General features: G+C 33.2%; 7 protein-coding genes and 1 long non-coding RNA gene across 15 annotated transcripts in view; 3 read left to right on the top strand and 5 right to left on the bottom strand.

Moving 5' to 3' along the window:
* The first annotated feature begins 1,637 nt into the window (after positions 1–1,637).
* LOC131607919 (non-specific lipid transfer protein GPI-anchored 14-like) lies at positions 1,638–3,531 on the top strand. Its single transcript, XM_058879869.1, has 3 exons — positions 1,638–2,104; positions 2,199–2,294; positions 3,216–3,531. The coding sequence occupies exons 1-3, from the start codon at positions 1,759–1,761 to the stop codon at positions 3,338–3,340; spliced, it is 567 nt and encodes a 188-aa protein (XP_058735852.1). The 5' UTR covers positions 1,638–1,758; the 3' UTR covers positions 3,341–3,531.
* A 17,858-nt stretch (positions 3,532–21,389) lies between these two features.
* Positions 21,390–24,772, bottom strand: LOC131607918 (mediator of RNA polymerase II transcription subunit 10b-like). The gene is made up of 6 exons (XM_058879868.1): positions 24,617–24,772; positions 23,530–23,745; positions 23,347–23,427; positions 23,155–23,257; positions 22,946–23,035; positions 21,390–21,642 (listed from the first exon to the last, which is right to left on the bottom strand). Exons 2-6 carry the CDS (start codon positions 23,733–23,735, stop codon positions 21,571–21,573), a joined length of 552 nt encoding a protein of 183 aa, XP_058735851.1. The 5' UTR covers positions 23,736–23,745; positions 24,617–24,772; the 3' UTR covers positions 21,390–21,570.
* Positions 24,773–31,194: 6,422 nt separating this feature from the next.
* Positions 31,195–42,816, bottom strand: LOC131603415 (uncharacterized). Its single transcript, XM_058875714.1, has 14 exons — positions 42,663–42,816; positions 41,932–42,140; positions 41,764–41,844; positions 41,566–41,668; positions 41,342–41,467; positions 40,014–40,265; positions 39,387–39,575; positions 35,632–35,840; positions 35,464–35,544; positions 35,266–35,368; positions 35,042–35,167; positions 33,726–33,962; positions 33,173–33,349; positions 31,195–31,485 (listed from the first exon to the last, which is right to left on the bottom strand). Exons 2-14 carry the CDS (start codon positions 42,129–42,131, stop codon positions 31,210–31,212), a joined length of 2,160 nt encoding a protein of 719 aa, XP_058731697.1. The 5' UTR covers positions 42,132–42,140; positions 42,663–42,816; the 3' UTR covers positions 31,195–31,209.
* On the top strand, positions 31,740–33,014 carry LOC131603417 (auxin-responsive protein IAA9-like). The gene has a single exon (XM_058875715.1). It carries the CDS (start codon positions 32,115–32,117, stop codon positions 32,583–32,585), a length of 471 nt encoding a protein of 156 aa, XP_058731698.1. The 5' UTR covers positions 31,740–32,114; the 3' UTR covers positions 32,586–33,014.
* Positions 42,817–45,182: 2,366 nt separating the features above from the next.
* Positions 45,183–46,379, bottom strand: LOC131605833 (mediator of RNA polymerase II transcription subunit 10b-like). The gene is made up of 5 exons (XM_058878141.1): positions 46,246–46,379; positions 46,077–46,157; positions 45,651–45,753; positions 45,380–45,469; positions 45,183–45,233 (listed from the first exon to the last, which is right to left on the bottom strand). The coding sequence occupies exons 1-5, from the start codon at positions 46,371–46,373 to the stop codon at positions 45,183–45,185; spliced, it is 453 nt and encodes a 150-aa protein (XP_058734124.1). The 5' UTR covers positions 46,374–46,379.
* A 10,818-nt stretch (positions 46,380–57,197) lies between these two features.
* On the bottom strand, positions 57,198–60,949 carry LOC131603414 (mediator of RNA polymerase II transcription subunit 10b-like). Of its 2 annotated transcripts, none has more exons than XM_058875712.1 (6): positions 60,787–60,949; positions 59,624–59,839; positions 59,441–59,521; positions 59,249–59,351; positions 58,890–58,979; positions 57,198–57,491 (listed from the first exon to the last, which is right to left on the bottom strand). In XM_058875712.1, the coding sequence occupies exons 2-6, from the start codon at positions 59,827–59,829 to the stop codon at positions 57,420–57,422; spliced, it is 552 nt and encodes a 183-aa protein (XP_058731695.1). In that variant the 5' UTR covers positions 59,830–59,839; positions 60,787–60,949; the 3' UTR covers positions 57,198–57,419. The 2 variants fall into 2 exon arrangements, with proteins under 2 accessions (XP_058731695.1, XP_058731696.1); XM_058875713.1 differs by lacking the exon at positions 60,787–60,949 and adding an exon at positions 60,606–60,773.
* A 4,207-nt stretch (positions 60,950–65,156) lies between these two features.
* On the bottom strand, positions 65,157–68,529 carry LOC131603413 (mediator of RNA polymerase II transcription subunit 10b-like). Of its 3 annotated transcripts, none has more exons than XM_058875709.1 (6): positions 68,371–68,529; positions 67,711–67,942; positions 67,534–67,614; positions 67,330–67,432; positions 67,119–67,208; positions 65,157–65,495 (listed from the first exon to the last, which is right to left on the bottom strand). In XM_058875709.1, the coding sequence occupies exons 2-6, from the start codon at positions 67,923–67,925 to the stop codon at positions 65,424–65,426; spliced, it is 561 nt and encodes a 186-aa protein (XP_058731692.1). In that variant the 5' UTR covers positions 67,926–67,942; positions 68,371–68,529; the 3' UTR covers positions 65,157–65,423. The 3 variants fall into 3 exon arrangements, with proteins under 3 accessions (XP_058731692.1, XP_058731693.1, XP_058731694.1); XM_058875710.1 differs by having other exon boundaries at positions 67,711–67,935; positions 68,371–68,525; XM_058875711.1 differs by lacking the exon at positions 68,371–68,529 and adding an exon at positions 68,202–68,358.
* Positions 68,530–68,895: 366 nt separating this feature from the next.
* The window catches only part of LOC131603411 (uncharacterized), a 3,226-nt gene continuing 886 nt past the window's right edge, over positions 68,896–71,235 (top strand). The window contains exons 1-4 of one of the 5 annotated variants that reach the window (XR_009284381.1): positions 68,896–69,229; positions 69,822–69,956; positions 70,060–70,114; positions 70,267–71,235. The exon at positions 70,267–71,235 is cut by the window's right edge and continues 11 nt beyond it. This is a non-coding gene — a long non-coding RNA (uncharacterized LOC131603411). Of the gene's footprint in view, positions 69,230–69,821; positions 69,961–70,059 lie in introns of all 5 variants that reach the window. The other 4 variants (XR_009284379.1, XR_009284382.1, XR_009284380.1 and 1 more) reach the window with 4 other exon arrangements.

The following is a 71,235-nucleotide window of genomic DNA, read 5'->3' as shown; positions in this document are numbered from 1 at the left end:
CTCAATATGAAGACTTAATCCAAAGCTTTAGCAACTTAAGTTGGCGAACATGTGTACTCTCACCAGGAAGCCACACGTTGAAGTTGAGCACAATGCCCATCTCAATCGTTGAAATACTTCCAACAATCCCTCACATTGGGTGCCATGTTTATTGAGAGCGGTTCTAAGTGTCATTCATATATAAGTGTGACTCCCGCCACACCCACAAACATACAATTCGATACATATTTACAAGTTTGTTCTCTCTAATCTCACTGATTTTAGCGCTAGAGTGCTAATATTGCAAGTACACTTACCTCTTCGTCTATTACAGATCTCAACCACCGTACCAGAGATTTTTCACGGTGAACTTCACCAACTAAGTAACAACTTCTTTCGCATCAGAATAAGTTTTATTTATATGTGTATAGAACAAATATATTTGTTCCAAAAAATATTCTCAGTCAAGTAATCAATGATATTAGATTAAGCAAATCAAATTAATTTTAGCGGCAATAGATTGGCACAAAAAGTTTTCTCTATCTTATACTCAATGTCCTGTAAAAGGATGAATTTAACTTTGCAAAAGACTGGTGCAGCGGAAATTGAACCACTTTGTTTTCAGTGGCAATTAAACCAGCATTTATTAGAATTGCCGCTAAATCTTTTAGTAATACTGGATACGTAATATTTAAAAGAGAAAAAAATTATAATAAATTTCAACTATAAATTACTTTTTTTTTTATAAAAAAACTATTTTAAGTATATTATCTTTTTGTACTATATTTTTTAATGATAATTTTTTTATAAAAATAACTTATAGTTATTTTAAATATTTTTATAAAAATAACTTTTAAGATTTTATTTATGAAAATATGTGGTTTTTATTAAGTTCAAATCTCAAAAAGTGAATATTTAAATTATTTTTTAGTTTATAAAAAATTAATTCAAAATAATTTAACTATTTTTATCGAATTCAAAAAGTATTTTAAAATATGAAATAAATTTTATTTTTAAAAATCTATAATTAACAAGTTTATAATCTCTCTTATTACTAAATTAAATAGATATATCATATCATATACTCCTAATCACTATAATATTCAATAACTCTTGAATACATCAACCACAAAGTAATTGGCAGTAAAAGTTTTAGCAGCCATTTATAGTAATTGCTTCTAAAAGTAGTTTTTGTTACAATTAATTTTTCTCTTCTTTCTAGATTTAAAAGTGAACAATTATTGTTCATTTATTGCACAAGTTTAAAATATCAATAAAGAGTAATAAAAGTAAAGAACTTTTCCGGACAAATTTTAATCATCCCCGTCTATTTGTTGAGAATAATGCAAGTGTGAGTATGGATAATAATCTCACATTGAAAATGCATATGGTGACTTCAACATATATAAGTGGCAGAACACACTCACCTATCACCTTAAGATTTTAGGTAGAGAAGTTGTGTGTCTCTCACAAAGGTGTGTTGCTCAAATGAGATGTTCTAGAAATTAACAATGCTCCCGACTCGACCCTCACCGATTGTTGTGCTAACACTATTATCTCGAAAATTTAGAAAATATAAATAAATAAAAGTAGGTAACATAACATTCAATTCAAGTCACAACTCACAATCAAACAAACAAATCCTTATACCATAAATAAAAACATATATCAAAAAACAAGAGGTGTAGGTGTTTCCATTCTATATCACACATATCTTGTTTGTTTGTTTTGTCTCTCTCACACTTTTTGAGTCACTCTTTCATCATCATCATCATCAAAATGGTTTACAAAAGTGCAACAAATCTATCATCACTTTTCTCTTCCTTGATTTTCCTAGTCCTTATGTTTGGTCTTGTAACCTCAGATGTGAACCAAGATAAAGCAGAATGCACAGACAAACTCATAGGTTTGGCAAATTGTCTTCCTTTTGTAAGTGGTCAATCAAAAACACCAACTATAGATTGTTGCACTGGTGTTAAGGATGTTGTTACTAAGAGTAAGAGATGTTTGTGTATTCTTATTAAGGATCATGATGACCCTAACCTTGGGTTTAGTATTAATGTCACACTTGCTCTTAAGTTACCTGGTGATTGTAAGTCACCTACTAATGTTACTCAGTGTATTGGTAGGTTAATGTCTTATCTTTAACTTATGGTTGTTAATTTGTTACTATCATATGATGATGAGTTTTATGTCAAGTTTGTATTTTTTTTTTTCAGATCTTTTGCATTTGTCACCTAAATCACATGAGGCTAAGATATTTGAGGACTTTGAGAAAACTTTGGAGAAAAATAGTACTACCCCAGTACCTCCAGGTAAACATTATTTATCAGTTTATAGAGTAAATATCTAAAGGATTCTTTGAGAAAAAAACATAAATTATTTGGAATATTTCACAATAATAAAATAATAGCTTAAGTTAGTAATGAAAAAATATATTTGTTTGGTCTCGATAAGTTAGCTCAATTGATATAACTTATTTATTTATTTATTTATTTTTAAGAGATAAAACTCTAATCATTAAATAAATAAAAAATATATTTGTTTGATAACGATCTTTTTCCACAAATTATTAGTTTTTTTTAAAAGCTATTTCAAATAGTGCTTGAATTTATAATTTATAATATATTTTATTTTTCTCATTTTATATTTATTATTTAAAATTGAAAAATAATTCAAATTAAAAATATAATCTTATGTTATTTTATATTATTAGTCACTTCAACAATTATTTTACTCTATTTTAAAAAAAAATTATTCGTTATCAATCATAAATTCATTTACTAAACAAACTACTAGTATTTTTATCAACCAAAAAAATAATTCTTTAATAAATGAAAGTACTAATTTAATGAATGTAAAATCCCAAATATCAATCAAAATGGTCACTTATTTATCAGAGCCTAGATTGTTCTTCATGATTTGTCTTAAGGACCACTTTAGAATTTTTCAATTTTTTCTCAAGGACCACCTTTTAAATTTTAAAATTAATTTTAAAATTAAGTTATAATTTTTAACTTTAAATTAAAATCAATTTTGAAAGACAAAATTGATTTTCCATAAAAAAAAAACTCTATTACGTCAAAATTAATTCTACATCTATAAATAAATTTTAACTCTATAAAAATAAAATAAAATATAAGCAGTTATATTTTTGTGCACTATGTAATTTTGTAAAAATAAATTATGAAGTTAGAAGTAACTAAAATTTAAAAAAAAAAAATCATTAATTGCAGCTAGTAATGCATCTGGAAAAGGAACAAATACAGTAGCTCAAGACAAGAATGGTACTAGCAAAGAAGGAAAGGTGCTTTATGGAATTTCACTATTTGTTTTAGCCTTCTACTTCTTCATAATTTGAAATATGATTATTCATATCAAGATGTCAACATTATAATAAGAGAATATATTGATATATATGGGTCAATTTATTATTTAAGAACTTTAGATTGAAGATAATGTACTGTCTGTTTTCTTTAAATTAGGGCCCATTTGTATGTGTGATGAATTTCTCCAACTAATTGAATAAGAAAAAGGACCCATTATTAAACATCAAGGTTGTATGCTTTAAATATTTTGGTGATGATAAATAGAGCATCTATATCTAGTTAGTTACCTGCCTGATTGGTAATTAATTTGGTTCGTTGGATGTTGACATTAAATTTTGGAAGTATTCCATTTTGACAAACTTGCATTATTATTATTCACACTATAGAGTATAGACTTTTGAATGAAGATAAACATAAAATTTTGGAAGCATTCCATTCCATCTTGATAAATTTGGAGTTTTCGATGAAATAATTCTCTTTATATCTATCTATATATCTCATGTTATAGGAATGAAAGGAAGTTTAAAGAGCATAGGATGAAAATAGAAATGAATTTATCATATTGAATTATATTAAAACATGAGATGCTCTTTATAAATGGAGTAGGTAAGACATTAACAAACTAACCAATTTATAATAAACTCTAACTAGCTAACAAACTAACTTCTATATTTTATTAGCTTCCCACAAACACATAGTAAGAGCAAATTTAATGAGTTTGTACAAAACTAAACTAATCACACATTAAAACAAACTCTAAATTATAATTAAAATTCCAATAAGGCTAAAAGAAATAATTTTAATAAAATATTAATTTTTTATGGATAATAGCTCAAATGTCAATATATATATATATATATATATATATATATATATATATATATATATATATATATATATATATATAGTATTTCCAACTCTTTTTTAAGTCACGTGTGAAAGAAAAATGCTATTCTTACACCATATTCATACACCTACACCGTATTTCACTATTCATCAATACGGTGAACAGTGAAAATAAAAATATATTTTTTAAATAAAAAAAAATTAATTTTTTTTATTTAGTGGTACAGAAACAAAATTATGTAATTAACCAATTTCATAAGTTTATTAACCATATTTTAATTTCATTAATTAATTTCATAACTACTAAAAGTCTGGACAGTCTATTAACCAACTTTATAACTTCATTAACCAACCTTTTATATTTCATTAACCAACTTTGTTTTACTACTAAAAATTATTTTTAATATATGAGTGTTTATTAACCAATTTCATCACTTCATTAACCAACTTTATTTTACAATCAAATATACTATTCACTGCCACTGTTCATATATTGTTCATGAATATTGTTCACCGACACTATTCACGCACTATTCATAAAATATAAATTTTTATATTTTTTTAAAGTACTGTTCACCGTAAAAATACGATAAACAGTATTTAATATAAGTATTTGATGTATGAATAGCACACCTGAATGTGAAATAGGCTATAAGAAATAAGCAAAAAGAATGAATTTCGCTTGCTTATCCATTTCTTTTTTGGAATAGTGGCGATAATGTTGATTAGGAAATAATGAGAAAAGGAAAAATATCACTAAATTTTAGTGTTTTTGATAACTTTTAAATAACTTTTCATTTAAAATAGAGCAAAGCTCTATGTATACATGGTTTTACAAAAATTGTTTATACTCCGCAAGATTCAAATTTGAGATCGTGAGAAGGAATGCTCCCACCGATTAAGCGACTTCTTGGGGTTTTATAAACTTGAAATAATTGAGGTTCATTCAATAAAAAAAACAAATTGGTAACTTGTAAATTGTCTCTTCTAGAATATAAGAAAATTTCTTTAGCCACCTCCCTATGGGGGTCACCCCCAGCGAAAATCCCAAAATACCCCTGCTTTGGAAATGAACTTCCGAAGCGCTTTTTTTTTAAAAAAATTTCCATAATTCGGAAGTGCATCTCCGAAAACACCTCATGGGGGGTGTCTTCGGAGATGAACTTCCGAAAAGCATATTCAAACAGAAAAACCAGTAAGCAGCGGCAATAGAGTTAGCCAGAAGAGAAGGCAGAGTTGAGGAACATCTCATCTTCATGCTCAATATGTAGATTCTTGGATTCCATTAGAAAATCAATTTCTTCGCTTTTAAAATCAATATGTAGATTCTTGGATTTCATCGCCGCGAACACTATCCATCTTCTGGATTATAAACATAGAACTTTGACTTTCCCAGCGCACCCCTTTGTTTGATTTTTTTTGTAATGACGTCCCCTGATGATAATGATAAACTATAGCTTACATTGATTGGCTCTTTTGTCTCGCGGAAACTCAAGTTGACAAGACTTTGAACAGCTTCATGTCTCTTACTTTGTTCCATTTTCAGGCTACAACACGCAAGAAAACCAAGAATAAGCTTAACCAACCCCCTTAAGTTGAGAATATTATTTGGATCAACATGGTCGAGTTCAACATCATCATTCACAACAGATGATTCTTCTTTGGATAGTGACTCAGAGATATTTCTAGCACCAACTTTTCTGTAAATATCAGATAGTTTACTCTTGAACAATGGTGTCATGTTATGCTTAGGATACCATACAAAAACTTTCTCGCTCTCAAAAAGCTTCTTCATATGAAGGTTATCTGGAATAAAACATCTTCCTTATCGGCCAGAAGTATATCATTATTTCCTAATGTTGTAGGTAGTTTCTTCAAACTGTCAGCTCGAGTACCGCTCGCCATCGCTTAACGACGAGGGAGGGTTGATGATCACACCTTTTGAGATCAAGAACGACGAAGATTTAGCGGTTATGTGGACAACGTTCGACCGATTTTCTTCGAAAGGCCCGATCGAGTTGGACGCCAAACTTCAAAGATCGGCGGACGACGTTATCAAAATGTTGACTCATCCCCACCTACCCGTGTTCAACAATATGTAACTTTAATTTTCAGTAATATTATCGTTGTAATCTTCACCCGATTAAATAAAGCGAATCGTTGTTGTTTTTCATTTTTCTTCTGTCCAGACATAAATTCGGAGGTTCATTTCCGAATTCCATCATGGGGGGTGAGTTCGGAGATGAACTTCCGAAACACCACATTTTCTGAAAATGTAACTTTATTTCGGAGATGCATCTCCGAAATCAATATTTTATATTAAAAAAAACACGTTTTCGGAAGTTCATTTCCGAAAACACCTATTTTTCAAAAAAAAGTACCGTTTCGGAAATGAACTTCCGAAACAAGGGGTAATGTTGTAAATTCACCAGGGGTGGGCAAGAAGGTTAGGAGGTGGGTGAAGAAATTCTCGAATATAAATCACATTGTAATCAACCATAACATATAAATATAAAATGAATTCATTATATTAAATTTTATTGAAAATATGATTGAAAAGATCTAATAGTTACATGAAATGTACATATAAATCATCTAAGACATTAACAAATTAACCAACTTATTATGATAAATTCTACCTAACAAACCAACATCTATAATCTTAAAATAGTTGATATTCGATTAAAATAAATAAATACTTCTTCTCGTCTTTATTACTAGAACTGTCAAAATCGATAACCAAATCCTAAAAAGACTAGCCCTATCAGACTTTGAGTTTTTTTAGGATCGAGATAAAAATAGCATGTTATAATATAGGCTCAAAATATTTTATTCGAGTCTGGTCCTTGACGGGTTGTCTGTCCTAAACATGAAATTTATTTATTATTTTTAAAAAAAATAAAATAAAAAATATCTTAATAGTTAATATACAAAGAATATATTACTTTAAATATAATACACTTTAATGCATTAAATTAATTTTAAAAAATGATCTAAACATGTTTTTAAGTACAATACAAGTATAAAATTGTTTAAAATAATCTAACATGTTTTTGAACCGGCCCATATAGATAATCCATTTTGACGGCTCTATCTATTTCTTCCAATCCCTTAAAAAATTATTTTTCAAATTTATTCAATATCTTGAGTATATATAGAATATAATATTAGTTTATATTTCGATTTTAATATTAATTTAAGTACTATATTTCCTTATAATTTATATTTGAATTAGAATAATTTATTTTGATATAAATTTGAAACTGAAAGTAAATTTATTTATTGGATTATGTAAAGAATAATGAAGTTGTCAACTAAAAAATTCAAATAAAAAATAAATTTAAAATACAAAGAAACTAATCCGAAACTACTTGAAATCAAATTTACATATTCAATTTATTTAGTTAGTGTTTCATTTTTATTTTTAAAAGAGTTAAAAACGATTTTAAGAGTGTAAAATTGATTTATATATATGTGTATATATATATATATATATATATATATATATATATATATATATATATATATATATATATATATATATATAAAAGTAAAATAGATTATGTTTTCATAATAGATTCAATCTAAATTAAAAATTAAAGTTAAGATTAATAGTTATTGAGTTAAAACATGTTAAGATTAAAGCTCAAAATAATAGTTATGGAGTTAAAATGTGATTTTTGTTATAAAATGTATTGTTCAAATTTTTTGTGTATGAATATATGAATTAATTTGAGGTGATGGGTTCGATTTAGCATAGGACACACAATTATATTAAGAAAAACAAGTGTGAATTAAAAGTGTTTGAGAAATAAATGTAGAAAATTCATACACCTATAATATCTTAGATGATTAAAAGTTGAGATTAAATACTTTATAAGTGAGAGAACTCATACACCTATCATATCTTAAGGTTTTTGATGAATATGTGATAAATCTCTCACAAAGTATGTTACTCAAAAAAAATCTTCAACGTAAAAATGTTTTCTCGTGTTAACCTTTCAAATTGATGTCCTAACAGTAATCGTTGAAAAAATGTCAACGACAGCACAATTGTATGTGGATGAAATTGAAAAACTATACTTGAAAGAGAGACTTGAGAAAAATAAACGTGAGTTGAAAGTATTGAGAAACAAACGTGGAGTGGAATGAATGGTGTGTCTCTCACAAAATAAAATAAAAAATATTCAATGTTAATTTCTACATTTGCTCACATAAGATTATGGAAACGACCTCAACTACCTAATTATAAAATTTATTGGCTTATGACACTTCCTTGCACACTACTATATGTGGATCTCCATAAATATTAGAGAGATTACTCTTTATATTGATCAAGCGCAATTTCACTAGTTTAATCCTACCTTGACTATCAATTAAGAAATATTTGACTAATCTTAAAATCATATTTTGAATACATTAATCATCACATATGCAAGAGCTATGTAGACCTTGCTTTTTTATTTTAAAGTTAATGTTATTAATAAATAAAACTCTTTACTATATCCTTATTCTAAATATGTTATATTCAACTAATCAAAATAAAAGTAAAAAAATTACTTACAATTCAAAAAACAAGAAAAATAATTGTAAAAATTTAAAACAAAGTTGTAGCAATTAAAATTGTTGGAAAAGTTGTGAGAAATTTATTCACAATTAATATATGTATGCTCAAACATTGATTGTGACCTGGGATAGGAAACTTGATGGGTTTTCTTGCCTCATCTAACCCACCATAAACAGTGTGGGGTTTATTGACCCACAACAAGGGTAAGGGTTGCCCCCACAACACATTGAGTTGTCAATCTCTTCCACTAAAGGACTCGTCTATGATGTTGTCACATTAAAAAAATGCTATAAACTTCAACATCCTTTCAACATTTAGCAATGATTTTAACTCATCACAAAAATAAAGATTTAGTGTGTTGACCAAAGGAAAAAGGATTTAGTGGAATCACAATTTCATAATTTCAAAATTAAAAAATAACTAGAATACACACTAGGTAAGTTTAAGACTTCCATTTTAACATAATAATAAAAATAAATATAAAGTTCATTTTTATTCATGAATGTTTTTGCACTACTGGTGCTGTTAAATAGAATCCATTGTTTATAAAAAAAAATAACAAAGAAATTGAGAATTTTTTTTATTTTAGCTTCTCTACACTAGTGTGTAACAGAGTGTGACTAGAAAAGGAAGAAAGATATTAAATTAAGTAATGTTTTGCTTCAAAATGAAACCATTTAATATGTTTTTATAAAAATCAAAAGTGAAATTTGGTCTAACTTTAGAAATCGTCTTTTTTTAGTTTTTAATCGATTTTCCAATTTAATTCTGGTTCTTTTGCAATATGGTTTTCAAGTTCAAACTAACCAACTAAAGTTCTGATTCTCGGTCCGACCGATTGAACCGCTCAGTCCAGCCTGATTTTGATTATCAATATCAAGTGATAACATTTTATAATTAGAGATGAGAGAAATAAATATCAATTATTGGATTCATCAAGAGAGAGAATGTTAATACATTAATGTGGCTATTAATTTCTCGAATGATTAATATTTGTTTCTCTCATGCTCTCACTTGAAATGCTTTAAATTAGGGGTGACAACGTGGGCGGCCCGCCCCGTTTAGGCCCGTCCCTTTTAAGCCCGTCCAAAAGCGGCGTGGGGTGGGACGGACCAACTTAGGTGTCCGAGCTGAAAAGTCAAGCCCGCCTCATTTACTAACGAGTTGGCAGGTTGGCCCGCCAATTTTAATTGTTTTTATTTTAAAATTTAATTTACTAGATAATTTAAAATTTTTTTGATTATTATCAAAGAGGTCGATAATTTTTTTTTAACAACACACAATAAAACGTCAACATGTCTTAAAGACCAACTACAACAAAAAAAACGAAATAAACTCAAGTACAATAAAAAAAGATATCAAAATAAATAAATAAACAATACATATCATCCTAATCCTATTTAAAAACTAAGGTTTTTTCTTTGGCCACCTCCCTATGGGGGTCACCCCCAGCGAAAATCCCAAAATACCCCTGCTTCGGAAATGAACTTCCGAAGCGCTTTTTTATTTTAAAAAATTTCCTTAATTCGGAAGTGCATCTCCGAAAACACCCCATGGGGGGTGTCTTCGGAGATGAACTTCCGAAAACACCTCATGGGGGGTGTCTTCGGAAATGAACTTCCGAATTATGCAGAAACTGTGTTTTTTTTATGTTTTTCATAACAGTCTCGCATTTTAATTAAACGCAAACGCCAAATAAAATAAGCAATAGATAAACTGAAAATACTAATATGATAAATAAACAAAAAAAAAATACTAATCCGATGAAAATAATATATACAAACCGAAAAAAATAAAAATAGTGTGCTAAAGATACAATCCGATAACAAAAAATATATAAACCCGACCACTACTGGGTGTGCCTAAACCTCTCCCCCTGAGACCTCCTCTGCCGCCTGTATGTCGCCGCACTGTCCGCATCAGTGACGATCATCTCCATCACGGCGACTGCCTCTGGACCGCCCCGCTCCACGATACCTCGATCCAACGCGTCCCGCCCAAGCATCGATATCCGCTGGCAGATCGGCATGAGATCAATGGCGTGATCATCCTCGGCCTGCTGGTTCTCCAGGATCTCCTCGTGTGCTGGCCTAGGAGCGTCGGGAATGTCGGGTCTCAGAAGAGGATGTGACACCCGGTAGAACCATGTGACGTATCCCTCCTCACTGTGCCAGTCCTGGGTGACCCAAGTGAGACGGTACTCCAGCAGTACCACATGATCCTCCCAATGCTCCCATATGGCAGTGAGCTGCACTCGGGTCACAGTGTCGGGAGCAGCCTCAAAGGGTGACCTGGGTATCCGCTGCACGAATCCGAACTGACGCATGCATCGCTCAGGGAGATATCGATCCATGATGCCGGTCCCGCATGCCAACCAGCCTGAATATAGAGCAATGCCGTCAAAGGGGACAATCTGAGCGTAGTCGACGAACGGCCTCCAGGTGACGTCGTCGTGCATCGTGCGGTCCAAGTACAGACGGTAAGGTCCCACCGCATCGTTCCCCCTCTGGAGAGCGTATCTGGCGGCCCTGGGCATGGCGTCCACGTACGCAGGATCGATGTGAAAGCCGTGGATGCGGGAGAAGTAGGAGATGATCCAGCTCTGAAACAGAAACAAGATAATGTATTAAAATTAAATACGAAACATATATAAATAAATAAATATGATAATGTATTAAAATAAAACGTACCGTAAGCAGTGTGCAGGATCCGACCAACTGCCTGGTCCTCCAGTTGGAGGCCTCATTCAGCTTCTGGTAGAGATATGCCAGAGTAGCCGACCCCTAGTTCCACTGGTGAACGGTATCCAGGTCCATGAAATAGCGGAGGTAGGCCACGTCGACGTACCTGGCACTCTTGTCCACAAAGCATGCAGCGCCTACCACATGCATGTACCAGCACCGGAGAGCGCAGCCGCGGTGGTACTCCCTGAATAGGTCGTTATGCTCCTGCTCGGCCTCGGTCGCCGCGTCCAGGTGGAACTCAAAATAGATGCTCAGTGTAGTGAACCGGACATGAGGCCCACAAGTCGTGACGCACTCAAAGTGAGCAACCTCGTGCGGCAGACCCAAATAGTGCATCATCCACTCAATGGCCTCGACCCTCTGGATCCTGGAGTGGTCCAACAGCGGCCCCCTAATAGGCAGGTGGAGAAGACACTGGACGTCATGCAAGGTGATCGTCAACTCCCCCACCGGCAAGTGGAAAGAAGACGTCTCCTTGTGCCAGCGCTCCACAAATGCCCCCTGCATGCCGGTGCTGATGGTGGTGTACCCGGTCATGCAGAGCCCGCTAAGCCCTGAACCTCGCACATGGTCGTTAAACCACTGAGCTGCTGGTTTAAACAGACCGAAAATCTTCCTGGAGTGGTTCACCATTTTCAATGGCTCTCTCTCCTGTTACAAAAGAAAACAAATAAGCGAGAAATAAACGGTAAAATTATAAAAAATGGTGACAAATAAACGGCTAAGTTAAAAAAAATACCTCTCCCTCCCAGATCCGCCGAGCGACGTGATCCTGGTAGTGAATCAGCAGGGAAGTGTCAAAAGGCCCTCCCGGATAGCTATCCACCTCCTGCTCCTCCTGCTCCTCCTCCTCCCCGACTGGAGGGTCAACATCCGGTATGACCTCCTCCTCCTCCTCATCCTCATCCTCCTCCTCTCGCTGGCGGGAAGAAGATACCCGAGCCAGCCTACTCCTAGAGCCTGAAGCAGATGAACTCTCCACCAAGTCCTGTGGAACGTGCACACGGCGTCCCCGGCCCCGCCCGCGTGTTGACGCCAGCTGCGCCGCCGCCCGCTCGCGTCTAGCCGACGCAGTCTGGGACTCCCTGCCCTGTCTGATGCGTGCTGGCTGGTTGCCTGACATGTTCCTGTAAACAATCGAAATCGATTAATATGCAAGACAAATGAAAAAACAAAAAAAAATGCACTTCTGATACAGTTCGGAAGTTCATTTCCGAAACTGGGATGGAGGTGTTTTCGGAAATGAACTTCCGAAACACCCCTGCACAGAGCTTTTCTGCAACCTACAATGGCAGACCCCAAAATCAAACTTTAAACCTATGTCTACACATTCTAAACATCCTAAATACCAGTACCAACCTAACCTAATACATATTTTCCTATTTGTAAACACCCTAATATCAATTTTAAGCATAGATCTAAAACTCATAATGCTTACCGATTGAAGAGGTTGGAGTGCTTTTTAATGTAGTATAGGAAGCTTGTTGGAGCCTTTGATGTTGCCTTGGAAGTCTTTTAACAAAATTTCGCCTTTGGTGTTGTTTGATGTTGGATTAGGGTAAATGAATGGGGGAGGGGGAGTGTTCTGCTTAATCTGCAGAACGCGCATTGTTTCGGAAGTTCATTTCCGAAATGGTGTTTTCGGAAATGAACTTCCGGAATAAGACAATTTTTTAAAAAAAAAAGGCGCTTTCGGAGATGAACTTCCGAAAACACCTTTTTCATACAGTTCGGAAGTTCATTTCCGAAGTCAGGGGTAGTTTGGGTTTTTCACCAGAGGTTAACTAGAAGGTTGGGAGGTTGGCAAAGAAATTTTCAAAACTAAATACTAAAAGAACCCAATTAAGAATTTACAAAAGACAAACAATGATAACAATTACATTGCATAATACATCACAATGCATAAAATAGCAGTGCATAAAATATCAACACCTAACTTTCTCACTGTTTACGTCATATAGACTCTTATATTGACCGATTTCTTAATACTTAAATCCTAAATTTGTCACACGTATACACTAATCAAATACTTCATTTTCTTAAAATCAACATCTATTTCTAAAGAAAACATGTGAGCTAATGTATTGAGAACTTAATAATTATGCATGCCATACAATTGTTCTTTTATTTCAAGCTTTTCCGATCAATACGTGTATTAGAAAGTTATAGAAAGAATATTACAATTATAATTCAATTTGTATGTATAATAATTTAGAATACAATTCAATCAACATAATCATAAGAGAAGAGTGTTGTTTTTATAATTAAAGTTGTTTTAATTCTAAGTAAAAATAGAAAGTTTTAATAAAAAGCCTGCGGGCAAAACCCGTCCCGCCCCGTCTCGGCCCGCTTTTTAAAGCGGGTTAGGCGGGGCGGACCAACTTAAGGTACTGAGCTAAAAACCTCAGCCCAGCCCGCCAAAAATGACGGGTCAAACAGGCCGACCCGACGGGCCTAACCCATTTTACCACCCCTACTTTATATATATATATATATATATATATATATATATATATATATATATATATATATATATATATATTCTGAATTGGCCAAATGACTAATCTCCAATCCATCTCAAATCTACTCCACTTGATTCAAGGGATAAAACTAATTAATTCGCTAAGTGTAATGTACACTCTCTGATATCCACTTTAACTATACTCATCTTGAATATTTTGAACTGACTTGGGCGTTGGAGTGCTAACCAAATAGGTCAATCCCGTGCCACCATAAAGAAAATCGGAACCACCATTCAAAAGTGTATCAGTTTTCTAATTGCATTCATTTTTGGTTCCTTAATGGTTTAGTGGCAATTGAAAATTCAATAAGGATCTTATGAGAAAGATGCTCAAGAGGAGTTGGAAAAGTCTTTGGACAAATAAGAATTTTATTAGCTAGAAAAGTCTTGAGAGGGGCATGAAGCTACTTTCTTTCACATTATTTCTAAAATAAAAAGCTCTGTGAAGACAATACAAAAACTCCTCACTGCAAATCAAATCCTTATATGGCTTAAAGTTTCCATCGTAAGGATCCATTAATTTGAAATCACTAGTTTCTGACTTCATTTTGGATAATCATTGGCACTTTCCTCCTGACTGGCTTAACTTATTTCCTTTTTTAAGGCTTAGAGACATAGAGTTATTCACATTCACCTTCTTGCCAGTCAGCTAAAGGACACAATTATTTTGAAACCTTCCCGCCAGTCAGCTAAAGGACACAATTATTTTGAAACCTTCCAACTCTAGTGATCTTTCTCTCAAAGAAATCTATGATTTCAAGTCTCACGCTACAGTTGAGCTCAATTGGGCCAAATCTATTTGGTATTTGGGTATAGTTGAGCTTCATTGGACCAAATCTATTTGGTATTTGGGTATATGGTATTGGCTCAGTGCAAAGGTTAACTTCAACTTGCATTGTTTCTCTTTAGATGATCAAAGGAATTTTTACAATAGGGGATAGTCATCATCCCAATTCTCTTTGGTCTTAAAATCTCCAATGATCAATATCATAAATGTTGTTTGGTCAGTCAGGAACTTGGCTCTATTCAATCAAACATCCAGGAAACTCATCTTGTGGAGGGATTTTTAGGAACAATATGAGAACTTTTATCACAGGCTTTTATGAACCTTTGGGATAGAACAAGTCTCTGTTTGCAAAGTTTTGTGGGGCTATGAGATTGATTGAAATAGTCCAAAATATTCTTGGACAAGCTTGTGGCTTGAATCTGATTCATATATGGGGATTAATGTTTTTAAGTACCTAAAGTTGGTGCCTTGGCAGATAAGGAACACATGAGAATATTGTCTCTGCATGATTTCAACCATGAATTTTTTTATTACACATATGTATGTAATAAGATAAAAAGACATGCTGATGGAACTGTAAAAAGGTATAAAGCAAGACTGGTGGCACCCAAACAGAAGGATTAGATTATTTTGAAATTTTTTCTCATGTTGCTAAAATGTCCACAGTCAGGATTCTCATTGCTTTAGCCTCTATGAAAGGTTGGCACGTACATTAATTAGATGTAAAGAATGCCTTTCTTCATGGAGATCTCCATGAGGCTGTTTACATGAAAGTTCCTCAGGGAGTTCAACCACCTAAACAAGGATTGGTATGCAGACTTACAAAGTCCCTATATGGATTGAAACAAGCAAGTAGACAATGGTTTGACAAGCTCACTACATTTCTTCTACAACAGAGTTTCATCCAAGGGCAAGCTTATCACACTCTATTTGTCAAATCTACTAACACTACCTTTTTAGCATTATCAGTGTATGTAGATGACATTCTACTTATAGGTCCAGATATAGCTGAATTCGATATTCTCAAGAAAGCTCTTTATTCCACTTTCTGCATCAAAGACTTAGGTGATTTTAAATATTTTCTAGGACTGGAAGTTGCTCAGTCATCAAGAGGTATTTCAATTTGTCAGAGAAAATATTGCCTCAAATTACTTGCAGACTCAGGTACAAGCAACTTTAAACCTGCAAGCACACCTCTTGATCTTGTCCCAAAGTTGAGTAGTGATGATAGCACTCCTTTTGAAGATTTTAGTGCTTATAGAAGGTTAGTTGGTAGATTAATCTACTTAACCACGACACGACCTGACATTGCTCAGACCACACAGCAATTGAGTCAATTCATGTCCTCACCAACCACTAACCATCATAAAGCTGCTCTTCGAGTATTGAGTTATTTGAAAAATGCTCCAGGATGCGATTTATTATTTCCTAGAAATTCAACCCTAGAACTGTATCCGACTATTGTTTCTTCCTTGGTCATTCATTAGTATCCTGGATATCAAAGAAGCAAAGCACTGTATCTCACTCTTCTGCTGAAGTTGAATATAGGGCTCTTGCTGCTGCTGCGACAAGAGAATTACAATGGATTAAATTCCTTCTGAAAGATCTTGGCCAGACATGTGTTAGACAAGCTATTTTTTATTGTGATAGCTGTAATACGGTGAACTGACTTTAAAGAAATGTCGCGGTAAGCAAGAGTCGCCACCGACTTTTATTTTATCCAATTAGGAAAGGCAAAAAGAACAGGAAAGACCTTTGAAAGATTTTGAGTTCGGGGGGTAGGTTATACAAAGGGAAGGTTTAAAGCACCCTTTGTATCCATGGTTATCCATGGGCTCTTAATTGCTTAGCTCACTTTGTTTTCAAAATGTTTGAAGTGTCGTGTGTGAATAAGAAAAGATTTTGAATAAGGACTTTAGCTTGTAAATAAGCGTAGCCTTTTGGAAATCGTTTAAAAAGGAGGTGTGAAAAGCATTTGAAAGTTTGATTTGAATGTGAGCAAGCATTTAAGAACACCTACCCTAAAATTGCCTTTCTTGTTCTTTAAGTCTTTCGGGCGAAAGGGTCTATCCATACCATGAAAGGGCAGAAAGTCTTTCAATTGGAGATGCGGGTCATCGAATCGTCATAGGGACTATCCATACCATAGAGAGGGTAGGAAGTCCTATGAGATGTGAATAGTCATAAAGGCAACATGTAGAGATACCTTAGCATTCGAGGGACTATCATCATTTATCGAGGCAACATCGAGGGACAAGATCGTTTTTAATCGTAGGCAACTCGAAGGGACTACGATCTTTTATCGAAGGGACGATGATGATTTTTATCGAAGGCAACATTACGCTAAGGTATCCCTACGCTCGAGGGACTTGACTATTATTTTTTGAAAGGCAACGTAAGAGGGGAAACCCTAAAGGTGCGTGTGTGCGAACAGTAAAATGAGTGTGTTAGATTCAGAGATTTAATTATCTTGAGTTAGTGATCTAACGGTTACTTTTATTAATCTTGCCATAGACACCCTAATTAGCATACATCTAAGCAGTTAATATCAGCAGAAAAATAAAGTGTGGAAAGTTAACGCGGAAAATAAATATACGCTATTACAGGGCTTCGGGATTGGGGAGTACATAACCAAAAATCGGGGGGACTGCAGAAAGTAAAATTTGAAATAAAATCCTAATTACTATCACATCAAAAAGAACTTGCAATCCTATGCATAATTTCTAGAATTTAAATGAATAAAATAAACAAGCAAATAGAAATCAAGCAATCATGCGACAATCACAGAGTTTATGGTGGGAAAGAAGATCGCGAGAAAATTACGTTTTGAAAATAAGTGAGAACCTAAATCTATGTTTGTTCACTAAATTAATTACTTAAGTTTAATCCTAAATTAATTACTTTATTTTTATCAAATAACTTGTAGGACTCTGGGATCGAGCCTAGGTCCTCTTGGTCATGGGTTTTCCTGCGTGGCCAGCTAGGCTGCGTTTGTTAGTTGTCAATGATATAACCCAGAAATAATAAATACAAAAACCAAAGAAATAAACCGAAAGTCAAATATTCAAAGTTGGGGCCCGCTGTTGTAATGATTCACCCAATCGCGAATGGAGAGAGAGTGAGCATTTGGTTGACTGGCCAATAATGGACAACGACCAAGCCACGCGTGCAGTCCCGCGTTCCAATGCACTATTCACTTTCTTCTTCCTCAGAACCTGCAGATTTACCTGTGGAAATAGTTATGAATTCACTTTCCTCTTCATCATGCCTGCAACATGGAACACACGAAAAAACGGCAAAACAAAGAAATCTCTCCATCCAGATTGACTAATTAGAACCTTGCGACCTTAATGGAAGGGTCTTTTAGGTCTGAAGCCTCTTGTAAAGGGCAATCCGAAGCTTCACCATGCCTTTACCACAACAATGGCAAATGCGACTCCTCACGTTCAAGCTTGTATGTAAGCATTCTAACCTGTTCTAAGGGTCCTCCTGGACATAACCAAATGCCTCAAACATGTTAACGATGCATGGATTAACGAATTAGAGCTTTGGAAATTCTTACCGAAACGGTGTCTCTGAAAGGAAGAGTTATGAATTGTTGTACGCTTCAATGATGGTTGGGAACGACCTCTGAAGGCTTTAAGATGATGTATCAACACCTACTATTGCTTGGGACCTGCTGAAAGGCAAAATTTTATCGTGCCCTAGTTTTGAACTTTTTAGTGAGCTTTGGAACGTGTTCTTGAGGCTAGGGTTGCATGTCCCTTTGAGGCTGCAACGTTTATCTATTTATAAGTGGTGAATTTAGGTCAAAAATATTGGAGAGAGATCAAGAGATTTGATTGAAAATATTTGATTTTGATTATGCACCAAATCTTTCCTTTTTTAAGCTTCCAATCTATTTTCCACCACTTCTTCACGTGTTATTGGCTTGGTTGGATGAACTTGGACATGATTTAATGAATGGAACAATTTTGTGTGATTTAATTTGATTTATTTTTAATTTTATTTGATTTATATTGAATTTAAGTACATAAATCCAAAAATAAATATAATAAAATCATAAAATAAGCATCAAATAGTCTGTGGGCCTCTAATGGTCTCTATATCACGTGGATAGTTCAAAAACAATGGCCCATTACATGGAAATACAAAATTCTTCATTTAGGGTTTCATGCTTTTTCTCAAATTTATCCAAGTTCTAACAATCATAAATCTCTCAATTTTTATCATATGGAGATGATCTAGGACTTTTTGGAAAGCTCAAGATGTCCTCTACGAGCCACCTTGGAACATATTTTTTATTTGGAGATTTTATCTTGATGATATTGCTCCTGACAAAAAATTGCTTTTTGCGATCTTCTAGAAGGACCTGTAATCTTTTGATCCATACATCTCAAATGAAGCATTTTTAAACTTGGCATGTGAGAGACAAAGTTGTATAGAATTCAATTTCCTTCAAATTGAGCTTTGGATGGAAAATTTCTGATGTTCCATGTGAAATTTATGGCTGGTCAAAGTTCAGTTGACTTTAGGTCAAAAAACCCTAATTTAGAAACTTTAGGTTTTGTTGATTTCCGAACTTTCCCTGATGAATCATGATCAATCCTTGATCAAATGATGAATGATACTTCAAAATGAGGATGTTGACCAAAAATCAGGAATTTTGACTGTACTTTGATCACAGTTGACTTTTAGATCAGGCTAGTCGACTGTTGACTATCTGAGCTTCTGTCTGGGCAATCTTGTGAATCAGAGCTTGAAACTTGATGTGAGGATTCTTTGAGGCATATGAGGGGCCATGGGATCCATTTGAGGTCTCAGAACCTGAGTTTCCTTTGAGAAAAGCAAAACCCTAGTTCAGAGGCACTTGTTTAGGAGATAGGTAGCTTTGAGCAATTGGAGATCTTTGAGCATTTGAAAGTCATATGAACTGAAATATGATGTACAAATTTTGGGGTATGACAATAGCCAAAGTGTTATGCACATTGCGGCTAATCCCGTTTTTCATGAGAGAACCAAATATTTAGACATTGATTATCATGTTGTGAGGTTAAAGGTGCAAGAAGGCTTAATGAGACTGCTTCCAGTTGCTTCACATTCTCAAATAGCTGACATATTTACCAAAGCTTCGAATCCTCGACCGTTCCATGCCTTGGTAGTCAAGCTTGGTCTTGTGGATATCTACCACCCTCCAGCTTGAGGGGGTAATAAGAGAAAAAGACAATAGCTCGTAACTTGTTATCCAAGTCATTTCTTTTATAGTTTTTCCTTTTCTCTTTCACTACTGCCATGTGTCTAGACAGTTGGCATTGTAACTGATTTTGTAACTACCTCTAGATGGTATATAAGTTAGTTGGTGGTGAACCTTGAAGGTTAAGGAATCAATTGAGAAATATTTCATTCATCCATTTTAATGTTAGTAATGAAGGGTAATAATTGTGTAGATTTCTTTGTAAATATTGGTCGCTCTTCTACTTTTCTAGAATTATTTGGTTATATTTGGTTAGCCATTAGAGCTCATTATGTTAAAAAAAAGGCTTAGAGTGCTTTTCTTTAGATTTATTTTGTTCTTACTGGGTTTTGGTTTTGTTATTCTCCCTCGGAAAATACTTAGATGGACACAACCACAACACTTGGACTTACACACAACCAATCACAATTTTTTTATTAATTAAATAATAAAAATAAAATTGTCTCTCTCCTCCTTTATCACAACCAACCACATGTTGCCAATTAAAATCAAAATTAAATTTTAAATAAATTTAAATTTTCTCTTTTTTTATTGGTTGTTCCTAAATATATGGATTTAAATTTCCATAGAAGTATTTCTCTTCTCCCTCTCTCTTTCTCATTGGTTCATTTTTTTCCTTCAATATATTTTTGTCTTATATAAATAAAAAAATAATTAGATGGTATTAACGTGACTATTGCAAAATCCAAACATACTAAATTAGAGAAATGCGAAAACAATATGGTTAAATATAACTCGTTTGTTACAACTTCTTTGTATGATTTTCATCCTTTTTAGTTCAACTTTTTTATAAAATGACTTTTATCGTATTACAAATTTTTGTTTTAAAAATTAAAAAGAATATTATAATATTAAAAAGTTCAAATGAAAAAAATAGGTTAAATATTGTTAATTCTTCAAACACAACTATGAAGAGGAACATTGTGATTGCCGGAGAGAGAGGTTAAGATAAGGTGGCAGATTGGTCCTTTCCTTTATAAAGGTGGTGGTGCTCGACGAAGCGGAGGGGCATTGTGATTCACAAAAAGAGAGAGAGGGGTTGAGATAAGGTGGCGGTGGTCGACGTTGTGAAGGAGATGAGCCCGGTAGGCCTTGTCATTCATTTTTTATTAAAATTCACATTTTGAACAAACTATAATGTGCAAAAATCACTCTCCCGCACATTCAATGCAGTGGAGCTTGTTGTTGATACCATCCAGTTGCATATATAAGGTTTAATTTTTGCGTTTGAGTATGGTATTTTAGTAGCTTTTAATTCAAAATAAAATGGAAATCAAACACGAAATTAAGTTTATAAAATTTCATTGAATGAAAAAAAAATTATGTATTCGGACTTGCATTGCATATTAATGATATTTTGGATCTTGCAATTATTGCACCATTTCAACCATAAAGTAAAAGAAGTTGATTCACGTAATATGCATCTTATCGTATTGGTATATAATCCTAAAACTAGAATGTACCATAGTTTTCACCTAAAATTAAAATCAACAAAAAAGAAAGGGAAAAAAAGAGAAATATAAAGGCATCTGAAATATATCACTCAATGCTCTGATTTGAGTCTCAAATCTCCATTGGGCAATACACTTTGTGCCTGCGCCAATCGTTTCAATTCCTACATAGATCCAATAAGGCCAAGATTAGTGTTAATAGAAAAAAATAACAGAACAAATCTTATAATTGACTCAAGGTCTTAATTTGGTCAGAGTCATATCCTTTTTGTTTGATTTGCCGTGAATTCCGTAAAACAAAAGTAATGGATACAAGATTTTCCCAAAATAAATAAAATATTTTATCTTGGTTGTATCTTTTGGTGTCATTTAAGAAACTTGAAGCCAAAATGGTGGGAATTCAAAGTGAACTAATTAGATATGAAGAAGAGGAGGTCTGTAAACCTAGAGTTGTCATCGGTCCAATACATAAACCATTTTTATACAGGACTCAGATGAATACCTAGAAACATAGATCATGCAATGACCTTGCATGTAATTTTTGCCTCAGATTGCAGCGAAACTTGTCGAAACAAAGACCGAGCTATGTTGTCAATAGCACACTATAGCAGAATAGTGTAGCAGTGATGGGGTTCGGCGGAATGCTATTGGTCTGCGAGCCGCTCTCACTAAATGCGATTGTAGCAACCACTAATTGCAGCCCCGAACCACTATCACGGCCACTATTAGGATTTTGGGAGCAAATTCCTTAAATTCTTTTTTAACTATCTTTTTTTAAGGGTATAAATTTCAACCCAAACCTTTGAAGAGTAATGTTATGTTATTGCTCACAAATAATTGTACTGCTCCTCATCCTACTTTTAGTTCAACTATGCTTTAATCTTCTTCTCCGCTATTACTCTATACTTTAGGTTCTTCACTATTGAGTATGATAATCTCACTAACTTTGTGTACTAGTCTATTTGCAAGAGCAGTTATCTCATTTTCCGCTATACGCTATAGCATAGGGACCAAGATGGACATCCTTTGTCATGGTGGAAACAAAGAAATGTGTGCCTAAGTTACCTCTAGCTCTCCATTTTGAAGGTGAAAACAGCTGATTGCTACAGAGAACATATGAAAACAAAGGTTTGGAGTTCTCCTAGGAAATATTAAGGCACGCGTTTTTTTAATACGATTTCTAGTGGAAAGTTTCCTCTGCAGAAAAGGGTATCCCCAATTAACAGTAAAGAAGTTGATGTGTTAACAAACAGAGAAGTGCAAGAAAATTAACTTGTGCTTCAATTGTGATGAGAAATATGCAGTGGTGGATAATAGCCGAAGAGGAATGTGGATGAAAATTGCAATGCCTCCTCTATCTTTAAAGCTATATATATAAATGACAAAGTGGGGAAATCTATGATGTAGGAAGGTCATTTAAAAGTTCTGGCCTACACTGAAATAAAAGACTAAATAAGTAACACTTACCGCAGCGGACGCAGCACGACTCTCTCTAAATGTCTCAACCTCATCAGGGAAGTTTTGTTCCAATTCCTCAAATAGATGCTTGCGCAAATTCTGCCACAAACAAAAAATGATAAGTTGGATTAAGTAGCTCAAATATCTGCTTGATAAATATATGGAAAGACAACAAAAAGAGCCTGCTTATCAAATAAAAATCAAGAGTCATAATCAACCTTGAAAGCATCAGTTTTTCCTTTGGTGATCTGATTCTTTGCAATACAGTTGTTTATAACATCTCTGGTAAACTCATCTGGATTCTTCCCCTCATCAATTAAACTAAAACCAAAAATAAGTAACAGTTAAAATAAACATATTTTGTCGTTTAAAGAAAAACTTAGAAGCACATAAAAAGATAAATGACTTACTTTACAACCTCCATAGGAACCTCAATGTTGCAATTTTCTGCCAATTTGACCATATTGTCAAGCTCTGCAACAAGACCATTTCTGAGAAAAAAAAGATAAAATATTTTCAACTGGGGTCTGGGGACATGGATGACGATTAAAACAAAACAAACGAAATATAGAGACAGGGTCGGAGAGAAATACATGCGTTGGAGAAGTGGCATTTGCAAAGCAGGACTGAAGTTAGAGACTGTAAGAGTAAGCTGATGGATAAGGCCCAAGGTTTTCTCAATGGACTTGTTGATCTGCTTCAGGTTTTGCATAGAATCACCAGCTCCTGCTGCAGTATTGTTAGTTTGAGAGATTGGTGTCCCATTTCCCCCAGCAGATGAACTTTGTGATGAATCCATTCGTGTTTCTCTGTAAATTCGAACATTTTTTAAGACATTCATTATAGAATTAAAAAAACCAACAAAAGCAAGAGACGGTATAATATTCTGTAGCCTGCAGACTACCGAGCGATTTCCTTCAAAGTCATTTATATGGAACTATGGTACAAATTTAAACATAATGCAAACTCTAACATGTTTATTTGGTCGTTGGCAATAAGTATTATCATTGATCATTCAAAAGAAAGTAACAACAACAAAGGGTGTGGATTAGAGAATTAGGAACTGTTTACCCATACAAAGTGTAATTAAAAATAATTAAAGAAAATTGTTATTTTAAGTGCTTTTTTCAGTAACTAAAAAGAGTGTTTTTTAAATATATATTCATGCGCGCGCATGTATGTAGGCGTATGTGCACGCGTGTCGAAGTTTCCTTTCTTGATGATTTTCCTTCATTTCAATTTCAGTCCATGTCAAAGTATAACTATGCTATTAAATTAAAAACCTTACCACCAGTAGTATATCTCGATTAAGTTATCTAAATCAAAGAATATGAACTTCACATTACTAGTATAAATAATTTTCGTATGATTTGAATAACTATATTGCACTGCATTACTAGATACTAAGATCAAATCCATAATCTAATAATTGTTTACTATATTATTATGTAATGCTATTATCAAATAGGACGCATGGTGAATATGAACAGAACGATATAGGAAAGAAAACAGCGACTGAGTTCTCTCCTTCAACCTATTGCTTACTGTACGATTCAATTCAATCCAATCACTGATGCGTTTCTTGCGGGAGCGGTAATCGCAGCCACAAATTGCGACCGAATCGCATGATGCACAACACGAAAAGAGAAGATAAAATCGGGAAAAAGTAAAAGAGGGAACCTGAACGGAGTTTCTCAGTGTTTCTGGCGGCCAACGACCGATCCCGGCAGAGTTTTCCGGCGAGTTGAATTTGATACGACTCACTCAAAAGCGAGTTGAATTCGATACGACTCACTCAAAAGATGTAAAAGACGCGGGGTAACTCGTTTATGAACAGTTATGTACCTAGAGTTTGGTTGGGGGTATTTATCTATTTTATATGATTTAATAAAAATACACCAATTGTAGCCGATAATTTTCTATAAATATTAAAAAAAAATTATAAATTACATATAAAATACTTTTTATAAGAATTATAAAATATTGACCGCATAAAATATTTTGAACTGATAAATGGGTTTAATATTTAAAACCTTTATATATATATACATAATGTAACACTATGATCTCATATGATTTGATTTGATTGGATCACACTGGTACAATAATTAATCTTATTAATATAATATAATAAATATTTTTTTCATCAAACCAAAATAGAAAATTTGTATACTCATTTATATCAATAAAACTATAATATATTATTAATAGTAAAAGTGAATTAAAAAAAATTCTCTAATTCAATAGTTCACTAATTAATATGGTCAGAAAATTTATACTAACTAGGGGAAGATTAGTTATTTGGAAAGTGATATTTTTCTCGATTACTTGCAATTGGTTGTGGTATCATTTTAAAGACAATGTGTTTCTGTTGCATCCATACATTTGTATGTTCAGGGCTCGCTCCTTGAGGATTTGTACATTGCTTCCTTGATCAATATGATGGATTTAGTCCTCTCTTTCATTTGGAATAGTTGAGTTCTTTTTAAGAAGATGATTTTTTCTAGATAACTTCTTCGTCATAGGATTCCTACCAGAGATAATTTATTTAGGCGTGGGGTGATTGTAAATCTTAAGGGTATTTCCTACCTTTTTTGTAGAAGGTTGTCAGAATCGATTACTCTGTGATATGTGATCATGTAACATCTTTCTGTTATAGAATTTTTAGGTGGTTGTACGGTGTTTTGTCCTTCATCTGACAAGTAGTAGTTTGGTCATTATAGAAATTCATTAATGTTAATATTTTTACAAATTTCTCCATTAATATGAAAAATGTGGAAGATAAAAGCATTTTTATGTCAGAAAAAAATATTTTCAAAGTCTATAGAAAACTGTTGTATTTTCTCTACATGACTGAAATAGGGGTTAGGTTGATGTGCATAAGGTATATCCTTATACACGGTGCATAAGTCTCGTACGAGTAATATTTAAATTGTTTCGAGTAACATTTTAGTTAGAAACGAGTAATAATATCATAATCCATGAGTAATTATGAGTAATTATTAATTGTGAGCAATGAGTACACTGTTCTGAGTAATATTTACACCATTCTGAGTAATATTGAATTTTAACTATTTTGAGAAATATATTAATTATTCTGAGTAATATTGATACTATTTTGAGTAATTTGTATATTATTTTGAGTAATTAATATAATATTTTGAGTAATATAAATAATATTTAAGTATTTATGCACCGTGCATAAGGATATACCTTATGCAGATCAACACATCCCACTGAAATAGTATATATTTTTTAGCATATCAAACACACCCTTAATCACTAAAATTAAAATGTGAATAAAAATTTGTAAAAAAATCTACAAATTTTCCTGAAAAATTTAATTTTAGGAACTAAAACCTAATAAAATCCAACATTTAAGGACTTTATTAAAAAAAATACAAAGACTTTATCCAACAAAAAATATATAGGGACGGAAAAACAAAAACTCACAAACTTATAGGTAGGGATAGCAAAACATATCAGACCCGCCAAATCAACCAGTATGTATTTTTAATATGCTAGAATAGTGTACCCATTAATATTAAATTCAAATGAGGGTTTCACATCATTAAAGTAAACATTTACGATATGTCAATTGATGTTAATTCTGGTATAATGTGTTTTGGTGTAAAACAATGAGATAAGTTCCCCATATTTATAGTAGTTGTAGACAAATATGGACCTCTAAAATTCTATCTTGTACCAGGGGATGTTCTGGAAATGCATATTTGATACCACCCTTTTGTGTTATTCTGGAGATGTATTTTCAAAATCACTCAGAACAGAATGAAATTTTGTTTCAAAAAGAAGTAGAACCTGTAATAAATGCATAATTTTTTTGGCAAACTTCAAAATGTATATATTATAAATCATTAATATTAATACAATATTACATACAATAAATTGATGAAAACAAGTACACCCTTTATCTGTTTCGTCTCTACCGAGAGTTTAACCCGACTTCTCACATTCTTTGTTATGTGATACCTACAAAGTAATGCATAAGAAGTAGGAAATACCTCAGCAACATAATTCATAAAAGAGGAATTGCGGTCGGTAACAATTACTTTTGGCATGTCTTCTTGATCTTTCGCAACTTCCTAACACACCTTTAAATTCCAAGTAACATTCTCCTCTTTTTCGTTCTCTCGAAATGCAAACCCGACAGAGTAAGTATTTTCAGTAGAGGTAACACCAACAATTTCCAATAGTGGAAGCATGTACTTGTTGGTCTTATACATTGAGATTACATTAGGAAATATGTTAAACAACTTGATGGAATGAGGATGAGTCCAAAATATATCTCTAATGATTATTCCATCGCACGTTTGGTACCTAGATACTTAATTTTCATCATCTAAAAGTTTCAAGAGGTGTTGTGTTTCAGTTATAACCCTCTCACCGCCTTGTTAGTTTGGTACTAAATATTGTACAGTTATATGATATTTGTGACATTTTCAGGTCTCTTACGTTTCAAAGTGATAAGTATGTTTTTCTATTGCACCAAATTCAATGTCATGTCTGAAACACATTCTTTCTCTTCCAGCATGAGGCAACATGTAATTGGAAGACCGACTAACTTTTCATACAAGTCATAGTTATGTAAACCACATATTACATTAAATCTCCATTTTTTTTATTTCCAACAGATAACCATGCAAATTAAAGGGACACTCACATTTTCTTGAACAATTGTCATCTCATTTTAAATTCCAGAGAGGAGGTTTAAACTTCTCACTTCTTTCGCAAGTCATTGTCACAAATGCATCTCTTATATCCAAACCACTATCGGACCTTTCGATTACAACATCAAACCCTAGTTTGGATGCCTCTGTACAAATCTTTTGAAGCATGTGATCACAAAATACAAACTCTTATTAATTTTTAAATTAGTTTCTAACATCTACCTCCTTCACAACAAAATGTTTGACATCAATAAACACAATATGTTTCGAGAAAACAGCAAGATGCACCATATCTAATGAAACAATAACATAAAATACTCAAAAATGCATTAAACCTAAGTATTTTCATCTTCAAAACAAGATTAATGTAAGCAAAGAGGCTAGAAATAAATGAACTTTACCTTGAATTCTAGCTTCTTTTACTCCTTTTGATATGATGCAATACAATAACGAAGTTTTTGAGTAAAAATCTTGATTGATAATGAGGATTTTTGAAAAGGGTTTGGAGAAAAATGAATACGGAGTCTAATCATGCAGGTGACTTTTTTGTTAGAATCATGTTTGATATTTCTGAAAGTGCAAACTTAAATCTTTGATCCGTCTCACATTGAAGTGCAGGCAAAACAGACATTATCCAATGTGAGAATCCTTTTTACCATCCTAAATATTACCATAACCTTAGGTCAAAACTTCACCTAAAAAATGTCAATTTCCCCTTATTCTTAAAATTTCACCAAATTATGGAATAATGAAATTTAAATTATTATATTAGGTTAGGCTGGGATGTAACATATAAACTCATAAGATTTTATATATCATGATAGACATTATTGATAGATGATAGGTTCCGTGACATAAAATGGGAAGATATCTTAGTTATAATTTCTTAATATATATGCAATAAAAACGGATTAGTTTTGTTTTTGCTTGATTTCTTTTTCCTTATTTTATTTTTACAAAAAGAAGACAGAACAATTGCTTATTTAGCATGTGTTTGATTAGCGGGGTAAGTTTCAAATATCAGCTAAACTAATTCTAACTAGAAATTTGAAGAGAGAGTATTTATTTCATTATTGCATTTGCACTTTTTGTGACAATCATGACTTGTTTTACTAAAGCCTTATGTGAATAATACTAGTTTTGTTAAAAATGCATTAAGACATTATAACGTGTATTAAATAGGAGTTAAACTTTGTTAGATTTTGTAGCATTTGGTTGATACTATTAACCATTGACTTAAATATATTTCAATCTAACTTTTTTGGAGTCCTAACTCATGCAACCAAGAAATCGATTTTAATAAATGAGTGGCCTCTTTCAGTAATTAAGCATTGGCTTGAAGAATTATTTTTGCTTTAATCTTAAATATAACAATTGAGTAAAATATATTTTGCGAATAATTACCACTAACTTCTCTAGCCTCTAATTTATTTTAATTCTAAATTATTTGAACTACCACTAATTTCTCTTTTAAATAAAACACAAACCGTTTTAAAATTCATATCCTCTATTTTCCTCACTTTGTGGAAAGAAACATACCGTTGCATTAATGTGAGAACTATTGTAGGTTGTTATCAAAAACTACAAAATGGTTTCATCAATATTCTAGGTTTGCTATACAAAAAAATGTCTATGAAACTTGGAGTTTGAGACAGTAAATGTAGGAAACAGCAAGAATTTCAGAATGTATGAAAAGAAGCATGTGACACACACTCAATGCCTAGGTGGCAGTATTGTGTCAGAAAAGATGCTTCTATAGAATCTCACTCACTACTCCTCGTAATCTTCCAAGTACTTGGGCTTCCTCTTCTTCCTTTCAGATCTTACCTGTTCTGGGTCCAAAGATGGCCTAATATCTTCCTCTAGGCCCAAAGCTGAATCTTCTTTGATCATATCAATGTTAGTTTCCTGTATCATTTTAATCTTAGCTCCATAGAGTTATAGCTATAAGAAATACTAATAACATGCTTACATTGAAGAGAGATGTTTTAAACATATGCTCATAACCAGAGATAATTTTAACTTTACAAATCAATTATTTAAAATTGAATTAGACCAATTTTAAAATGCAACAATAACAAGAACAAATTGATGGTAGTACAAAATATAATTAAATCCACCTAGATGCAAGAATAGTAACTCATTGGAACACTTTGACCCTTAAGTGGTTTAATACACTCTATTTCACTTCAAGAAATTTTATTAATAAGGATCCTCTCCTACCCTTAATCACACCGGACTAATGTGTATTTTAAATCCAATATGTTTGAATATGCATTTTTATATAAATTACCAAATTCTAATGCGAGAGTAACCTGATTTTTATATAAAATAGCAACAAAAAAAATTCCGTCTCAAATTGCATTTATGTTAATAAAAAAAGGAGTTAGAAAATAAAATTTATGCACCAATAGGAAAATTTTGATGTGATTTTAATTATAATGGGTGTATTATAAATAGATAGTATGTCAGGGATTTGAACTGACACTCCTACGCTTTATCTCTGCACAGCTACCAATTGAACTAGCTTAATAACATGTGATTTGACTTAAGTGGTTAAATTCTCCTTTTTGAAATTGATTCTGAGTGAAGCTTTTCATAAATTTTGGGTCTAACAAAATCTATTCTAATACAAAGAGCATGTGATTTATCAACTTTAACTATGAAAACATATGCTTACAAAAAAAAAAACTATGAAAACATATTATATTATTATGACTATTTACCAAGCTTCCATCCGTAAATTTAGGCTAATGGGGGTGTTTGACAATATATGAGGTATTGGACTTTTGTTGTTCAGAATACCCATTTACACTTTTTTAAGGGCCCATGAATGCGATAAAGATAAAATCTACATCCTTAATTAATATATCAAGTACTACGTAAAAATATCTAAAAAATTACATATCAAATATTTAATCAATGATGTAATCCTATATTTTAAATATTTTATACGTAAATATATTCTCCTAAAGATAAATTAATATAAAAAACTTACATACATATAAAAGGATATAAAAGTCAAATTAAAGTAACTACCCTAAAAAAATATGTTTTAAAATTAAACTGTTCATCAAACCACTAAGGTTGTTGAATCATTAACTGAACTAGAATTACTGATCGAATCACATAACTAAACTAGATAACTCGAATCAATAAACCGATCTCTGTAATAAAATTTTATATTTACTAAATCGGTCGAATCAAACGATTCAATTTTTAAAAATATCACAGCACCTATAAAATTTCAAAATATCATAATTTTATAAATTCATTGTTTAAATTAAAATTTTAAACATAATTATCACACACAATAAAATAGAATAAAATACAATTCTAAATAAATTTAGAACAAACTATATTCACATACTAAGAAAAATTGTTCTAAATAAGTTACAAACAAAGTTTCTTTATATTTTAATTTAATTTTTAGTTTTAATTTATTAAAACGACGTCATTCAATCTGTTGCATTTTCAAAATCGCCGATTCACCGACTTTTACCAATTCTGACCAATTTCTACCTATTCAATAACATATCCGATCCAACAATCGGATTAGACCGGTGACCTGTTCGAAATTCTAATTCAACCAATTCGGTTCAGTTTTAATGATTGGAGAATAACAATGACATTACATCCAAGAAAAAAGTAACCCAAAAAAAGTAGAGATATAGCCAGAATTAATAATCGGTGATGAAATTCATTGTACAAAGTTACAAACAAATGTGAAAAAAAGAAAAAGATCTTAAATCCTAGACTATAAATTATAATAACAATAAAATTAAAAGCGAAGACAACAAACTCCTTTAAGACTAACATCTCCATTTGGAAATACACTTTGTGCCCGAGCCGTTTCAACTCCTATGTAGATGAAAAAAACATTAGTGATAATGAAAAATAACAAAACATCGTTAATTTACACTCCATCTATAGTTTTTATTATTTTAAAAAATCTATTTTTTATTTATATTGAATAATCAACATACCTAAATTACATTAATTATTCAATATATTTAAAAAATGATTTTTTTATGTTAGATGCTAGATGGAGTAGCTGATTAAAGGACTCAATTTATTTAGAACTCCATCCCTTTTATTTGATTGGCTGTATCTTTTGGCATCATTTGAGAAACTTGAAGGCAAAATGGTGAGATTCCAAAGTGAACTAGTTATGCATTAACCACATGGATATGAGTGATTGACTATGAGAAAAACAGAATCCCAGCGTGGACACGAGAATTAAGGTGTGATAACTTTGATCTAAAGTGATCATTATTAAAAGTAGGAAGAAATTGATTGATTGGGAAGGTCTAGGAACACTGAGGAAAAAGGAAGGACAAAAACAGAAGAGGAAGAACCACAAAGGTTCAGTTGGGGAAAAAGACTCCAGTTGGCGGCGGCATTGGTCTTGCATGGACTTGCTTCCCACTAAAAGTACATCATTTCTGTCTGTCAATGTATAGAGTTAATAATGCTTTTGTAATGGATTCATGTTAAGACAGTTTGAATATTTGGAATCCGATGCCTCCGCCACAGCTGGTTCCCTCAACGATAGCATCTGCATCTCCATGATGCTTGGTTTGAACGATCGCAATTACCTTAGATTGTCCGATTGCTCATCGGTCGACAATTCTGGTGTCCCAACCTTGTCTGATGAGAAAAAGGTGAACCTGAATTTGAAAGCTACAGAGTTAAGGTTTGGCCATCCTGGATCCCAGTCGCTTGAAAGGGATCTGGATCTTTTTTCTTTAAGCTCAACTAAGCTTGATGAGAAACAGCTGTTCCCTTTGCTTCCAACTTTAGATGGAATTTGCTCATTGTCCCAGAAGACAGTGGTTTCAGGAAACAAAAGAGGTTTCACCAACACAATGGATGTGTTCCCTGAGGTGAAAAGTTTAAGTATTGGTTTTCCTACTGTTAAAGGGATGTTCATTCATACTGTTTCTGATACTGATTCTTGAGAATCAGTGATGCAGGTAAAATATAATAGTAATAGGCATGTAAACATACTGCTCTCGCCTAGACCTTCTAAAACTCAACCTGCTACAGTTAAAGATATATCAAATAAAGTGTTACAAGAGAGCTCTTGTGCAGCAAATGGAACTGGAGCTCCCGTCAATGGCAGAGCATCGGCTTCTAAGTAAGTAGGAAATGCTACAGATTACGAGACCATTATTGACATACAAAGCATACCTTAAATTTAAAGCTAAAGCTAAAGCTAAAGCTAAAGCTGTTTGGTAATTGTTGGTATTTTCTAGCTTAGAAGGGTTTATGGTTTGTTTGATGGAATGATAGAATGAGTTAAGCACGTGAGAAGCAATTGTTCAATTCCGAATGGCTCAGATGAATTCCTAGAACAGACCTTACGATGATCTTGCATGTAATTTACCATGGATTAGATGAATTCCTAGAACAGGTCTTACAATGATCTTGCATGTAATTTACCATGGCTCAGATGAATTCCTAGAACAGATTTTACTATGATGTAGGAAGATTGTTAAAAATTATGATAAAATGAAATAAAATGACTAAATAAGGTAACACTTACCGCAGCAGAAGCGGATGCAGGCACAGCGGACACAGACGCAACGGACGCAGACGCAACAGACGCAGGCACAGCAGATGTGGGCGCAGACGCAGCAGGCACATCACGACTCTCTCTAAATGTTTCAACCACATCAGGAAGGTTTTTCTCCAATTCCTCAAATAGATCGTTGCGAAAATTCTGCCACAAACAAAAATGCTAAGTCACACTAAAACAACTCACTAAATATATGTGAAGACAACAAAAAGAGCATGTATGTTTATCAAATAAAAATCAACCTGAAAATTTAAAGCTAAAGCTAAATCTGTTTGGTAATTGTTGGTATTTTCTAGCTTCGAAGGGTTTATGGTTTGTTTGATGAAATGGTAGAATGAGTTAAATACATGAAAAGCAATTGTTCAATTCCCCATGGCTCAGATGAATTCCTAGAACAGATCTTACGATGATCTTGCATGTAATTTACCATGGCTCAGATGAATTCCTAGAACATATTTTACTATGATGTAGGAAGATTGTTAAAAACTATGATAAAATGACTAAATAAGGTAACACTTACTGCAACAGAAGCAGATGCAGGCACAGCGGACACAGACGCAGCGGACGCAGGCACAACAGATGCAGGCACAGACGCAGCAGGCACAGCGGACTCAGGCACAGCAGATGCAGGCACAGACGCAGCAGGCACAGCAGATGCAGGCACAGACGCAGCAGGCGCAGCATGACTCTCTCTAAATGTTTCAACCACATCAGGAAGGGTTTTCTCGAATTCCTCGAATAGATCGTTGCGAAAATTCTGCCACAAACAAAAATGCTAAGCCATACTAAAACAACTCACTAAATATATGTGAAGACAACAAAAAGAGCATGTATGTTTATCAAATAAAAATCAATCTGAAAATTTAAAGCTAAAGCTGTTTGGTAATTGTTGGTATCTTCTAGCTTAGAAGGGTTTATCGTTTGTTTGATGGAATGATAGAATGAGTTAAATACGTGAAAAGCAATTGTTCAATTCCCCATGGCTCAGATGAATTCCTAGAACAGATCTAAGAATATTGGAGGCCTAAGATTATTTATGCATTGGGTCTCTAGACAGATTGTATGGATAACACCACCAACAAATTGATGTTTGATCGATCATTTTGTTGGGATACTTGTTGATATGGATTTGATGGCCAAGATTAATGATATTAGTTGAAAGGAAAAACCATGTTTTTTTTAAGTTGATTATGAAAATGTGTCGGATTTCTGTGAGCATTGTCATAATTGAACAGAATGCGTGAAATTGTAGAAGAATCACCAACCACAACACTGATCAAAACAAAGTCGAGGTAGAAAAGAAATCCAACAGACAAGTGCATGGCCAAATTTATGTGATAAAGGAAAAGCCTCAGCAACAACCGATTCACATTGCAAGTTCAGCCAAGGATCCCGCTCACCAGAAAAATGAAATAAGCACTGGAGGAAAGGAAGTATCAGCTAGCAAAGGACCAGTTATTGAAGGTGGTGTAAACCATGATGTTGGTTCTACCTAGGATCAAGCCTAAATGACATAGAATTGGAATGTAGCAAGTTAGGTCTATCAAAAGCAATCCAACACGACATGGATTTCCTAAAAAAATTCATTGGTTAACTTGACAGATAATCCTGATATCCAAGACCTTCAAACTCATAAAGATGTTCAAGAAAGAAGTTGATGCTGAGAATTTGATATTGGTGCTGAGTTACAGCCTGTTATGTCCAAACACTAGAAGAAGAAGACTAGACAAGCACTTAAAGGAAACTCTAGTGCATGACGGTATTTACTATGATGTAGGAAGAACATTTAAAAACTATGATATACTGAAATAAAAGACTAAATAAGATAACACTTACTGCAGCAGAAGTAGACGCAGCAGACGTAGACGCGGCAAACGCAGACGCAGCACGACTCTCTCTAAATGTTTCAACCTCATCAGGGTAGTGTTTCTCCAATTCCTCTAATAGATCATTGCGAAAATTCTGCCACAAACAAAAATGCTAAGTCGGACTAAAACAACTCACTAAATATATGTGAAGACAGCAAAAAGAGGATATATGTTTATCAAATAAAAATCAACCTGAAAAGCATCAGTTTTTCCCTTTGTGATCTGATTCCTAGCAATGAGGTTGTTTATAACATCTCTCGTAAACAAGTCGGGATTCTTTCCATCATCAATTAATCTAACAACCAGAAATAATTCAACAGTTAAAAGAAACAAATTCTCCATGGTTTGAAGAAAAACATACAAGTACATAAAAAAAGGTAAAATACTTACTCTACAACCTCCATAGGAACCTGAATGTTGCAGTTTTCTGCCAATTTCTTCATGTTATCAAGCTCTGCAACAAGATCATTGCTGGAGAAACAAAATTCAAAATATCAGAAACTTGGGACATGGACAAAAATTAAAAAATGAATATAGTGAAGGGATCAAGAGGTTTACATGCGTTGGAGGAGTGGCATTTGTATAGCATCATCGGAGTTAGAGAGTTCAAGGGTGAGTTGATGAATAAGGGCCAAGGTTTTCTCAATGGACTCATTGATCTGGTTCAGGTTTTGCATAGAAGCTGCAGTTTCGTTAGTTTGAGAGATTGGCGGCATTCCATTTCCTCCATCAGATGGTGGATTTTGTGATGAATCCATTTGTGTAAACTGGAACATTTTTTGAAGATTCAGTTCAATCCAAAATAGGACACATAAAATTATATACACATGAAAGAACACAACAATTCATTTCTCTAAATCAACCTATTGCATATTGAGAGATAATTCTAACTTTACAAATTAATTATTTAAAATTGAATTACACCAATTTTCAAATGCAACAATAACAAGAACAAATTGATGGTAGTACAAAATATAATTAAATTCACCTAGATGCAAGAATAGGTCTCATTGGAACACTTTGACCCTTAAGTGGTTTAATACACTCCATTTCACTTCAAGAAATTTTATTAATAAGGATCCTCTCCTACCCTTAATCACACGGGACTAATGTGTATTTTAAATCCAATATGTTTGAATATGCATTTTTATATAAATTACCAAATTCCAATACAAGAGAGTAACCAAATTTTTATATAAAATAGCAACAAAAAAAAACTTCTTTGTCTCAAATTGCTTTTATGCTTATTAAAAAAAGGAGTTAGAAAATAAAATTTATGCAGCAATAGGAAAATTTTGATGTGATTTTGATTATAATGGGTGTATTATAAATAAATAGTATGTCTCTGCACAGCTAATAAATGATCTATCTTAGAAACATGTGATTTGACTTAAGTGGTTAAATTCTCCTTTTTGAAATTGATTCTGACCGAAACTTTTCATAAATTTTGGGTCTAACAAAATCTATTCTAATACAAAGAGCATGTGATTTATCAACTTTAACTATGAAAACATATATTATAGTGACTATTTACCAAGCTTCCATCCGTAAATTTAGGCTAATGGGGGGTGTTTGACAATATATGAGGTATTGGACTTTTGTTGTTCAGAATACCCATTTACATTTTTTAAAGGGCCCATGAATGCGATAAAGATAAAATCTACATCGTTAATTAATATATCAAGTACTACGTAAAAATATCTAGAAAATTACATATCAAATATTTTAATCAATAATGTACTCCTATATTTTAAATATTTTATACGTAAATGTATTCTCCTAAAGATAAATTAATATAAAAAACTTATATACATATATATATATATATATATATATATATATATATATATATATATATATATATATATATATATATATATATATATATATATATATATATAAGGGTATAAAAGTCAAATTAAATTAACTACCCTAAAAAATATGTTTTAAAATTAGACCACTCATCAAACCAGTAAGATTATTGAATCATTAATTGAACTATTGAATCACGGGTCGAATCACATAACTTAACCAGATAACTCGGATCAATAAATCGATCTTTATAATAAAACTTTATATTTACTAAATCGGTCGAACCAAATGACTCGATCTTTAAAAAAATATTACGGCACCTACAAAATTTTAAAATATCATAATCTTATAAATTTATTATTTAAGTTCAAATTTTAAACATAGTCATCATACAAAACAAAATAGAATAAAATACAAATCTAAATAAATTTAGAACAAACTATATTCACATACGAAGAAAAATTGTTCTAAATAAGTTACAAAGTCTATTTATATTTTAATTTTATTTTTAATTTTAATTTATTAAAACAACGTCATTTTATCTAGAAAAAAAAACATACTTTAATCTGTTGATTTTTCAAAATCGCCGGTTCACCGACTTTTACCGATTCTAACCAATTTCTACCAATTCAATAACATATTCGATCCAACAATCGGATCAGACCGATGACCTATTCGAAATCCTGATTCGACCAATTCGATCCAGTTTTAATGATTGGAGAATAAAATATTTTAAGAATTAAAATATTCTACTCCGCAATCATTTATATGAATTCATACCTATAAAAGGACATTCATAATAATGACATTACATCCAAGAAAAAAATAACCCAAAAAAAATAGAGATATAACAAGAATAAGGAATCGGTGATGAAATTCATTGTACAAAGTTACAAACAAATGTGAAAAAAAGAAAAAGATCTTAAATCCTAGACTATAAATTATATTAATATTAAAAGTGAAGACATTCAACTCCTTTAAGACTAACATCTCCATTTGGAGATACACTTTGTGCCCGAGCCGTTTCAACTCCTATGTAGATGCAACAAAAACATAATTAGTGATAATGAAAAATAACAAAACATCGTTAGTTTACACTCCATCTCTAGTTTTTTTTTTCTATTTAAAAAATTTATTTTTTATTTATATTGAATAATCAACATATCTAAATTACATTAATTATTCAATATATTTAAAAAACGAATTTTTTTATGTTAGATGCCAGATGGAGTAGCTGATAAAAGGACTCAATTTATTTAGAACTCCATCCCTTTTATTTGACTGGCTGTATCTTTTGGCATCATTTGAGAAACTTGAAGGCAAAATGGTGAGATTCCAAAGTGAACTAGTTATGTATTAACCACATGGATAGGAGTGATTGACTATGAGAAAAACAGAATCTCAGCGTGGACACTTTGATCTAAAGTGATCATTATAAAAATAGGAAGAAATTGATTGATTGGGAAAGTCTAGGAACACTGAGGAAAAAGGAAGGACAAAAACAGAAGAGGAAGAACCACAAAGGTATTGGTCTTGCATGGACTTGCTTCCCACTAAAAGTACATCATTTCTTTCTGTCAATGTATAGAGTTAATAATGCTTTTGTAATGGATTCATGTTAAGACAGTTTGTATTTTGGAATCTGATGCCTCCGCCACAGCAGGTTCCTCAACGATAGCATCTGCATCTCCACGATGCTTGGTTTGAACGATCGCAATTACCTTAGATTGTCCGATTGCTCATCGGTCGACAGTTCTGGTGTCCCAACCTTGGAATTTGCTCGTTGTCCCAGAAGACGGTGGTTTCAGGAAACAAAAGAGGTTTCGCCAACACAATGGATGTGTTCCCTGAGGTGAAAAGTTTAAGTATTGTTTTTCCTACTGTTAAAGGGATGTTCATTCATACTGTTTCTGATACTGATTCTTGAGAATCTGTGATGCAAGTGAAATATAATAGTAATAGGCATGTAACATACTGCTCTCTCCTAGACCTTCTAAAACTCAACCTACTACAGTTAAAAATATATCAAGCAAAGTGTTACAAGAGAGCTCTTGTGCAGCAAATGGAATTGGAGCTCCCGTCAATGGCAGAGCATCGGCTTCTAAGTAAGTAGGAAATGCTATAGATTATGAGACCATTATGGAAATTCAAAGCATAACTTAAATTTAAAGCTAAAGCTAAAGCTGTTTGGTTATTGTTGGTATTTTCTAGCTTAGAAGGGTTTATGGTTTGTTTGATGGAATGATAGAATGAGTTAAGCACGTGAGAAGCAATTGTTCAATTCCCAATGGCTCAGATGAATTCCTAGAATAGATCTTACGATGATCTTGCATGTAATTTACCATGGCTCAGATGAATTCCTAGAACAGGTCTTACAATGATCTTGCATGTAATTTACCATGGCTCAGATGAATTCCTAGAACAGATTTTACTATGATGTAGGAAGATTGTTAAAAACTATGATAAAATGAAATAAAATGACTAAATAAGGTAACACTTACTGCAGCAGAAGCAGATGCAGGCACAGCGGACACAGACGCAACAGATGCAGGCACAACAGATGTAGGCGCAGACGCAGGCACAACAGATGTAGGCGCAGACGCAGCAGGTGCAACACGACTCTCTCTAAATGTTTCAACCACATCAGGAAGGTTTTTCTCCAATTCCTCAAATAGATCGTTGCGAAAATTCTGCCACAAACAAAAATGCTAAGTCATACTAAAACAACTCACTAAATATATGTGAAGACAACAAAAAGAGTATGTATGTTTATCAAATACAAATCAACCTGAAAATTTAAAGCTAAAGCTAAATCTGTTTGGTAATTGTTGGTATTTTCTAGCTTAGAAGGGTTTATGGTTTGTTTGATGGAATGGTAGAATGAGTTAAAATTAAATACATGAAAAGAAATTGTTCAATTCCCCATGGCTCAGATGAATTCTTAGAACAGATCTTACGATGATCTTGCATGTAATTTACCATGGCTCAGATGAATTCCTAGAACAGGTCTTACAATGATCTTGCATGTAATTTACCATGGCTCAGATGAATTCCTAGAACAGATTTTACTATGATGTAGGAAGATTGTAAAAAACTATGATAAAATGACTAAATAAGGTAACACTTACTGCAACAGAAGCAGATGCAGGCACAGCGGACGCAGATGCAACGGACGCAGGCACAGCGGACGCAGATGCAACGGACGCAGGCACAGCGGACGCAGATGCAACGGACGCAGGCACAGCGGACGCAGATGCAACGGACTCAGGCACAGCAGATGCAGGCACAGACGCAGCAGGCGCGGCATGACTCTCTCTAAATGTTTCAACCACATCAGGAAGGTTTTTCTCCAATTCCTCGAATAGATCGTTGCGAAAATTCTGCCACAAACAAAAATGCTAAGTCAGACTAAAACAACTCACTAAATATATGTGAAGACAACAAAAAGAGCATGTATGTTTATCAAATAAAAATCAACCTGAAAATTTAAAGCTAAAGCTGTTTGGTAATTGGTATTTTCTAGCTTAGAAGGGTTTATGGTTTGTTTGATGGAATGATAGAATGAGTTAAATACGTGAAAAGCAATTGTTCAATTCCCCATGGCTCAGATGAATTCCTAGAACAGATCTAAGAATATTGGAGGCCTAAGATTCTTTATGCATTGGGTCTCTAGACAGATTGTATGGATAACACCACCAACAAATTGATGTTTGATCGATCATTTTGTTGGGATACTTGTTGATATGGATTTGATGGCCAAGATTAATGATATTAGTTGAAAGGAAAAACCATGTTTTTTTTAAGTTGATTATGAAAAATTTTCGGATTTCTGAGAGCATTGTCATAATTGAACAGAATGCGTGAAATTGTAGAAGAATCACCAACCACAACACTGATCAAAACAAAGTCGAGGTAGAAAAGAAATCCAACAGACAAGTGCATGGCCAAATTTATGTGATAAAGGAAAAGCCTCAGCAACAACCGATTCACATTGCAAGTTCAGCCAAGGATCCCGCTCACCAGAAAAATGAAATAAGCACTGGAGGAAAGGAAGTATCAGCTAGCAAAGGACCAGTTATTGAAGGTGGTGTAAACCATGATGTTGGTTCTACCTAGGATCAAGCCTAAATGACATAGAATTGGAATGTAGCAAGTTAGGTCTATCAAAAGCAATCCAACACGACATGGATTTCCTAAAAAAATTCATTGGTTAACTTGACAGATAATCCTGATATCCAAGACCTTCAAACTCATAAAGATGTTCAAGAAAGAAGTTGATGCTGAGAATTTGATATTGGTGCTGAGTTACAGCCTGTTATGTCCAAACACTAGAAGAAGAAGACTAGACAAGCACTTAAAGGAAACTCTAGTGCATGACGGTATTTACTATGATGTAGGAAGAACATTTAAAAACTATGATATACTGAAATAAAAGACTAAATAAGATAACACTTACTGCAGCAGAAGTAGACGCAGCAGACGTAGACGCGGCAAACGCAGACGCAGCACGACTCTCTCTAAATGTTTCAACCTCATCAGGGTAGTGTTTCTCCAATTCCTCTAATAGATCATTGCGAAAATTCTGCCACAAACAAAAATGCTAAGTCGGACTAAAACAACTCACTAAATATATGTGAAGACAGCAAAAAGAGGATATATGTTTATCAAATAAAAATCAACCTGAAAAGCATCAGTTTTTCCCTTTGTGATCTGATTCCTAGCAATGAGGTTGTTTATAACATCTCTCGTAAACAAGTCGGGATTCTTTCCATCATCAATTAATCTAACAACCAGAAATAATTCAACAGTTAAAAGAAACAAATTCTCCATGGTTTGAAGAAAAACATACAAGTACATAAAAAAAGGTAAAATACTTACTCTACAACCTCCATAGGAACCTGAATGTTGCAGTTTTCTGCCAATTTCACCATGTTATCAAGCTCTGCAACAAGATCATTGCTGGAGAAACAAAATTCAAAATATCACAAACTTGGGACATGGACAAAAATTAAAAAATGAATATAGTGAAGGGATCAAGAGGTTTACATGCGTTGGAGGAGTGGCATTTGCATAGCATCATCGGAGTTAGAGAGTTCAAGGGTGAGTTGATGAATAAGGGCCAAGGTTTTCTCAATGGACTCAGTGATCTGGTTCAGGTTTTGCATAGAAGCTGCAGTTTCGTTAGTTTGAGAGGTCGGCGGCATCCCATTTCCTCCATCAGATGGTGGACTTTGTGATGAATCCATTTGTGTAAACTGGAACATTTTTTGAAGATTCAGTTCAATCCAAAATAGGACACATAAAATTATATACACATGAAATTAAGAACACAACAATTCATTTCTCTAAATCAACCTATTGCATACTGAATTCCTAACCTAACTTATCAATTGCACCGCTTAAGCTTGCGATGGCGGAATTCAATACGATCAGTGGTGCGTTTCTTGCGGGAGCCGTTATCGCGGCCATAATTTGCGACGGAATAGCATCATCGCATGCACAATGTGAAAAGAGAAGAAAAAAATCGGAAAAATAAAATAAAAGACGAAAATCGGAACGGAGTTTCTCGGTGTTTCCGGCGGGGGAACGAACAGTCCCGGCGTAGTTTCCCGGCGAGTAAAACTCAAATGATGCCTGAATTCCTAAGAAATTAATGGCACCGCGATGATGGAATTCAATGCCGGAGCGATTATCGCTACGACAAATTGCGATCGAAATCGCGTTGCAAAACGAGAAAAGATAAGAAAAAATTGAAAATGAGAATCAAACGAGAAAACCTGTACGAGTTTCTCGGTGTTTCTTGCCGCTGACGAACAATGCCGGTGGAGTTTTCCGGCGACTAGAATTCGATTCGACTCAACAGCTTTTCGTATGATGGGGCTCTGGTTGCTTTCTTGTGTTTTTGGTTTTATATTTGTTTCTTATTTAACAGTTTATGACTATGAAAACTAGTATTATAAATTTTTTATTTTGATTCCATGAAAAATATATTTATTAAATAATGTAAATTATCCCAAACAAAATTTCTCTCTTCCGCGGCATGGCCAAGTTTACATTATAAAGCTCGAGAAAAATATAATATAAATTATTATTAAAATAATAACATTAAAATAAAATCTATTCTTAAATTTTATTTTAATTAAAATTATATACTCCCTCAACTCTTTTTTATAACGTGGCCTTTCCCAATTTTATTCACTTTTTAATATTCTCATTTTTTTTCATATATTTCTTATTCATTATGCATTGTGTTATTGTTTATCCTTGAAATAGATACGCAAAGTCCAAAACTAATGTTAGCATCCTCTTCCTAAAAAGACAAGACAATAATGAGGTGCATAAACTTCTGAAAACATAAGCTACTTTGGTTTGAATTTATCTTTGTACAGTGTTGTTCTTCGTATTGATATGGTGTAAGCAGTCTTCAATCGAACATATTCTCTTTGCTAAGGTCTTAGAGTTATGTTGTTGTGCCATCTGGTAAACACTATTCAACATGTCATTAGTTAAAGGTCGAGAAACATTTCTTGTTCGGGCATTGTAGGCAGTGTTGGAGGTTTGAATGAAAGCTTGCGCTAGTTAAACTGCGATGCAAATCAAAGAATGGAAGAGGTTAAAATGCTCCTTGATTTTCCTTAGGTTTGATATGATCTTGCGGAGAGATAATGGATGAAGAAGTTACTAAGGCTTGATTGCTCATTCCTTGAGGAAGGTGAGGGATTTTTGGAAGAGCCTCGGTGGTGGCGGCAACCTCGGCTTGTCGTTGAACGACGAAATGAGTAGCTTTGGATGCTACCATAACTGATGGATTGGGTGGAAAAGAAGTCGAGGTTTGAGATAGGGAATCGAGAAATAGAGATATGCATTTCAAGTAAGGAAGATTTGGATTTTGATGGGAGGGATTCGATTGAATCATGAGAGGTTTGGTCATGGAAAGTTGTAGGAATTAGAAGACGATCTCATATAGCGCCAATGTTTCATAGTCAAACTATATTTGATCATAAAGTGAGGATGTAAAACTTATTGTAGTGGTTCTAAGCTTCTAATACACTGAAGACAGAGATTGATCTACAAGATTAACACCTCACGCTCAAGTCAGTATGAGAGTGAACATTGGTGTTTGAATAAAAAACAATTTTAATATATGAGAAATGACACACTTCCTTCTTCAATTAGGGAAAACGGTAAGCAATTGAATGCACGGGACAAGACATGGATTACGGTTAACCATCACATTGCAAGGTCATCACAAAAAACATTGAATGTTCAATAGTGAAAGGAGTCTACATATTTTACGCTAAATGTTTTACGTTACGTCTTTATTAAATCTTTGCTCTTTGGACCTTGGACAGTCTAGAAAAGAAAGGAAATTTGAGCTCATTGTTGTGATATAAGAAATTTGAAAAAAGATATAAAGATCAACCTTCGTAAATAGGACGTGTAGAAGCAGTTTAATTCGTTATCATTCCTAAATTAAACTTGGTCATTTTCATTATAGATACAAACAAACCATGAAATTCATACTCTTTTATAAGGATGAATGCATCTTACCTGAATGATCCAACAAGCATATCCTTCAAGCATATTGAATGTATGTCTCTTACGCTTATCTATTTTGAAAAATAAATAACTAATATGGATAGATGCTCCATAACGAAGTCGTTTAACTCGTGATTCATGAGTTTGATTGTTGAGATTATGGATTTGCAGTTTTGTTCGTAATCATCTAAAAATTATTTTTAAAATTAACTACACTTTTTATATAATTTTATCTGTAATAAACTTTATAACTTTATTGATAAAAAAACGTAGCTTCAAATATATAAATACAAAAAATAATTGGTTTGAAATATAAATTGAAATTATTTTTGTGGTTAGTAGTTGCAATATACAAATTTTAATTTATTTGTAGATGAAAAAGTAAAATGTCGACAACTATCAACCGAATTAATTTAAGAGGATAATTTACAAATTCTAATTTAAAATAATAAAAGAAGACTTTGACATTCCTATGAAAATAGTGAACACTACTTTTGACTTAAGTTGGATACACTTTACCTTAACCAATGAGATATTATAATTTAATTCTACATCTTTTTTTTAAATAAATTAAAGTTTTTAAATAATTTGCACTGGTATCCAATTTAAACTAAATAGTATCAAAGAATTTACCATTGAAAATATGTACTATAAACTCATTAAAATATATCATTAAATGCATTAAAATAAAGTCAACAAATTAAAAAAAAAAAAAAGAGAGAGAGAGAGAAACAGCAAGACAGTTGAAATCTTATCAATCAATGCTTTCCTTTAAGCGTTGCATCTCCGTTAGCAGATACACTCTGTGTCTGCGCCAAATGCAAAAAGGACAACATTAAAAAGTAACCAAAAATAAAATGACAACATTAAAAAGTAACAAAAACTTAACAAATCTTACAAAATAAAATAAGAAACATTTCGAGTTCCCCAAATAATCTGAATAAGAAACACTTACCGCAGCAGAAACAGCACGACTCTCTCTAAATGTCTCAATTTCATCAGGAAAGTTTTGCTCTAATTCCTCTAATAGATGCTTGCGAAAACCCTGCCACAAACAAAATTACTAAGTTTTTTTTTAAATCTTACTAATATTTAATCTTGTGATCGACTAATTCAATAGTTCATTAACGGCGCCTCGTTTAAAACTAATGGGACCTATTTAAAACCAGAAGAAAGTTTGGCATAAAAATAACATATTTATCATAAAAATCAAAATCATAATCAACCTTGAAAGCATCCGTTTTTCCTTTGGTGATCTGATTCTTTGCAATACAGTCATTTATAACATCTTGGGTAAATAAATCTGGATTCTTCCCATCATCAATTAACCTAAAACCAGAAACAGTCCCATAGTTAAAAAGCAAAGCAGATCTAAAACATTATTAGCGGGAGCAAAAAAAACTATTAATGACAAAAAATTGTGAATTATTAAAAAAAAAATACAATTCTACAAATTAAAATGATTTTTTTATTTATTTTGTAAGTGAAATATTTTATATTATTAAAATAGTATAATATAACTTTTGTAAAAAAACATAATATTTTCTTTTGTTTGTAAATGAAATACAAAATTTTTCTACCACTAATCTTGAACTTTTGTAACGTAATCAAAATTAAAATTCTAGAATTAAATTGTTATTGAAGAAACCTACTTTATAACCTCCATAGGAACCTGAATGTTGCAGTTTTCTGCCAATTTCATCATGTTGTCAAGCTCTGCAACAAGACCATTGCTGGAGAAACAAAATTCAAAATATCACAAACTTGGGACAAGGACAAAAAGTAAAAAAATAAATATAGTGAAGGGATCAAGAGGTTTACATGCGTTGGAGAAGTGGCATTTGCATAGCATCATCGTAGTTAGAGACTGTAAGGGTAAGTTGATGAATAAGGGCCAAGGTTTTCTCAATGGACTCGTTGATCTGCTTCAGGTTTTGCTTAGAATCCATTTGTGTTTCAATTCGGCAGAACTTAAATGATGCAACACTATGTCCTAGGGGTATTTATCCACCATCTCATCTCAACATTCAAAATAAGATTTTTATTTAGTAATTAATATTATAAGATTTATTTTCTTTATTTTTATATATGTATGCAATCAAATATGTAAATATTTAAAATATATTTTAGGATTTAATATATGATGATATCTTACAATTTAATTTGATTTGATTTGATGTATCATGTATGTGTAAACTAAATCATAAGATTTTCGATTGCAATATAATCAATCTCATTAATATAATATAATAACAATAAATATGAATTAACTATAATTTTTTTTGGTTAAAAATTAACAATATTTTTTCGTCAAATCAAAACAAAATATTTTTGTAGACCCATTTATATCGATATTTTTCGATAAGTTCAATCGCTTACTTCTATATAAAGAATAGAGTCAGAAAGTGTATATATAGGACATATCATATGAGAATGTCATATTTATATGAGAATATGAGAATGAATCTGAAACATTGAATTTTAAAATAAATAGTGGAGATTAGGGGTGAATCTTTTTTTTTGTCTCATACATCATTTATTTCAAAATGTAGGTATGGTTTTTACAAAAAAATCGTTGCCAAAACTAGTTAAAACCGTTGCCAAAATTACTAGAGCAACTAAAAATAAAACTGCAATATTTATAGGGACCAAAAACTTATTTAACCATATTAATAAAAGAGAAATATTAAGTAAATGTTATAATTTTATGCCACATCACTTATTTATTTTAATTTTATTTAAAATAAAGGCTAAATTATAATTTTGGTCCCCTATTTTGTCTTATTCACGAAATTAATTCCCCTATTTCAAATTCAAACAATTTTGGTTCCCTATTTTAAATTTAAATAATTTTAGTCCCCTTTCATGGTTTTTCAATGAAAATCGATGAGATTTTTTATATACGATGATTTGTCATGTTTTACATATAATTTATCATTTAAAAAGTGAAATCATCGTTAATTTTAAGTGCAAAAGTATAAAAAAGGGGACCAAAATTGTTAAAATCTAAAATAGATGGACCAAAATGTTTCAATTTAAACTAGAGGGACCAATTTTGTGAATCAAAGAAAATAGGGGGACCAAAACTATAATTAAGTCTAAAATAAAATAAATTTTATATTTTACACCAAAAATACCGGTACCCAATTTAAATGCATGTGTATCAAAGAATTTACCTTTTTAGAATCCAATTAACAATAAAAGGATCAAAGTCAAAAGTCAACTCATTGACTTTACCTTAAATATGTTGATGAGTAGTCGAAAAGAAAATAATAAAGCAAATGCAAATGAATTTTCAAAATGCAAATGCACTAGTAATAAAGCAAGTGACTAGAACAAAAAGTCAAACTTTGACCTTTATTCCATTACATGCAGATGAATGACAATGATGCAGATGCATAATTTTGACTGATAATTGTATGACCAAATGAAATAGTGATGTTATGCTGATGAGTTGAATGCTAGTGACAAATGGACACCATTAACTGAATCATTTTGACTTCGGATGAAAATAAATAAATAAAAACTTAAAACCAGGTGATATGAAAATGACGGGTAAGATTAGGGTATGAAAAACCTAATCGATCTTTCTACTTCTAACGAGGTCAGAAGAGTCTGTCCTAAAATAGAAAGGGCATGCTACCTCAATTATGAGGTCAACTCGCCTCACAGTCATAAGAAACCTACTCGGCCCAACTAATTTTCTAATCAAAGCACTTCGACCCTACGGTGATAGAGTTAGCATTTGGTGTATCTTACATATACACAATTTAATCTAGAAATTTTACTTTTAATTTAAGTGCTACAAATATTATTTTAAAAAAAATGAGAACTCGAATAATATATCACTAAGTTTAAATATTAAATGAAAAAGTTAAATATTAGTTAAATCATTTAAAATTGATTCTCACTCGTTTTCATAAATGAAATATGAATGTAAAAGTCATGCATTTCAGTCCTAAAAAATACATCTAGCTACATGTATGACACCTATAAATACAAAGTGATTATACATTCAAATCTTTTATTATACTCTTATACCATGCATATATTATTTATCAAATGACTTTTATTCAAAAATAATTTCACAAAAATTTATAATATTTTAATAATTTATAGGCAAATTATAAATTATATTAGTTACCACTTTAAACTTTCCCGATAGATATGTTCAACATTGATTATATGGTTAGTCTGTCTTTCTTCTTTATCTTAATAAAACATAAAAATATTATTATTTTTCTTTAAATAATTAAATTATTATATATTGTTAAAAATATTTGATTTCCTCTAGTGTCCCGTGACTAAACATTCCAAATAAAGAAAATATCATAAATTCATTGTATTTGAACACACAAAATATTCTTTAAAAAAACTAATTATTTATGTTTTTAATACATTACATACATATATTTTGGGTTAAAACATATTTTTTGCTTTATTAAATAAAGCTCCACATACCTTTTTAATTTCTTAACCAGTGCCCCGGACCACTCGTTAGTATTATCAAAAAAAATATTATATTTTGGGTTAAAACATATCTTTTTGCTTTATTAAATAAAGCTCCACATACCTTTTTAATTTCTTAACCAGTGCCCCGGACCACTCGTTAGTATTATCAAAAAAAATATTAGGGGAAAAGAATAGAAAGATTGTGACGAGGACGGATATGGAGAATCTTGCGAGACAAATTATTCTAATATAATTTATGTTATTATAGTATTTTAAAAATTAAAAATATGTAAATGAGAAATACTCTTTTATTATTTTAACTATTTTTTTTTAAATTCTATATTTCTTTTGAAAAGATCATTTTTTGAAACCCTCCTTTCAAATTTTCCCTGACGAAAATATAGGTCATTTGTTCTTAACCACCTTCAATACAAAGCTCTGTGAAAAAAAAATTAACGCCTTTGTCCAAATTATAAGAAAGATTCCTATTTTACCCTAAAAACCATATTTTAGAGAAATATTCATAGTTTTAAAATAGGTAGAAAAGAATAACTACATCGGCCATCTTTACTTTTTTTTTTTTTATTGAAAATCTTTGTATTTTAGATATGCAAAAGAAAAAAAAAATTGGCTTTTCACTTTTAAGATTTAGTTTCAACCAAATCACATATACAAAAATATTACTACAAAATTCAAGCTAATTATTATTAAAAACAATCAAGGTAAATATGTCTCCCAATGACATGACTTGGGAAAAATATATCAAACTCCTAAAAATATACTCTTACAAACAATGGAATGGACCATGATAACAATAACATTTGATAAAAAGTAAGCAAAATTATGAGTTCCATGCTACCAATTAGATAAGCAAAGGCATATATGCAATGCACTAAGCAAAGGTATATAGGCATTGCACTAACGCTCACATCTCCATTTGAAAATACACTTTGTCTACCTTCAAATATTTCAATTTTTAGATAAATTTGCAATTTTATCAAAATCAATATTTAAATAAATTGTAGAATGAATTTAAATTTATTTAGAATAAATAAATCATATATATATATATATATATATATATATATATATATATATATATATATATATAAAAGATTGTCAAACTCGCGAGTCTACTGAGACTCGTAAATGGTCCATAGACTCGACTCGTAAACTCGTACGGTCTATGGAAAATAAAAAATGACTTTCAAAAACCTATAAGTGACACATATATGTCACACTCCTAAATTTTTACACTTGTAAATACCTCATATATGGCACAAATATATATAATAGAACACCAACTCACATTAAAATTTTAAGGGTTAAATACCTTTTACCCCTGCCAAATACCTTTTACCCCTGCCAAATAAGCGAGTTTTGATTTTGCCCCCCTTAAAAAAAATTGTTGCGCAGCCCTTACCAAATGCAGATTCCAACCATTTAAACTTTTACCATGATTTTACCTAGAACACAAGGTTACCATCCTACGTGTAAGTTGCTATTTTTTTACTGTTACTAATGCCACGTTGGATCTTCATCGTTTTCCCTTCTTGTTTACAGACGAGAAAATTCCCAAATCAACAATTAGGAAGACTAGGGTTTGATAAATCGTGTTCATCATCATCATCTTCCTGTTAGGAAAAGTTGCAGTCTTCTTCTTCTTCTTCATTAGTAAGCGGCATGGATCAAAGCTACAACAATGGAAGCAGCAACTCGTTTGAGATTTCAAGTGTTCCACAGTGTGGTTGTCGTATGCCAATGAAGATGTGGGTAGCAAATACGGTGCAAAATAAAAACTAGAAGTTTTGGAAGTGTCGTTTGGCTGGGATAATTTGTCTCATGATTTATATGTCGTTTGGCTGGGGTAATTTGTCTCATGATTTATATGCGTTTTATGCCAAATTCTGTTGATGTTTGCAGGGTCTTAATTCTTGTGACTTGTTTTTATGGGACGATGAATTTGCCATAGCCATGAGTGAAAGCAAAGAGTGAAAATCGTGACTGGAAGAAATGTAATGTTGCATTGGTGAAGTTGGAAATAACAATGAAAAAGCTTGAAAAAACCAAGCTGAAAGTTTCCATCATGCAAAAGAAGATTTATCCGATGAAACTGGCCTTCATGTTGTGTTTGATTATGTTTGCAGTGGTTTTGAAGTTCAAGAATTAGGCATTAGAGTACTATTGTAACAAGAATGTTGTAGTAGGATTGTGTTAAGTTGTTGTAGTATGCTTGTGTTAAGTTGTTCTAGTATGCTTGTGATGGGTTTGGTTAAAAACAGTCATGAAGAAAATTATGTAAAGTTCAAATGACTTAATGGAAATTTTTGTTTACAATTTATGGCATTAGATGTATTAAATTGTCTCATTGTTTTGTTTATAAGGTATAATGAATTACATATGAAACAAAAAATAAAATGTAAACAGAATTTAGGCACAAAATGTAGTTCATATTAATTAAGATCTTCTTAAGTCTTATATTGTCATAAACATTAACTTACACAAAACATTAGTCAACTTACAAAGATACAAGATTATATTTCTTGGCTTTCTTATTTGATCTTTGTGATCCTCTTTCCTCCTCTTAATTTGTCAAAGACATTGGTTGATCACTATTGGATCCAGGCCCTGTAAATGGTTTTGGTTTTTTAAACCAATTTATCTTGATTCTTTAACTTCACCTCCTTCTCATTGGCTAGATCTCTTTCACTCATTTCCTTGTCTTGGCCTCTTTGTAATCCTGAGCAGTGGTGATGTCTGGGAGGCTTGTTATAATATCATCAAAAGTTCCATCAAAATAGTCAGTCTGAGATGCATCATTTGGGATGGCATCAATTTCTGCAGCACCTACATCTTGTTTTGCATCAGTAGGAATAACATCATGGCTTGCATCAGTGGGCATAGCTTCACTTTCTTGTGTTTCTACAGCACCTTCATCATAATTTATAGCATTTTGAGTAGTGTCTTCTCCATATGCATGCTGAGTTGTTTGAGTTATCTTCACTTTTTTATATCAAACAACAACATAAAAATTTAGTTAGATGCTATGTCACACAAAATTATCAGTATCATATGTCACACATAAACAACTTAAAATTTTGTACATCATACCTTTCTCTTGAGAGCATTTTGATCCTGACTTGAGCTTTCACAAGACTGTGCACTATGCCCAAATTTATCACATGTTTTACATCTATAAGAGACTCCAGGCAACCTTCTTCTAGCCCCATCTTCACCAGTCTCTCTAATCCTGAGCTTTCTAGGCCTCCATGGACTCTTTTTAAATATTGGTGGCAACAATTCCTCGAATTCTACCTCAGGATCCTGTCCATTAATGGAACTAACAGCAAAACTATAACACAACTTATACTTCTCTCTAGAATAACACTCATCCACAAAATCTTCATGGTTTTGTTGTCTAAAACCTAATGCTGCTACAACATGCCTACATAGAATGCCCACCAGTTCCCAAAAGTTACAACTGCATGACCTATTTAAAATATCCACTATAAACTCTTGAGTATTGAAAGAATGTGTGACCTGAAACTGTTCATTCATTGCCCAAGTAGGCAGCCAATGAGCACTTAAGGCAACCTCCTTGTCTAATCTTTTCCTAGGTATGGGCATAACCTTATGTGGCCATTTTTCTAGCTTCAAAGCAGATGTTGAGCACCTATTCATTAAATACGTTCTGATCCATTCTGACATGGTCAGAATTGGCTTATCCCTACCAGTTAATATTTTTGCGTTGAAAGACTCAGAAATGTTATTCATTAGAATATGACCTTTTGGATAAAAATTGAAAGCATGCTTACACCAGCTTTTTGGTGGAACTCCCATAAGCCAACTCCATGCCTTTGGATCAACTCCCATTAGCTCATTCATCTTGGTCATCCATCCTTGGTAGTATGTTGCTTTTGCTGCCCCCATCATCAAGTCCTTTATCAATGCTCCTCTACCAAATTTATTTTTGAAATTAGCATATAGATGTCTCAAACACAGCCTGTGTTCCACCCTTTCACTCATGTCTTCAAATACTGAAACTAGTCCCTGCAATCACAAACTCAAATAAGCTGAATATATTACACAAATAACAACAAATATTCACAAAGACATATAATTAAGAGCACTAACTTTTTGTTGGTCAGATATAAAAACATATTTTTTGTCCTGCCCAATGTCACCCATCAACAAATCAATAAACCATTTCCAAGTTGCCTTTGTCTCTGTTTCAACTACTCCAAATGCTAAATAGAAATACTGGTCATTGGGGTCCCTGCCCACAGCAATTAGCAACTGACCCCCCACATTTGGTTTTCAAGTGAAACCCATCTACCCCAACAAAGGGTCTGCAGCCATTAGTGAACCCCTTTTTGCAACCATCAAAACAAAAGTAAAAGGACCCAAATCTCGGTTGTATGGATGGGCTAGGTCTGTTGACAGTGATACTCACAGTATTACCAGGGTTAACTCTATGTAACTCAGCTGCATACCTCCTCAAATTAGCATATTTCCTATCTGCATCTCCCTCAAGAATCTTCTTGGCTATGAGCTTTGCCTTCCATGCCCTTGCAACAATGATGCCCACAGAAAAATTCTGCCTCAAGTCTTGAATTATGTCAGTAATCCTAACACTTTGTGATGTTTGCATCTTTTTTACGATAGCCTTAGCCACCCACCCTGAGCTTGCATATCTGTTGTTAAGAACCCTAGCACATGTGTGCTTATCAAAATTGTTTTTATAGCAAAAGTATGTTTGTGTCCCACCTTTGAACAAAGTATTAAAAACCCACACTCGGCCCTACATTCCAACCTAACCCTGTAGCTCTCGTTTTTCACAAACTTTATTTCCCTACCATTTAATACTGACCACTCACGTATAGCTTCTCTAAACTCATCAAGACAATTAAATTCCATACCCCACTCAAATTTAAAATTCTTGTTGAAATGCTCTTTTTTGAACTTTTCAAACTTGTGAACTTTTTTCTCATCTGATAAGTCAGGGTCTGAGCTGTCCAACTCGTCAGTTACATATTCATCTTCATCTTCCATTTCTTTCTTATTTGAACCCCTCATAACATCTGATAGGGAAGTAGCTTCCTTCGTATGTACACAAACATCTATGTCCTCAAACCCATCCTTCAAACCAGTGGCACGTTCATCCTCACTATCTCCCAATCTTTCCACTTCATCTTCATCATAATTATCCATCACATTTGTTTCATTAACACATCTAGGACTAACAATTGAAAATGAAACATCTACTACATCATGCTCTACATAGATGACACCCTCAACTTCATTGGCATAATAAAATGCAGCTAAATCATAACAATCATCATCTTTCTTAATTTGGAAAAAGTTGAGATCAATTTCAACAACCTTTGTCCATACCCTAAATGTGTCTTCATTGAAACCCCACTCATTCAACAGCTTCTTAACACAAACCATAGTAAAGTTGTCAATGTGAATGTCATTAACATGTGTCATTACCCCTCCCCTATATATTATAACCCCGTCACTCATGCTCACAAATTCCCCTCCATGATGGAAAACAACACTGATTAAATGCATATTCTAAAAAATTTTAAAGGAAATGAAAAATTTGTTAAACCCTAAAATGATGACAAACCCTAAAATTTGTTAAACCCTAAAATTCGTACCTTTCCATCTTCAATAACTTCTTCTTTTACACGTTCGTCCCGGTTCACGACCTTGGTTTTCTTGGATGACTGGCTTGACTGCATCGTCTTCTTACTCTGGCTTGACTGCGTCGTGTTGCTTGTATTGTTGGTTTGGCTTGAACGCGTCGTCTTCTTGGACTGGCTCGACTGCTGCGTCGTCTTCTCCGTTTTGCTTGTCTGCGACATCTTCTTCGTCTTCTTCGACCTCTTCGCCATTGTCACCTTGCTTTTTTCAGAAATGTTTACCTTAATTTTTTTCGGGGGTAAAATGAGAACAGTAAAATGGTTAAACAATGCGTTATATACTCTGGCTTACGTGGCATTAGTAACAGTAAAAAAAAATAGCAACTTACACGTAGGATGGTAACCTGGTGTTCTAGGTAAAATCATGGTAAAAGGTTTAAATGGTTGGAATCTGCATTTGGTAAGGGCTGCGCAACAATTTTTTTAAGGGGGGCAAAACCAAAACTCGCTTATTTGGCAGGGGGTAAAAGGTATTTGACCCAAATTTTAGTTTCATACTCTATAACAAATTTCTTAGCAAAAAACTCAAAAATAAAACAAATAAAATTGTAGAGTATGTAATTAAAGACTTAAAGTACTAATATCTTTTTAATTGACTACTACATAAAGGGAAAAAAATCATAAAACATATATGCTAATGATTTCAGTCATCGAAAGTTCTAGTGAAATCATCATCACCTATATTATCACCATCTTCTTCATCGGTATCTTGAGTATCATTATCAAACTCTTCCCCAGATGAATCAACTTCATCATTAACCATTGTTGGATTGCTTCAAGTTCCACTTTCACCTAACTTAACATTGTCACCCCACCACTGCATAACATTAATAACAACAAGCATACACAACATCGTTAACAATAACATCATCTTGCTTAACAATAACTGCAGTTTGCGCATTTTCTTCATCAGGATCTATAGTTATCCACTCATCATCTGAATGAATATCTTAAAATGAAATAACAACACTCTTTAATTTTCCTTTTCTACTTTTCAACTTCAAATTGCATATCGCATAAACCAAATTATTTATCTTTTCATGCAACATATTTCTTCTCTTTGAATGAAATTACAAAGTAAATATTAATTCAACTCAATGTTTCTAAAAAATAAAGTCTATAAACAAACAAATAACAATTACTCCAATTCCATTCAAAACCAGAGGAGCTAGAAGTTAAGCTTTGGACACGAATTGCAAATCTCTTTAATCTGGAGTCATATCCCATAGAAATATCGTACTAGAGACTAGGAGGGAGGGAGAGAGAGAGAGAGAGAGAGAGAGAGAGAGAGAGAGAGAGAGAGAGAGAGAGAGAGAGAGAGAGAGAGAGAGAGAGAGAGAGAGAGAGAGAGAGAGAGAGAGAGAGAGAGAGAGACTTTCTAATTCTTCTACAATAAAAAAAAGGATTTTTTAGAAAGAAAAAAATCTTTTGGGGAATTTGGACCTTTATAAGTTTAAAAAAACAAAATAAAAAAATTTATAGACTCGCGAGTCTATACGAGTTTGTGCGAGTCTACCCGAGTCTATCAAAAAATGATTCTATATGCGCGTCTACTCGTTTATGATTCTATATGAAGAATGACACTATGAATAACTGAAATTGGTTGAGATAAAGTGGCAATGGTCAACAAAGTGAAGAGATGGTCGTCGGTTGGCGGAGATGAGAAGAAGAGGGAAGAAGAAAATGAGTGTGATCTTACACTATTTTTTATTTTATTTTTTTATCAAACAAATTGTTGTTAATTTTAAATCCCAACCACTAAATATTGTGTTTTCCACACGACATCCATTTATAATCATAAATGGAGTAAATGAATATATGTATAAAAGATCAAACTCAAATAACATATATTACTGGCAGTTTTTTTATGTTACTGGCGATTTTTTATATCACAAAATGTGTTCTTTTTGAGATTTTCACACTTTTAAAGAAATGATTAATTGTGTTAATTTTAATGATAAAATGAGTCTTATTTATTACAATAATCTTATTAATAATAGGTATTAGAGTACTTAAATGAATCAAAATACAATAAAAAATGATAAGTTAATGGAAAAAAATAGTAAATATCACAATGTTATTCTAAATGGACAAATAATTTGAGACAAATAAAAATAAGAAAAATGACACCTATTTTAAAGCGGAGGAATTAACATATATTACTGCTATTTCGTCCACCTATAAATTCTAAATTAATTATGATTATTGTTCATATTGGATATTATCTAAAAAGAGAGAAAAAAAATAATTATTTTTTCAATATTTTCTTAAATTCACTTTTTGAATAACTCTGATACGTAAAAATCACACTCTCCCACACATTCAATGTATAGCTTGTTGTTGACATTGCATATATAAATATTAATTTTTGCATTTGAGTATTGTATTTTAATAGTTTCTAATTCAAAATAAAATAGAAATCAAGTATGAAATTAAGCTTATAAGATTTCTTTTTTGGGTGTTAACCCTCCGGTTCCTAAGGAAAAAGGCTATAGTAATCTGGAATTCGACCGCAATGTAAGTATAGTCTAACTAAGATTTATTCCTATCAAGAATTGAACTTAAACCCAATATCTTGGTAAAGCTTATAAAATTTTAGTGAATGAAAAAAAATGAATTATGTATTCAGACTTGTAGCATATATTTATGATATTTTGGATCCTGCAATTATTACCCCATTTCAACCATAAAGTAAAGGAAATTGATTCACGTAATATGCATCTTATTGGTAAAATCCTAAAACTAGAAGGTACACCATAGTTTTCACCTAAGATTTAAAATCAACAAAAAAGAAAAGGAAAAAAGAGAAATATAAAGGCATCTGAAATATATCACTCAATGTTCTGCTTTTGGTCTCAAATCTCCATTGGGCAATACACTTTGTGTCTGCGCCAATCGCTTTAATTCCTACATAGATCCAATAAGGCCAAGATTAGTGTTAATAAAAAAAATAACAAAACAAATCTTATAATTGACTCAAGGTCTTAATTTGGTCATAGTCATATACTTTTTGTTTGATTTGCCGTGAATTCCATAAAACAAAAATAAAAATATTATTGTAAATTTCATATAACATACTAGTGATATGCATCAACCACCAAACAGGGTAGGACATATTCAGATATAATGGATACAAGATTTTCCCAAAATAAATAAAATCTTTTATCTTGGTTGTATCTTTTGGTGTCATTTAAGAAACTTGAAGGCAAAATGGTGAGAATTCAATGTGAACTAATTAGATACGAAGAAGAAGAAGAGGTCTGTAAACCTAGTGTTGTCATCGGCCCAATACATAAACCATTTTTATACGGGACTCAGATGAATACCTAGAAGCATAGTTCATGCAATGACCTTGCATGTAATTCGCTGCAGATTGCATTAAAAGTTGTCTAAACAAGGACCAAGCTATGTTGTCAATAGCACGCTATAGCATAATAGTGTAGCAGTGATGGGGTTCGGCGGAATGCTATTGGTCTGCGAGCAGCTCTCAATAAATGTGGTTGTAGCAACCACTAATTGCAGCCCCGAGCCACTATCACGGCCACTATTAGGATTTTGGGAGCAACTTTCTTAAATTCTTTTTTAACTTTGTCTTTTTTTAAGGGTATAAATTTCAACCCAAACCTTTGAAGAGTAATGTTATGTTATTGCTCACAAATAATTGTACTGCTCTTCATCCTACTTTTAGGTCAACTATGCTTTATTCTTCTTCTCCGCTTAAGTTTTATTACTCTATACTTTAGGTTCTTAACTATTGAGTATGATATTCTCTCTAACTTTGTGTACTAGTCTATTTGCAAGAGCAGTTATCTCATTATCCGCTATACCGCTATAGCATAGGGGCCAAGATGGACATTCTTTGTCATGGTGGAAACAAAGAAATGTGTGCCTAAGCTACCTCTAGCTCTCCATTTTGAAGGTGAAAACAGCTGATTGCTACAGAGAACATATGAAAACAAAGGTTTGGAGTTCTCCTAGGAAATATTAAGGCACGCGTTTTTTTAATACGATTTCTAGTGGAAAGTTTCCTCTGCAGAAAAGGGTATCCCCAATTAACAGTAAGGAAGTTGATGTGTTAACAAACAGAAAAGTGCAAGAAAATTAACTTTTGCTTCAATTGTGATGAGAAATATGCAGTGGCGGATGATAGCAGAAGAGGAAAGTGGATGAAAATTGCAATGCCTCCTCTATCTTTAAAGCTATGCTATATATATAAATGACAAAGTAGGAAAATCTATGATGTAGGAAGGTCATTTAAAAGTTTTGGCCTGCACTGAAATAAAAGACTAAATAAATAACACTTACCGCAGCAGACGCAGCACGACTCTCTCTAAATGTCTCAACCTCATCAGGGAAGTTTTGCTCCAATTCCTCAAATAGATGCTTGCGTAAATTCTGCCACAAACAAAAAATGATAAGTTGGATTAAGCAGCTCAATCTATGTAGCACCGACACCTCGGAAAAAAGACGTGTACGTGACAGACACATGCACCGGCACTTGTGATTAAATTTAACTTATTCATTTTTTCAAATTATTATTGGAGTTGCCATGTCAGTGTCGGGGTCGTGATCGGGGTGTCCGTGCTTCATAGAGCTTAATAAATATATGAAAAGACAACAAAAAGAACATGCTTATCAAATGAAAATCAAAAGTCATAATCAACCTTGAAAGCATCAGTTTTTCCTTTGGTGATCTGATTCTTTGCAATACAGTTGTTTATAACATCTCTGGTAAACTCATCTGGATTCTTCCCCTCATCAATTAAACTAAAACCAAAAATAAGTAACAGTTAAAATAAACATATTCTGTCGTTTAAAGAAAAACATAGAAGCGCATAAAAAGATAAATGACTTACTTTACAACCTCCATAGGAACCTCAATGTTGCAATTTTCTGCCAATTTGACCATATTGTCAAGCTCTGCAACAAGACCATTTCTGAGAAAAAAAAGGTAAAATATTTTCAACTGGGGTCTGGAGACATGGATGAAGATTTAAACAAAACAAATGAAATATAGAGACAGGGTCGGAGAGAAATACATGCGTTGGAGGAGTGGCATTTGCAAAGCAGGACTGAAGTTAGAGACTGTAAGGGTAAGCTGATGGATAAGGCCCAAGGTTTTCTCAATGGACTTGTTGATCTGCTTCAGGTTTTGCATAGAATCACCAGCTCCTGCTGCAGTATCGTTATTTTGAGAGATTGGTGTCCCATTTCCCCCAGCAGATGAACTTTGTGATGAATCCATTTGTGTTTCTCTGTAAATTCGAACATTTTTTAAGACATTCATTATAGAATTAAAAAAACCAACAAAAGCAAGAGACGGTATAATATTCTGTAGCCTGCAGACTACCGAGCAATTTCCTTCAAAGTCATTTATATCGAACTATGGTACAAATTTAAACACAATGCAAACTCTAACATGTTTATACGGCCATTGGCAATAAGTATTATCATTGATCATCCAAAAGAAAGTAACAATAACAAAGGGTGTGAATTAGAGAATTAGCAACTGTTTAAGCATTAAATTTAATTAAAAATAATTAAACAAATTTTTTTAAGTGCTTTTTTCAGTAGCTAAAAAGAGTGCTTTTTAAATATATATTCATGCGCGCGTATATGCGTGCGCGTTGCACATACTCGTGCGTCCTCACGCGCTTGCACTAGCGTGTGGATATGTGTGTCAAAGTTTCCTTTCTTGATGGATTTCCTTCCTTTCAATTTCAGTCCATGTCAAAGTATAACTATGCTATTAAATTAAAAAACCTTACCACCAGTAGTATATCTCGATTAAGTTATCTAAATTAAAAACTTCACATTACTAGTATAAATAATTTTCATATGATTTGAATAACTATATATTGTATTGCATTGCTAGATACTAAGATTAAATCTCCATATACTAATCATTGTTTATTATATTATTATTGAATGCTATTGTCAAATAGGACACATGAGGAATATGAACAGAACAATATTTGAAAGAACATAGCAACGAGTTCTCTGAATCAACCTATTGCATACCGAATTCCTAACTTATCAATTGCACGGATTTAGATTCGATGGCGGAATCACTGTAGGATGCAATTCAATCACTTGTGCGTTTCTTGCAGGAGCGGTAATCGCAGCCACAAATTGCGACCGAATCGCATGATGCGCAACATGAAAAGAGAGGATAAAATCGGGAAAAAGTTAAAGAGGGAACCTGATCGGAGTTTATCAGTGTTTCTGGCGGCCAAAGACCGATCCCGGCGAGTTGAATTCGATACGACTCACTCAAAAGCGAGTTGAATTCGATACGACTCACTCAAAAGATGTAAAAGACGCGGCTAACTCGTTTATGAACAGTTATGTACCTAGAGTTTGGTTGGGGTATTTATCTATTTTATATAAGTATCCAATCAAATATGTATTTAATATTTTAGAATTTGATCGATACTATGATATGGTATAATTTGATTTGATCGATACACAATGCCACAATAATTAATCTCATCAATATAATATAATAAACTAAAATATATAAAATAATAACAAAAAAATGTGAACTAAATATTTTTTTCATCAAATCAAAACAGAAAATTTGTATGCTCATTTATATCTATTAAAATCTCAAGATCAAATTTGAATCTAAATGTTGAGCTTATGATATGATCTTCTTTAAGAGATTCAAATTTGTCTTAGACATTTTTAATTCTTCTTTCAAAAGATCATGATCTCTCTTTAAGACTTTCATGTGTTTTGCTTTGTCTTTGTAATGACTCGTGAGATATTGAATGAAGGAAATAAGATCAGAACGAGATAAGTTAGAAAATACCTCATTTTCTTCGTCTGATTTTAAACCAGAGCAAGATTTAGATTCTGCATCAGATGACGTAAGAGCCATCAACGCTAGATTTGTGCATCCTTCATCTTTGTTAGAACTTCCTTCATTATCAAGTTCATCGCATGTTACCATGAGACTCTTCTCGAATATGTTTATGAAGTTATCCTTCTGGAAGCATCATTTCTTTGACTTGTCCTTTAGCAGATCATGACAATCAGTTATGAAATGACCAGGCTTGTTGTAGTTGTAGCAGATTCTTTGGTCATCTGATTTGTCTCTAGAACCCGAGCCTCTGAAGCCATAGCTTTTACCAAAGAATCTCTTGTTCCTTTTGGTCAGATGTTGAAATATTTTAATGATAAATGACATTTCCTCATCATCTGAGTTATCATCAGAAACTCCTTCATCAGAAGCTTCTTTTGATTTGCTGACTATTGAAGATCAGGAAGCTTTACCACTATATTTCTTAGTAGCAGATTTTAGAGCCAGTGTTTTAGACAACCTCGTAGGCTCATATCCATTCAGTTCCATTTCATGCCTCTAAAGGTTACTAATCAGACTTTCAAGGCTTAAGGTATTCAGGTCTTTAACCTCCTAAATAACAGTAATGTTAGGTCTGAATCTTACAAGAAGACTCCTCATAATCTTCTTGACATGATACGCAAAAGTATAACTCATGTTCAAAACCTGAAGGCCTGACACAAGAACTTGAAACCTGGATAACATGTTTTCAATGTCTTCATCATCCTTCATTTTGAAGATTTCATACTGGTGAACCAGGAGATTTCATACAAGCCAATTTTGCGACAATGGTTATGGTGTCTTGTTTAATAATAACGAATCTGTTTTATTTAAAGGGGAGAGAGGAATGGAAATGTTTATAAGGTAAATCTTTCAGAATTCACTTACCAGAGCGTAGTTTTCCTAATGCATGTGAGTGATGAAAAATGGATCTGGCACAGAAGGTTAGGTCATACTAACTGGAAGTTTATCTCTAAACTTTTGCAATCAGGGACTTGTTAAAGGGTTTCCAGATCTTGATTATAACTCAGATGCTCTATGTTGAGCATGTCAAATAGGAAAGATTAGTAAAACTTCTTTGAAACCTAAAACATGGTTTCTACCTCTAAACCCTCACATTGATTTATTTGGTCCTATTGGGATTGCCTCAATCAATTGAAAGAAATATGTATTAGTTATTGTTGATGATTATAGCATATGGAATTGGGTTAAATTCCTTAGATCTAAAGATGAATCATATGGGGTATTCAGCATCTTTTAAACACAAGTACAGTGTGAAAAGGAGTTAAAAATCCTTAAAGTCACAAGTGATTATGGTGGATAATTTGAAAATGAGTCATTTGAAATCTTTTGTGAGAAACATAGAATTATTCATGAGTTCTCCTCTCCTAGAACTCCACAGCAAAATGTGTTGTATAAAGGAAGAACATTTGCTTATAGGAAATGGATAGACCCATGATCCATGAGAAACTTCTTCTAAAATACTTGTGGGCAGAAGCTGTTAATACCTCTTGTTATATTCAGAATCAAATCTACATCAGACCAAGTCTGAAAAAAACATCATATGAGTTATTTAATGGAAGAAAATCAAGCATATCTTATTTCCATCAGTTTAGCTGTACTTGTTACATATTAAACAACAAAGACTATTTGAGGAAATTTGATGTTAAAGCTCATAAGGGTATCTTTTTAGGTTACTCTAAATATTCTAAAGCATACAGGATATCATTCTTCTTCTACTATAAAAAGGAAGGTATACCCTAGTGGTCTAATGTTGATGGTTATATGACTTGGTTCCATTTTGTGTCACACCCTATCATGACACCAGACACTCCCAAACGTCCCCCTAGACGTCATCCGCATAATGTTCTGACAGATCGACAACACATCAATGGCATGGTCATCCATTGCCTACTCATTCTCTAGGATCTCCTCATGAGCAGACCTAGGTGGATGTTTAGGAGCGTTTGGTGTCATGATAGGGTGTGACACAAAATGGAACCAAGTCATACAACCATCCACATAAGACCACTAAGTTGTGGTTGGCATACTCTGATACTCCTCCGGTATCAGATGACTCAAAATTCGCCAGAATGTCATCCAGATGTCTGCGGACAATGGTCTCAGGAGAAATCTGGAAAGGGGATCTGGGAATGATCTGCACGCACCCAAACTACCGCATCCACCGCTCTGGAAAATACTTGCACATGATACTACTCCCACATGTCAGCCATTTGGAGTATAATCAAATATGGTCGAACGAAATTTTGTCTCGGTGAGAAGTGTATGGCATCCAGTCAATGTCATCATGCTGAGTCCGGTCAATATACACACAAAATGGTACCACAGTATCATTTCCTCTATGTATGCGATATAGGAAAACATGTGGGTAATCCTCAGTATACGTTCTCACACGCTCAAACTCGTGTACACGGTGAAAGTGGGCAAGGATTCATCCCTGAAAATGAATTAGAAAAAAACATCAATAACAAGTGTGGAAAAAAGTTGCTTTTAACTTAATAGTGGCTATGGAAATTACCGTCAATTGTGTGCTGGAGCCTGTCGCTTTCTTTGTCCTCCAAAGAGAACCTTCGCTCATCTTGGAGTACAGGTATACCAAGTATGCGGCCCCTCAGTTCCACTTGTGAATGGCCTCCAAGTTGATGAAATACTTAAGGTATGTCACATCTACGTAGGTTGCACTTTTGTCCACAAACATGGACGTGCCAACCAAGAATGGAAGTAACACCTCAATGCACACTCCCTGTGGTAGCCAACTTATAGATCATCACCTTCGGGATCCTCGGCCAACTCCAAGTTGTTTTTGTACAATGTCTCCGACTAAGAAAACTTGGCATGTGCACCCCTGGTGTTCACACACTACATCAGGGCTTCCATTAGGGCAGCTCCAAATACATCACCATCATATCCACTGCCTCATCGCGTCTGATCCTAGAATGATCAAGTAACCTCCCTCTGATGGAAAGTATATGAGGTAAGTGACATCATCTTATGTAATCGTCATCTCGCCACTGGGAGAGTGGAAAGACGATGTTTCTTGATGCCATCTCTCAACAAATGACGCCTGCATGCCATGGCTGATAATGTTGTACCCAAAAGAACACAAATCGGCAAGACCGGAGTACCTAAGCACACTTAGGAACCTCTCTCGTTGGTGCATTCAGAGATGTTTTTCCAAACATAAGAGACAATTTTAAATTTTTAAAGTAACAGGGTACAAAGAGAAATTCTCAATACAAATAGCAAAAGACAAGAGTAAAGACAAAACACGCGGAACGAGTGAATGGTCAATTATTATAACTTTAGTCATAACTCTGACATCTCAAAACATCTTATAAGAGCTTTGAAATCGGAGAGAAAATAACACAACACTTTTGCCTACTCGCTTGGATGTTATCATAGTAAGTTATGTCTCCTTTACATCAATAATGTTTCTCCCTTTTGTCATCAAACAAAAGGCATGAGAAAGATATTTGAAAAAGTAATTAGATATTCTAATAATATTAAAATTACTCTTTTAATTTGCAATAAAAATGAATTCAACAGTTTCCATAGATTTTAAAGTATTGTACCGACTTCAAAAAATTCTACTCCTCTCAATACTTTAAGCTCAGTCAACTGTATCCATACACATAAAAGAACAGTCATAAAATTGGCATTCCACTGATAAATAAAAAGTAACCGAAAATAGAGAGCTAGAACAAGAATAAAGAAGCAGGGTGGAAATTCACTTTAAACTCATTAAAATACATTGATACACAAACAAGGACAATCCCATAATATTGGCATTCCATTGAAAAATAAAAAAAGAAACCAAAACTACAACAGCTACAACAAGAAGTATGCAGTGTTGAAATTTACTATACAAATAAATTAAAAAAAAAGTCAACAAAAAAAAGGGAGGGGGGGAAGAAATATAAATTGTTCTGCACTACAATACTACCAGTTATAGAAAAGTAAGTGCAATATATCACTCAATGCTCTGCTTTAACTCTCGCATCTCCATTGGGCAATACACTTTGTGCCTGTGCCAAACGCTTCATTTCCTACATAGATGCAATAAGGCAAAGCTTAGTGTTAATAAAAAATAACAAAACATTGTAAAATCTTATAATTGACTCAAGGACTTGATTTGGCCAGAGTTATATCCTTTTTGTTTGATTTGCAGTGAACTCCATGAAACAAAAATAAAAATATTTTGTAAATTTAATATAACATTACTAGTGATACGCATCAGCCATCAAGCACCAAACAGCAGGTATAGCAGCTATGATGGATACAAGATTTCCCCAAAATAAATAAAATCTTTTATTTTGGTTGTATCTTTTGGTGTCATTTAAGAAACTTGAAGACAAAAGTTTGAGAATCCAAAGAGAACTAATTAGGTATGCAGAACAAGAGAACTATCTTGTTCCTTGATACGCTGTTAATATGAAGTGTTGTCAAATAGCAGGTATGGCAGCACTATAGCTTTGTAGTGCAGCAGAATTTGAACAAACTACTTTTCCCCCACAATTTAGGATTGACAACGGTGTGTAAACCCCATAATAGTTGCATTATCCTTTTTCTGTATTTTCTTTTTCAGTGTCTTGGAAGTTTACATCTTTCTTGTCCGCAGATCAATGTTGCTTGCTAGCTTCCATCATCAGTCAAGGTAAAAAAAGTAGCAGAAATACAAAATCTGGTTTATATTCGCATATCAGAGAATTCAGGGGTGATGTAGGATCATACAGACAGAAACTAAGCAGTACAACAAGCTTTGAAGAAGAAAGTGAGGGAATTAAATGGACCTATGCTAGAAAGGCTACCAGATAAAGATATCAATCACTTTTCCATTGGAAAAAAAATGCCGAAAGAATAAGATGTCGAAATCTTGGATCATGTCTAGGATTGGCATCAAGAACTACCCGATCCCACATAACACAATTTAAGAATTATATATAACAGATCTAATCTAACAAGTGAGAGCATGACACGTGCGAAGAGTCAATGTTGGCAATACCGTGCATATATGGATCCGTTCATGTATGAAATTTAATGGTCAAACTTAGCCCTTCTCACACTCAGCACAAACACGCTCACTATACACACAAATAAGCCATAATCAAAGAAAGATATTGTTGTGTACCGTATCATCGTAACTTAAAAAATATAGAGGAAATGTATAAAAATGTCCAAATACTGGAATTGTGGTGTACTATTCATGTAAATGAAAGATAACTGCAAAAGGATGAATATTCTAATGCTCATAGAGCCAAGAACATTCCCTGTGCATAACTACACAAATGATTTCCCAGAGATGCCTCTTCTCTATCCTTCAACCCCTATATAACAAACTCAATCCTTTCTTTTTTTCTCTCATGTAACTAACTTTTGTTTCTCTAATTCTCCTCTTTGGATGACTCCAAATAAGCCTATGAGAATTGGGCCTACACATATATATCAGCTACCTAACACAACTGAAGCCACAAGGAGGACAAAAAAGGACATTTAAGTCTTGGAACACCCAGAAAAAAGGAATGGCAAAAACTGAGGTGGAAGAAACACAAAGGTTCAGTGAGGGAAAACAACTACAGTTAAAAAAACACTCCTCAAGTTTGCAATGTAGATGAAAAAAGTCGTGTAATTCAAAGGAAGTTTCAATAGAGAACCAAATAAGTAACACTTACCGCAGCAGAAGCAGCACGACTCTCTCTAAACGTTTCAACCTCATCAGGGAAGTTTACCTCCAATTCCTCCAATAAATGCTTTCGCAAATTCTGCCACAAACAGAAATACTAAGTTGAAGAACTAAAGCAGTTCACTAAATATACGGGAAGACAACAAAATGTGAACAAAAAGACCACATTTATCAAATAAAAATCACAAATCATAATCAACCTTTAAAGCATCAGTTTTTCCTTTAGTGATCTGATTCTTTGCTATACAGTTGTTAATAATATCTTTGGTAAATTCATCCGGATTCTTCCCATCGTCAATTAAACTAAGATCAGAAATAAGCGAACAATTAAAATTAAGTTAAAAGAAACATATTCTATCATTTAAGGAAAAACATAGAAGTACATAAAGAGGTAAAAGACTTACTTTACAACCTCCATAGGAACTTGAATGTTACACTTTTCTGCCAATTTGACCATGTTGTCAAGCTCTGCAACAAGACCATTGCTGAAGAAATAAAAAAAATAGTCAAAATATCATTAACTTGGGACATGGACAAAAAGTAAAACAAACGAAATATAGGGAAGGGATCTCGAGAAATACATGCGTTGTAGGAGTGGCATTTGAAAGGCAGCATTGAAGGTAGAGACGGTAAGATAAAGCTGATGAATAAGGCCCAAGGTTTTCTGAATGGAGTTGTTTATCTGGTTCAGGTTTTGCATAGAATCATCGGCTCCCGCGGCAGAAGCTGCAGTGTCGTTAGTTTGAGAGATCGGCGTCCCGTTTCCTCCGGTAGATGGACTTTGTGATGAATCCATTTGTGTTTCTCTGTAAACTGAAACATTTTTAAAGACATTCAATATAGAATGCAAAAAACTAATGAAAGCAAGAGTATAACTAACTTTCATATGATTTGAATAACCATATTATATTGCTAGATACTAAGATTAAATACAGATATTAACCATTGTTATTGTATTATTATTGAATGTTATTGTCAAATAGGTCACATAAACTTGTAAATAAATTTGGGAATATGAACGATAAATGAAAGAACGTAGCAAGCTAGTTCTCTCAATCAACCTATTGCATACCGAATTTCTAACTTATCAATTGCACCGCATTAGCTTGCGATCGTGGAATCACTGTACGATGCAATTCAATCGCAGGTGGGTTTCCTTAGAGGAACGGCTATCGCGGCCGCAAATCGCGTCATCACATGCGCAATGGGGGATTGGAAGAAAAAAAATGAAAGAGGAAAACCTGGACGGAGTTTCTTGGTGTTAGTGGCGGCCGACGACCAGCACCGGTAGCGTTTCCCGGCGAGTTGTGTTCAGTGTAAAGTGGTACGCGATTTGTTTCTTGAAGCTGTTTAGATTTGGTTGTGCTTTGTTTAATTTAATACTCCAAATGAAAATTTTAGGGGATTTTTAATGCGCCCAATAACTTTCTAGCGCACCGCGCAAAAATACTAAAATATCATAAGATTTTTGAGATTTATTTTCGGATGCATCAAAATATTTTGAATTTTAGAGATATTTATTCGGATGTACTAAAAGTATGCACATTGTTGAACAAGACCCTAAATCAATGAAAGGAATTATTCGGAGATGCATTTACACTACAAGAAATTAACCATTTTACGACACATAGATTGCGACACTTATATAATAACTGTCTTAATTCTCTGTCCGCGACAGTTGTTGCGACAGTTAATCTCAACTGCCTCAAAATTTATAACACAAATAAATAAAGTTTATAACAAAATATGTAAATAAAAACCAAATAACACAAGACTGTGAATGTACTCGCCTGAACCCTATCTACGACGATTCAGGATTGGCCTTTCGTCTTCATCCGCGACGGTTGGAATCACCCTTCTGAGCTGCCTCGTTACACTGTTCAATCTCTGATTTTTAGCGCTCCTCTAATTTTTGTGAGAAATTGGAATAGGCGCGTTTGATAACTTAGTCTCTCCAATTCATTCAATTTTCTCTCTATCATAGAATCTTCTCTCTCACACATATTCACCCATTCTCTCTCGTAGAAGTAGCTTCATTGCATCCACCCAGTTTCTATAACTTGCATCGCATTTAACATCTCAATTCTGAACACTTCAGAGGTTGGTTCTTCTTCTACTTATCCAATTTCTTTAGGGTTTTTGGGTGATTGGTATGTGGTGTGTTCCTTCGATAGATTCGGGTTTAATTTCTTTTAGGGTTTTGGGTGATTATTTTGTGATCCTTGGTTTGTTAATAGAACTTAATTTAGGGTTTTAGGTATTTGGGTTTTTCATTCTAAGTTTCATTTTGCGTTTTTCTTTTTATTCTACCAGTATATGTTATTGTGAAAGAAAAACAATAGCTTCATTGACAGTTTAGAAGTTCAGTTCAATTGGTAGGAAGTTCCTGCAATAGTTTAGAAAGTTGATCCTAACAAAATTCCAATTAAAAATAGTAGGAAATTTAGCACATACTACAATTCTAGTGGTAATTCCAATTGGAAGGTCTTTAAAGGGTAGGATTAACATTTTAACAAGTATCATAAGACAATGGCAGGAAATTCTGTTCATTCTTTGAAGTTGTTGCTAGCTGCTTAACTGTATTTTTGTTTTAGAAATCTTAGAGGTGAGAATTAAGAGAGTTAAAATGTTGTATCATGTATTGTTATTAATAAGTTCTTGTTTGGTGGTAAATCTTGATAAATTTGTATAGAGAGCAATTCAAGTGCAGAAAGGTCTAGAGAGTTGTCATTGTGATGTCAAGCTAGATGGCAAAGGCAACCCCAAAGAATTTGATGAGGATGATGGGAATTCCTGGACTCACTCTGTATAAATTCAAGAGTCATTTGTAGGTATTTTCCATTTTGAAATTATGGTCTCAGAATTATTTTTTTCTACAATGAATTCAAATAATATATGTTTGATGTTATTTACTTTTCTGGTTATTGTAGAAGAATGGACTTGGAAAAAACCAACTCGTAGAAACTTTTTCTGGTGAAAAACAAGGTGAGTCAGTAACAAAATGATTGATAGTTTTATGATTTTGATTAATCTTTAAATTCTTCATTCATGGGTGCATATTACATAGAGATTCAAAGCAATGGCAGTCATTGCAGTAGAGAAATCAGTGTCGTTAATCAATGGTTTTGTTTATGCAGCTTGGTTGGAAATTAGTATGCACATCATATTATTTTGCAGACGGCGTTGCATTAGGTGGGGTTCAGCCATGACTGATTTAGGGGCAGCATGATGGGTTAAAGTATATGTGTATCAATGATGTGAATAGAGAGATAAAATTATAGTTTATGTGACTATTTTTTTGGTTCATGTCTAAACTTGAGAGATAAAGTTTTTTTTCTAAAAGTGATATTATTTTTGGTCTATGGACATAACTTTCAAACATTAGCCTATTTTTTATGTCATTCATTGCATGTGAGTGGTGATATTTAGATGTGCTGGTGCAATCTATTTCATGTTGTGGGATTGTCAAAGTATAGTTATTTAATTTAGGCTCATTTTATAGGTTTTTCATAATTTATTTTATGAATTGAATTGAAATTTGTGACTACTTTGACATGTAAGGAGTGATTTAGAGAGAGTTAAAGTGTAAATGAAACTTTGGTTTGTTTTTGTTGAATTATTAGTCATACTACAATAGTGAAAGCTTGCTGATGGAGATGTCAGAATATGGCAGGTGGCCTAAGCAGTGTTTTTTGTTGGCATCTAGTGCTTTTTTTGAGTTTCATTTAGCTATTTATTTATTTTTGCAATTATATTGTTATGAAATTCTAAGGCACTGGTGTTTGACAATGAGTCCATCTATAAAAAGGGACATTATTTTTCCCCATTATATAGTCTTCGTCAATTTTTTTGCTAACAATAAGTATCCATTTCATGAAGGAATACATTACCACTTTGTCCTTTATGGTTTGATTAAATTTCTAAGGATGAGGTTTGTTCTTCTTTCCACTTTTAAATATGTCTTTCCTGTTTGATTATGTTCTGATATACGATTTTATAACAATATATGTTTCATTCAGTTTTGACAACCACTTCTTTTCTCATCCGAGTTAATTTGATGCTTTAACCATGGGTCTGATTCTCAAATTAAGCCAGGAATACAGTCC

This window comes from Vicia villosa, linkage group LG5 (genome assembly GCF_029867415.1).
Source record: "Vicia villosa cultivar HV-30 ecotype Madison, WI linkage group LG5, Vvil1.0, whole genome shotgun sequence".
NCBI lineage: Eukaryota > Viridiplantae > Streptophyta > Magnoliopsida > Fabales > Fabaceae > Vicia > Vicia villosa.
Note: the sequence above shows the minus strand (reverse complement) of the source record. Positions and strands in the feature narration are given on the sequence as shown.

Coding starts and splice junctions, on each gene's coding strand:
- LOC131607919 (XM_058879869.1), top strand. CDS start 1,759: ATGGTTTACAAAAGTGCAACAAATCTATCATCACTTTTCTCTTCCTTG. Junction 2,105..2,198: donor TAATGTTACTCAGTGTATTG/GTAGGTTAATGT, acceptor TTTTTTTTTCAG/ATCTTTTGCATTTGTCACCT. Junction 2,295..3,215: donor TACTACCCCAGTACCTCCAG/GTAAACATTATT, acceptor CATTAATTGCAG/CTAGTAATGCATCTGGAAAA.
- LOC131607918 (XM_058879868.1), bottom strand. CDS start 23,735: ATGGATTCATCACAAAGTTCATCTGCTGGGGGAAATGGGACACCAATC. Junction 23,258..23,346: donor GTTCCTATGGAGGTTGTAAA/GTAAGTCATTTA, acceptor TTTTGGTTTTAG/TTTAATTGATGAGGGGAAGA. Junction 21,643..22,945: donor GTCGTGCTGCGTCCGCTGCG/GTAAGTGTTACT, acceptor GGATCTATGTAG/GAATTGAAACGATTGGCGCA.
- LOC131603417 (XM_058875715.1), top strand. CDS start 32,115: ATGTTAAGACAGTTTGAATATTTGGAATCCGATGCCTCCGCCACAGCT.
- LOC131603415 (XM_058875714.1), bottom strand. CDS start 42,131: ATGGATTCATCACAAAGTCCACCATCTGATGGAGGAAATGGGATGCCG. Junction 40,266..41,341: donor CTGCGTCTACTTCTGCTGCA/GTAAGTGTTATC, acceptor TGTTTGTGGCAG/AATTTTCGCAACGATCTATT. Junction 35,168..35,265: donor GAAAAACTGATGCTTTTCAG/GTTGATTTTTAT, acceptor TGTTTGTGGCAG/AATTTTCGCAATGATCTATT.
- LOC131605833 (XM_058878141.1), bottom strand. CDS start 46,373: ATGGATTCTAAGCAAAACCTGAAGCAGATCAACGAGTCCATTGAGAAA. Junction 46,158..46,245: donor ATGCCACTTCTCCAACGCAT/GTAAACCTCTTG, acceptor TTGTTTCTCCAG/CAATGGTCTTGTTGCAGAGC. Junction 45,754..46,076: donor GTTCCTATGGAGGTTATAAA/GTAGGTTTCTTC, acceptor TTCTGGTTTTAG/GTTAATTGATGATGGGAAGA.
- LOC131603414 (XM_058875712.1), bottom strand. CDS start 59,829: ATGGATTCATCACAAAGTTCATCTGCTGGGGGAAATGGGACACCAATC. Junction 59,352..59,440: donor GTTCCTATGGAGGTTGTAAA/GTAAGTCATTTA, acceptor TTTTGGTTTTAG/TTTAATTGATGAGGGGAAGA. Junction 58,980..59,248: donor GAAAAACTGATGCTTTCAAG/GTTGATTATGAC, acceptor TGTTTGTGGCAG/AATTTACGCAAGCATCTATT.
- LOC131603413 (XM_058875709.1), bottom strand. CDS start 67,925: ATGGATTCATCACAAAGTCCATCTACCGGAGGAAACGGGACGCCGATC. Junction 67,433..67,533: donor GTTCCTATGGAGGTTGTAAA/GTAAGTCTTTTA, acceptor TTCTGATCTTAG/TTTAATTGACGATGGGAAGA. Junction 65,496..67,118: donor GTCGTGCTGCTTCTGCTGCG/GTAAGTGTTACT, acceptor GCATCTATGTAG/GAAATGAAGCGTTTGGCACA.